The sequence below is a fragment of the Ictalurus furcatus genome, chromosome 1 (assembly GCF_023375685.1).
Source record: "Ictalurus furcatus strain D&B chromosome 1, Billie_1.0, whole genome shotgun sequence".
NCBI lineage: Eukaryota > Metazoa > Chordata > Actinopteri > Siluriformes > Ictaluridae > Ictalurus > Ictalurus furcatus.
This window is the reverse complement of record NC_071255.1, coordinates 22974259-23046347: the sequence shown is the minus strand read 5'-3', so window position 1 is coordinate 23046347 and position 72089 is coordinate 22974259. Positions and strand designations below refer to the sequence as shown.

General features: G+C 38.8%; 2 protein-coding genes across 4 annotated transcripts; one reads left to right on the top strand and one right to left on the bottom strand.

The window, feature by feature from the left end:
- Positions 1-17561: 17561 nt before the first annotated feature.
- utp11 (UTP11 small subunit processome component) lies at positions 17562-25963 on the bottom strand. Of its 2 annotated transcripts, XM_053633016.1 has the most exons (8): positions 25780-25953; positions 23936-23997; positions 22674-22776; positions 21521-21634; positions 20566-20659; positions 20290-20420; positions 19065-19175; positions 17562-17985 (listed from the first exon to the last, which is right to left on the bottom strand). In XM_053633016.1, exons 1-8 carry the CDS (start codon positions 25837-25839, stop codon positions 17902-17904), a joined length of 759 nt encoding a protein of 252 aa, XP_053488991.1. In that variant the 5' UTR covers positions 25840-25953; the 3' UTR covers positions 17562-17901. The 2 variants fall into 2 exon arrangements, with proteins under 2 accessions (XP_053488991.1, XP_053488999.1); XM_053633024.1 differs by lacking the exons at positions 17562-17985; positions 19065-19175; positions 20290-20420; positions 20566-20659 and adding an exon at positions 20784-21300 and having other exon boundaries at positions 25780-25963.
- Positions 25964-38496: 12533 nt separating this feature from the next.
- Positions 38497-71009, top strand: fhl3a (four and a half LIM domains 3a). 2 transcript variants are annotated; one of them, XM_053632994.1, is made up of 6 exons: positions 38497-38847; positions 63150-63328; positions 64125-64299; positions 65901-66070; positions 68513-68699; positions 68816-71009. In XM_053632994.1, exons 2-6 carry the CDS (start codon positions 63173-63175, stop codon positions 68965-68967), a joined length of 840 nt encoding a protein of 279 aa, XP_053488969.1. In that variant the 5' UTR covers positions 38497-38847; positions 63150-63172; the 3' UTR covers positions 68968-71009. The 2 variants fall into 2 exon arrangements, with proteins under 2 accessions (XP_053488969.1, XP_053488978.1); XM_053633003.1 differs by lacking the exon at positions 38497-38847 and adding an exon at positions 51403-51431.
- The last annotated feature ends 1080 nt before the right edge of the window (positions 71010-72089 follow it).

The window sequence follows — 72089 nt, the reverse complement described above, 5'->3', positions numbered from 1 at the left end:
CCACTCCTCCTTTTCCATCCATCAATCATTCCAGGTTCGATAGATGAGCAGCTTTTCAACAGCCTCCTGTGCTCTCTCTCTCTCCACTAGTAGTTGAAAGGCCAAAAAAGCCCAAAAGGGACCAATCAGAGAAAAGTGATGGCATGGTGATGGCATTTTGAAAGAGCAAGTGATATATTGAGTATTAAGTCTAGTGTTCTTTTAAGGCACAATCTCAGATTTACTCCAAAATAATTGCAAAACTAAATGTTTAGGTAATGTAATTATGTAATGAAGTGCTTATGAGTAGAATCTGGCTTGATTGCTTACAATGTTACAGCATTCTGTATGTTATTTGGTAATTGCTGTAAAACTGTAAAACAACTGCCTGGGATTATCGTCAATTTTGAGAATTGCTCCTATTCAGCACTGGATTAAAAACCCATATCCCTATGCCTATTCCAGCAGAATGAAAGTCCATGCTTATTTGCCCCTTCTACTGCCTGCACTCTTAGAAGGAGGGTTTTTAATGGTTTCTGGATGGAAAAGAGTTCTATATTTGTAAAGATGTTCTCCTTGGAACCTGAAAGAGAAACCCTCTGTTGAATAGATTTAAGGGTTAACCCAGAGGGATGTTAGTTACAACTGTTTTTTTCTAAGAGTGTATGAGCACAGTGAGTTACACAGTAAAAATTTGCAAGAAAACTATTTTATATACATTTAAGACTTAAGAATTTATATGCAAGCCAATAAGTCATTATATTGGTTACATAATATCTGGGATCAGCAGATTTACTAAAATGATAGTGCACCTCTGGAACAATGGACACACAAGAGCTCTCCCGGGGGTTCAGAGGCCGAGCAGCCCACCCACGTCACCACACAACAAGGAGAGTCAGAGGAATGCTAGGGGTCAGCACTTAGCTCCAAATCCCCACACAGCTTTGCCCTATCACGCCCCCATCAGCAGGCTGCAAGGCTCCCCGCCCCACTCAACCTTCAACCCAATTAACGCACACTGGGTTTGGGCATACGCACACAATAGGCATATCTACTGTCTTTAGGCTTGTCTTGGCAGCGATATAGCTTCTGGTTGGACATACAATGGTGATATAGTATGTATGTGAGTTTGCATGTGTTTTGGGGAGGGTTTTGAGCGATTGGGTGTCCTATGCCAGTGCCATTTCAATGTGTCTCTTGTAAGTTCAGCGGGGAAATGCGTTGGAGTTCAGGCCTACGCAGGCCTGCCATCTGAATGGTTGGAATTCAAGATGGCAGGACATACGAGCTGAGCATGTGCACTCAAAACAATGCCCCTCTTTCTCTCTCATTCTCTCTCTCTATCCATTACAGTGGCTTTTTTCATTATTCTCTTTCCCATTCTCTTTGCTTTGGGGTGTCCCCTGTGCCATTTTCATTGTGACAGAGAGCGATCCTGAGTTCTTTGCTGCAAAAATTTATCAGGAATTCGCATTTCAACTTACTACTACTGAGAGGCCTTCAGATGTATTGAAAATCATAGTGGGAATTCATATTTTATGATAAAGTTGCTGGGATTGAAGAGATGAATGTCTGAACAGTGTTCCTGCTCTGATTGGCATGTGCATTATTCGAAGTCTGTGTTCCAGCAACCCCACTTATTTCACTATGGCATCAAACATAAAGAAAACTTATGAGTGACAGAACACTGGTCTGTTTAACACACAGAGGAAACCACTTTCAATAGCAGGGGATGATTGATCCATTGATTATGTGCCCATCACTCCTCTGCATATTAACAGAAGACACATGGCATTACTCAGGGGACAAGGACCAGACAGCCAGCACTTCCCAGTGCACATGTTTAATAGAAAAAAGTTTGGAGCAGGCAAGGGAGAGAATAGTATCCAGTATGCAAAAGGATACTCATTCTGAACAGTATACAGTGTTTTCATGTCTCATCTTGTAAATACTTTGAAATTAACACTTGAGACCAGGCTACCAGAGATGTATGCAGGTTAAAACAATACTGAGGTTTATTTAAAAAATTACACAATACAAACAGAAAAAAATACCAGGTAATAGGATCAAAACTGTTAACGGAAGGTCTCCCGTGTGGCGCAACAGAAAAGTGTTTGTCCTATAGGGAGATCCGCAAGTTCATTTCCCATCCACGGCTGTGAGTCCTACAGAGGAAAAGTGGCTGTGCTCTCTGGGTATGAAGGATGGCATACTCTCTCTCCTCCGTCAGTCAGCGTGACACTAGCCAATTGTGGGCGTCTGTGAGCTCATACATACAGGAGGACAGATAATGCTTTCCTCCAAGTGTTTTACGCTGCCCTGTTATGCAGCATGAGTAGCAGTTTAAAAAGATGTGGAGGTTGGCTTCACATATCTCAGAGGAAGCACGTGCTTGTACCACCCTCCCCTATGTGTGGGGAGAGTTAGCTAGTGGCTTGGAATTGGCAAGATTCCCAGTTGGGGGTAAACAAAGCATGAGTCAAATGTTGAAGCAAAAAGTTGTAAAAGAGAGAACAAAAAAAACAGTTAATGAAAGCTGAATCATACACAAAAGCACACACATGACCATGAGTGACTAAAGGCTTAGCAATATAAGAAGAGACAAAGGAGATTCAGGAAAGACCGTGTGAACCTGAGGTATACACATACACAGAGTTAAATGAGACACTGAAGAACCTAATGAAACTAAAACCAGTGAGCTAGTTGATAGAGATAAGGGAAGTGAGTATGGTTTAAGACTGGGAATTTTGGAAATGGAGTTCCCAGTATACATGGAGCTTGTGACAGTTTGATCTAAACAAAACTAGGTTCTAATATAAAAAATGTAATAGACTACTAAAACTGTAATCACTACATCATTTCATCTTAGACAATATATCTGCTCGGTCAGCTGGTATAAATGGGATCACAGGGGTAACAGTATATAAAAAGCATGGTAAATTTTTTGGCATCCATGTTATCTTACAAATGTTACAAAATGGCTTAAAGTGGATTATTTTTTACTTCTGTGGAACCAAAAACAATAGCACCACCAATTGTAAGTAAACTCATTCTGGCCCAGACTGTAGATTCAGGCATCCTACAGTATCAATGACAGTAATGTCAGGTGTTTACACAGAGTGAAACACCTATAGTTTGTGTGCATTTGGTGCTAGTTTAAAAATAACACAATGGTTTGTCTAAAAAAATGTGTATGAAGTGTTTATGTAAGAAATTATGCAGCAGTATCTTAATTATGTGTTATCCGTCTACATTAGTTGTCTTCACATACTGGGAGTGGGGGGGAGGGGGGGGGTGTCTTTTCAGGAGTACATGAAATGACAGCTTGATTTCTGTTTTTGTTTGTTTTTGTTTTGTTTTTTATTTTGTTTTGGTTTGGTTTGGTTTTTTGATATATTATATTAAACACAATATGTTGTAATTTAGCCTTTATAGACATAGTGTTTCTCTTGAGTAATGAAAACACTGTACTTATTCAAACAACCAGTTCTTTATTTACCCTTAACATCAGTGTTTGCGAGCTGTCTATGGTGTGCTCGGCAGTTCATTCAGGATGGAGGAGGGGTGGAGCTATGAGGTTTACTGACAGATTAATGATCCAATAGAGTTATGAGTCACAAGATTTTTTAATACTTCTCATTAGTTAAATATTTAAATAAAAAAAATAAAAAAAACAGAGACAGACATAAAGGGTGACCAATATTTATTTATTTATTTATTTATTTATTTATTTATTTTTAAGTAGCTAGGCTACAGTATGTTGCGAGCTAAAGTTAGCTGGCTGGCTAGTTAGTTAATATAGTATAGTATTATTATAGTATTATATTTAAATTGCTTTAGATTAAAGTTTTTGTCTTCTGTGTAAAAAATAGCTTCTTCCTGGGTATATGTTTTTGTAATAAAAATAAGCTTCTGTTCCATAAACTTGGTAGTGATAACAGCTTAACATTATTTAAATTAGCCTACAATTTTTGGGTCTTTGCTGTTATATTCCAATATCCTTATGCCTCAATTAGCTAGTTATAAATTGCGAGTTGTTGTTTTAGGTGTACATATGGCTTGCTGCTGTGTATAATAATTTATGTGGTTATGTACTCTTATGAATCTTCCCTTAGTTCCCTAGGAGCATTGTTGAGATATTTTGGAAGTGGGGCACAACCAACGCCACCTGCCCCAAGTGCCAGTGCTACAGGTGATGATGATACAGCAGGTGAGTTTTCAACAATCCCAGATCAATATATTTGTTCTGCACTTTTGCACATTGCTATTTTTTTTTCATCCAAAAGCAATTAAAGTGGTTAACTTGTTTACAGTAAATGCGCTGTCTGCTGGTTTATTTTGCTATTTTTCAGTACACAAATTAAGTATGCCACTTAGTACTGTAATATTAAATATTTGAATATTAAATAATATTAAAGTCTAAATTAATACCGGACCACTCTTGTGAGTTTGGTACTGTTACAAGTTACAACTCTAGAAGGTTAAAAACATGCCAGGGAGACACTGGTATGATGTAAGCAACACAGTTACAACTAATAAAATTGATAATGGGTGTGTTAGATTTTAGTGCGAATAATCAAGCATTGACAATAGTCAATCGTATTGGCGACACAGAGGGGCCCCCAAATCAAATTCTGATAGGACACCATAAAGGCTTGGGCCGGCCCTGATCATAAGCTTATTTCAATGCTTATATTGAAGCAACTGTACTTATTTACAACAACTTTTCAGCAGTTTGGTTTTAAAAGCACTCTAAACCTTCTACTTGTTCAAGAGGTTTTTTTTATATATATATTAACAACATGAAGTAAGCATGAAGTAAGAGCGAGAGTGTGAGAAGAACAAAAGAAAATATTGTTAATGATGTACATGTACATAGAATTTACAGTAAAAAAGAGTTTGAGAAAAGAAGAAGAAGAAGAAGAAGAAGAAGAAGAAGAAGCCTCATTGTGCACTTCTTTGTTCTCCAGGATCCCGGCTGTGGGTGGACAGTCCCAGACGAGACAGAAACATTATCTCTTGGAGCAGAACCAGAGCACTGTCCCCAGCAGGGCTGTGCTGGCATGGGCCAAACTTTCCTCTAGGTAATTTATTCTCTGAGTGGCTCTTGTCCCTCAGGAACAAAGTGGCTGCTTGTTGGGGTAGAACACTCCAAGGCCAAAACCTATCTTGCCACTATGCTTTCAGACACAACGCAGAGCTACAACAGTTCAAGCCTAGCCACGCGTTGGTTATTTCGCTCCCACAAAGAACTGCTTCATCTCAAAATTTTGAGTCCCATAAAAACATTATTGTCCAGCATTGGGGATCATTTGTCCACTCCACAAAAGAATCAAAAACCAAAATGTTGACCTCTCCAGTCTTTCAGGGTGCATTTTTCAAATTCTGTCCCCCCTCTCCATCGCTTTTGCGCCCACTCTGACGTCTTTTGCTGCAGTCCCTGCAGTGCTCCTACGCAGTGAAAGTCAGAACAAAGGTATTTCAAAGGTTGCATGGTCAAAGTCTCAACCATAGAGCCATTTTCTGTTTTGGTTCACAAATACAGCTGAACAGAAGATGCTCTGTCTTATGTTTACGTCCATTCACTGCTTTTTTACGTCCTAGCTTCTTACTCCGTTGGCCTCAAATCCATGTTTCTGTAGACATCCCATAGTGGCTCTGTTCTCCCCCACTCCATCATAGCCATGAATCTACCGGCTTCACCATTAACATTCTAAATATGGCCACTCCACATGGCTCCACTATTGCGCACTGCATACCTGCCAAGCAAATGGGCAAGGTCAGATGAGTCTATTAACCATATTAAAATGTTGCAATCATAGTAATTGGCATCGTCTAATGTGAGTTTAGGTAGCTTTGCTCCAGGCAATTAATCATAATGGATTAGATGATGACAGGGGGATGAGAGGTACAGGTTACATGTTTTCAAGGTTCTGTAGGCCAGACCAAGAATGACCATGGCTGTGCTCACTCAAGCCACATCAGCATTCATCTAATCTACTAGAATTAAAATCAGAATGTCGTACATCTTACAGTTTATCTAGTAAGTGGCTTTTAGCTTGATGTTTTCCTTCACTGCTAAGTGGTGGTTAGTGTATATACTACTCATTTTACAATTATGTTGTGAACAATTTACAAAAAAGTTACAATTTTATTCTGTATTTACTGTCTAGGAAAAATGTTAACTTAGGAACCAAATGAAATAGTCTGGCAGCTAAGGGAGTATTGTTTCAGGTCTGAAATAAAATCCTCTGCCAATCCTTGTTCTCCTGTACACCTCCCTCCATTCTCCTTCCCCCTTCTCTCCAAGCAGCCCTGGCTGGGTCGCTCTGGGAGAAGAGCGCATTCTCCTTTCATCCCCTCTTAGAGGACAAACATCAGTCCCATCTCACCAGCCATCCATATTCATGAGCCTCTTATAAATATCTGATAGCGGCCGATCTACAGCTGTTTAGCTCTGAGAGCAATGCTAAGCCTTTACACACACGCACGCACATAGTCTCATTCACACACACGCACACAGATTCTGGTGTAAGCACTTACTGGTTTGAGACCAATCTCAGCCCCTCATCTCGCTGTGTGCCCTGACTGCCCCCGATACCATCGGCACATTACTGGGGTATCGCTCTCAGCTTAATTAAAGCCTAAGTGTGACCGCTAAATGAGAGAAGAATCCTTAAGAGCTTTATTTGCTTCTTCCTGACAGCACACTGCTTATCTCTGAATAAGAGAGAAAAAGAACAAGAGAGAGAGAGGAAAGAGAGAGAGAGAGAGAGAGCTATAAGGGTCCTTCCATAATTGTCACATTTAAACTAGGGTTTAAAGGGCCCATATCAAGGAGAAATGGATTTCCTTTGCTTTTGTTTTGAATAAAAGACCTTGATGTGCTTCAGTGTACCATTCCTTATACAGTCCATATAAACAGTAGTAGTGATATCACTACCACAGGAACATTTAGTGGATCTATTCAGTCTCTGCATACTTGATCACTCCAGTCATGTTTTCTGTTACTGCCATCTGTAGCAAAACTATTAGAGCAGAAGACTAAGAATATATTGAAGAAAATATATCTTAGCATGGCCATTCAGAGTGACTTAAGAGCTATGAGTTAGATAAGGAACATCTTCCTTTTGCTTGACTCAAAATCAGCCTAAAAAAAACGTGGCGAGACATAAATTTCAGACATTAATAACCAGTCTACCTGCAACTTTACACCACTACTTGGTTGCTAGAATAGTTTAAATACTTTAGTAACTTTAGTACTTTATCTGAGGAGATAAAAGTTAGTACCATATGTGATTGGCAACTGTTATTGCACCATAAAATATGAAAGGTGTATCTTGCCATTACACCTATAACTTCCAAAAAAGTTGGGACGCTGTGTAAAATGTAAATAAAAACAGAATGTGATGATTCGCAAATCTCATAAACCCATATGCTATTCACAATAGAATATCGAACACATATCATATGTTTAAACCACAGAAATGTACCATTTTAAAGAAAAAATAAGGTAAAATTGAATTTGATGGCCGCAACACGTTTCAAAGACGGGGCAACAAAAGGCTGGAAAAGTAAGTTTTACTAAAAGGAAACAGCTTCAAGGAACATTTAGCAACTAATTAGGTTAATTGGCAACAGGTCAGTAACATGATTGTGTATCAAATTCAAAATTACCTTGTTTTTTTCTTTAAATGGTTTATGAGATTTGCAAATCAATGGATTCTGTTTTTATTTACATTTATTTACATTTTACACAGTGTACCAACTTTTTTGGAATTGAGGTTGTATGTCATCAGTTTTCAGTAATTAGGTTAAATGATAGATCTCTCCATAGACTTGCACTGGCTTAAGTGTGGGCCTTATTTCAGACATACAGTATTCACAAATCATTTCTATTTAGATAACATTAGCTCACTAGTAGCTACAATATGCTGTATACCTTACATTATACCACAGTTAGTTCTGGTCCGCTCATTTGTTTAGTCGAGTGGCGTTCTACTAATAGAGTGATTAGTATAACTGCACTGGGACATTTCACTGTGTGTATCATTCTGCAGGTTTCTGTTCACCACATAGAATTCTACCTCTTCGTTTGAAACAGTTATTACAGTAGAGTTAGCAACAGTATCAGGCAAACAATAAATTTTTACTGAATATTACGTTTGACTTAAAATATGAAAGCTTGTCAGATAAAGATGAAAAGGAAGAAGGGGCATCAATTTCAGTGGAAGCACCTTTAACAGGAATGTACAAATCAATGTGAGCTAGCTAGCCAGCTAGCTGACAGGTTATACAGTGAGTGTGCCTTCTTCGGGATCTGTTTCCACTAGCGGAGCAAAAAAAAAAAAAAACGTTTAAAACTATTATAAAAGCAATATTTCACTCGCAATCATGCTGTTGTACTGAAGATTGGCATGGGTGTCGTTAGCTACAGCACAAAGCCTGTGGGCTCGTGCCTACACCAAATCACAGCTGTGTCGATATTCAGTATAACTGTCTCATGCGACATTGTTAAATTAAACTTGGACTGACTACATGATTAGGTACTAAAGGTGCATGATTATGGACAGAAGCAAATTGCCATTACAGTATATGACTACACACTGTGCTAGCAATATGCCATGCAATGTCACTGTATGTCAGTGTCTTTGGCTCACACCAATGGCACAAAACTCTGCTGGAGCTGAAGTCATACTATACATTTTAAAGCATCTTCTTGCAAAATGGGAGCAAAAGAGCAGTTCCTTCGCTTCACATTAGAGAATTTATAATAATAATTTTTTTTCATCAATTCCACAAATGCGAAGTTGGTAAATGGTCTGCACTTATATAGCATTTTTTTAACCCTAGTGGTTCCAAAGCGCTTTACACTGGTTCTCATTCACCCATTCACACACACATTCACACACCAATGGTAGCAAAGCTGCCATGCAAGGTGCTAACTTGCCATCAGGAGCAACTTTCTTACCATTGTTCATGGCAAATTTGTCTGAAATAAATGTCATTTTGCCTGAGGAATTTCACTGACAAAACAGTTAGTGTGACTGGATCTAAGATTGTAACATTTTGTTCTATAAGTGATTATTTGTATATTGCTAGCTTGTTAAATTGTGCACTCATATTAGTGACCCTAAATTAGTTGGCAAGTCCTGACTTGCATACAGGGACATAATGTGTCTCATTTCACATGCGCTATTCAGAACAGAGGTCATTTACATATAATCAGTCTTTAAGGCCCAGTAACAAAAATAGCCTGGAATGGAAAATGTAATGTAAATGATGTAAATGATCTTTTACATGTAAATGAATTATTATTTACTTGTAGTACATAAAACCATGAAAACATTTATTTAAATAATTACATACAGAATTAAATATAAGAAAGTGTACAAACCCTCTCATATCAGTATGAATGAATGTATTTTACTGACCAGCAAGCAGCCCATCAACAAGTTTTCAAGATCTATATACAATTCTTTCAGATGAGACGTTAAAAGTCCTGACTGTCTGTGGTCATTAAAAATCCCAGGACACTTATCGTAAAAGAGTAAGGGAAAACCCCGGTGTCCTAGCAAAGTTCCCCCATTGGCCCTTATCTATCATGGCCGCCTAATAATCCCCATCCCTGAACTGGCTACATCAATCTCTCCTCTCCACTAATAGCTGGTGTGTGGTGGGCATTCTGGAGCACTATGGCTGCCGTCGCATCATCCAGGTGAATGCTACACACTAGTGGTGGTTGAGGAAACCCCCCCGCCTCCGCCCCCACCCCATGTTATGTAAAGTGCTTTGATTATCTACAAAAGCTCTATATACATGTAACTGTGTAACTAAGTCAGTTTTAGAATCCTGAGTTAATTATGTTTCCCAATATTTTACTATTTTTTCATTAGAACTTATTAGAAGCATGATTCTGACTGGTAGTTCGATGTATGTAAAATCCACACATCTAAAATATATGAAAGGGATCTCTTAAATTGATGGTAAAATAAATCATTTGAAAAATTATGAAATACTTTTACACATAACATTATATACATAACAAGTAAAGAAAATCAACAGAACATTACAGTTGAGTGCAAAAACAACATAGCTAGCTCAAACATTTCATTAGCATTGTGACCCACAGATTAATTTTGCATGCAGTTTAAATTATGCTAATTATTTCCTTTGGTACTCCCACAGCTGAAGAACTGAAGAAGCAAGCTGTGAACACCAATCCAATGTTGAATTTTCCATTTGTGGAAAATCCATGTAAAAAAAAATGGTCCGAAAATGGTCATTGTATCCAGTGTAAAAAGAAAATGATTAGATATTTGGACCCAAACAACACTATGTAATCTATTATATTTTAATGTAGCATGCATCCTTAAGCATCACCCATTTTATTCCAAAGCAGAGATAAATGTCTGATGTGCACCACCTCACTGATCAGCTGCTGGAGTTTGGGTGACATTGCTATTATACAAGTGTTGGAGAAGGGTTGGGTTTCTACCACAGGGTTATAGAGTACTGCACTTCTAAGGAGTTTAAATTTATTTAATTTTATGGGGGTGTAACGCTCCTAGCACTTCTCCTCCAACTCCTTGGGATAATTAGAAGTGCTGATACAGGCAAGAAAAAGCATTTTGCTTCGCTCTCCAAAAAAGCTTTGTTCTGTTTCCAAAACAAATAGCAGGGAAATTCAGTATTGCTCTTGTTTTGTGTGGGTGCTTGCACATGCATATGATATAAGGAGTTTCTGAGACACACACTAGAGGTGGAGGTATTGTGGTGTCCAGTGATATGGATGATGCTTGATTATTGGCATCAGAAAATACAGGTGAAGTGCAAGAGATTAAATCAAATGGGAATGACTTAATACTCAAAAGGATTGTAGAAAAGCAGGAAGAGGATAGAAATCTTGGATTTGGACAACAGTAGACAGCAAAGATGCTGAAGAGTTCAAATTGAAATTAATCTAGAATAGAGAATAAGATGGGAAAATTAAAGGTAGTTGCATGAGGGTGAGATGGAAATACAGAGGTTTGCTGGGACTAAAAGAGACAGGATGAGGGAAGTTGCAGAAGAGGAGGGGGTATATCTGTAGCACTCATTAGCCATGCAGAGCGCTCTGGATTCTCTCCCACACCTTCTGCCTCATTCTAGTCTCAGAGCCATAGCTGGCAGCACAGCCCCCTCCTTCCCTCCACCTTCCCTCCCCAAACCCCGACAATCATGCCCGCAATCACAGCCTCTAATTAGGTTAATTAATTTGTATCAGCCCTTGTAGGGACTTGGCTGATGAGGCTGCCGTCATAGCGTTGGTGCTTGGACTCCTTATTAAAAAGAAGAAGAAGAAGAAGAAGAAGAAGAAGAAAGTAGAGGGGAGAGAAAATGTTGTCAATCACAAAAGCCTTCTCCTCTGCCAAGAGAGGACCATAAAGCTTGGCGTTGCCCATGCCCATCCTACAAACACCCACTTCTCATTTTTTTCTCGTCCAGTTCTAACAGTAATGTCATTGGCATAGATGTGCCACTGTTCGGTGGTGTGTAGACAAGAAAAGATGAGTATGAAGGGGAGGGGTGCCATTGAGACAGAGGCACCACATTACAATCAGCGAGGGCCGCTCATCAGGACACTGACGAACACACTCTGATTAACTGAGTGATCTGATTACAGTAATCACACAGAATTCTACGACCAGTCAAAGAGGGAACGTTAGCAAGAGAGACAGAAATGTGAATACTGAGAAGCTAAATGCCAAGAAAAGACTAAATTACAGAGTAAACAATCGCTACATCAAACAATCAACAACCTTCTTTCAAGCTAGACTCCATACAACTGTGTACGCAGCTCAGTCAGGACTGTGTGAACTGTGTGTAAGTGTGTTGAGGTAAAATGAGTGTGAGTCACTACAGACACAGAGAGACAGACACAGTCTGTGTTGGGAGACAAGGTTAGACCCCCCCCCCCCCCCCTTAGTTAAAGCATAATGCACATGTCCATCAAGTGAAGATAGGTCCTCGTTAGTAAAGTGGTCAGTATTTGCACCTGTCATGTGGAAGATCAGGGTTTGATTGTAAGACTGGGGAGTCTCTGGTTTACTAAACATATTGCTGCTACCCTACCAATACCGGTGTCATAACATTTCATCCTACCCGTCAGATTGTTACGCTGAACAAGGTGCCCATTATTTTTTAATACTTGCACATGGACGTCTTCATGTAAGTTAGGTTTTTGACTATTTCTTTTCATTTTTACTACTTGCGCATAGATTTCAATCTCATAAGGTATATATATATATATATATATATATATATATATATATATATATATATATATATATATATATATGTGTGTGTGTGTGTGTGTGTGTGTGTGTGTATGTGTGTGCGTGTGTGTGTGTGTGTGTTAATTTCCTATTGTTTATAGAGACTTTTGGGACACCCTGTAGTTTACAGTTTTCTCTTCTGTGCATTTATTGTCTTGCACTCAGCTCACACTGTTGTACTTTATGTAGGGTGCATACTGTTATGTGTTGCACTATGGTCCTGGAGAAACAACATTTCATTCCAATGTATACAAGCTATATAGAGGAATGACAATAAAAACCCACTTGACTTGACTTGAATGGACACCAACAGGAGAGTGCTGGATCAACAGTAATCCCCATGCTGATAGGTGAGTGCTGCCATGTAGCCATCCTATCACATCCTGTCCTCTCACCCACACTGAGCACTTCAGTTGAGGGGGGTGAGAGCACAGTAGGGGCAAATTCCACCAGGGAGGAGACCTTACTGTGATTTAGACTCCCATGCAAATTTAATCAATTCAAGTGCTTCTATCCAACCAGCCTCTTGGCTCATTAGTGGCAATTTAAAGGGGTTTCTGTGATCCTACCTCTCTCTCTCTCTCTCTCTCTCTCTCTCTCTCTCTCTCTCTCTCTCTCTCCCTCGCACTCTGAGTTGTAAAGATTTTCCTTCATACATTTTCCTCCTGGCTCAGAGACCATACCCCCTCCTAGTCTTTCTATAGTCGTCTACTTCAAAAGCCAAATGACATGCCACACTGCAGCTAAAGGGGCCAGATATGAGGTGCTCACCCTCGAGTCACTGTTCCCTCAGCCACTTGTTCATCTCCCATCTCAGTAATTGGTGAATCGATTAGTGAGGGTCTGAACCTCATGGATGAAGGCAGCCTTTTGAGGCACATGAGAAGTTAGAAAGGTAGCCACTCTGCTCAGCTGAGGCCTTTATCCTCAGGAGCTGGCCTGAAAGAGTTTAATATTAGGAGTTAGTATCAGCTGATTAAATAACTGCACTTCATATTCTTGGGTTATATATTGTTTTAAAGCAATATTTAATTCATTATAAATAGAATGATCTGACATAGGGCACACAGTGGCTTAGTGATTAGCACGTTCGCCTCACACCTCCAGGGTTGGGGGTTTGATTCCTGCCGCTGCCCTGTGTGTGCGGAGTTTACATGTTCTCCTCGTGCTGCGGGGGTTTTCTCTGGGTACTACAGTTTCCTCCCCGAGTCCAAAGATATGCATGGTAAACTGATTGGCATGTCCAAAGTGTCTGTACTGTATAAATGGGTGTGTGAATGTGATGGTGCCCTGCGATGACTTGCCACCCTGTCCAGGGTGTACTCTGCCTTGTGTCCCATGCTCCCTGGGATAGGCTCCAGGTTCCCCACGACCCAGTAGGATAAGGTATAGAAAATGGATGGATGGATGATCTGACATAGTTTTAAAAAAAAAAATTAAAAATTGAAAAATATATTCAAAAAAGAAGATACTACAGAAAGCAAACCTATGATGTCAACACAAGCATCAGCCTGAGCACAGGTGAACCTCATTCAGTTAATTAACCACACTCAGGATTTCTTGAGAAGTTCATTACCCCCGGTTTTTATGTCCCTCATCTCGCAGCACAGATACAGATAATATATTTAGAATGAAAACTGCCTCATTGTTTAGAGGTAGCTTACACCTTCACATGCTAAATACATGAAAAAAAGTGAAAAACATGAAAGCTTTAAAAGACATGAACAAATATTGAAAATACTTATAAGCATGTCTTAATGTGCTTTGTATATAGTCTACATATAACTGCTTTATCCTGGTGAATCTGGAGCCTAAAAGTCATGTAAAGAAATGCAGTAAAATAAAGATGCCTTTAAAAATAATGAAAATAAACATTTGCAACATAAAAAAACTACCCTTTGACAACCCTTTGTCTTTAAAAAAAAAGTGCATGAGGTCACAGGTCAATTTTGTGCAGTTTTATAAGGAATTTTGCTGGTATTTTTTTCTCAGCGTTCTCAGAGACTTTGACTGACACACTTGCTTCTGTTTTTTCAGGTAATCCCTGACAGCATCAGCATTCATTTTTTTCTGAAAAGTAGCCTATTACAGAAAAAATATATTACAGTCCGTACCAGATTTTGTGGAGATTTTTGTGATTGTTGTGGCCAAAAATGCTTTATTTTGCTGCATCTTTTGAAAAAAATTGCAATGCAACTTGCAGTTTTTTGTTCTTTTTGAGATTGCACAACTGCACAAAATTGTTTTGCACTGTCTTTTGCAGTGATGTTTGTTGGTAAATGAAACTTTTTAGCCGCACTCATGTTCGACTCATGATTGCTCATTGTGATGATGTCACATGACGCGTCTTGGCCCAAATCCGCCAGTTTCCTTGATCGCGAAATCCTGGAGGACTGATATAACCTTCTTTATTTATATACAATTATTAAAATTTTGCTGGAAGATTCAAGTTTGGAAATCTATTTTTTACTGACCCCTAATATATCTATCCATCCATTTTCCATACTGCATAGCTTACACAGGGTCACGGGGAGCCTGTCCCACAGAATTTGGGCCACAGGGTGACCCGTAATAGAAAATTCGTAAAATAAACATTTAAAACAAAATTTGTATTTTTAAAAAGGAAGGAAGGAAGGAAGGAAGGCAGGGAAAGCAGGCAGGCAGGCAGGCAGATACACAGATAGACAGATAGAACATCGTCACCTGTTGGTCTATTAGTTGTATGTGAATAACTGGTATGGTATCACAGATAGTAGTACTGTCATCTAAACAGCTACACCCAATCATGGGCTCAGGTTACTATCTGTAGTGAGTTTGCCTATTTTTCCAATGTTCCATGGGTTCCTCTGGGTTCTCTGGTTTCCATGCTAGTAGATGAATTGGCAACCAGGGTGCATTCCTGCCTCACACCTAGTTTCCCCAGGTTTGGCTTTGGAATCCCTGTGTCCCTCAACAGCATGAAGCCATTACTGAGTTTAAATGAAAGACGTTCAATATGAGTAACAACTAAATTAAACGTGAATAACTATTAATGAGCAAAATGTTTCAGAAAATAAAATATCGTTTCCCTCCCCACTTCATATCAGCTTATACAAAAACAAAAGTTTAACAGATTTTCTGAAGCTGTGGTTTCATTCAAAGCGCTTAACAAATCTCTGGCTTCAGCCATCAGGAAGATTTTTACACAGCAGCTAATGAGTAGAATATTACAAGACACTGAGTGGTTTCTGACCTATATCTTTAAAATCTGAGGGTCGGTGACTGACCCCCCGTCACGGTTCCCTGTTCCAAGTTGACATGAATGAAAGGCAGATTTCAGTCCAAACAGTGGACCGACTGTGTAACAGCGGGCGGAAGCATTGTGAAACTGCGCACACGGCTGTTTGACCCCCCCCCCCGCACTGAGGGAACCACAGTGACGTACACTCACGGGCAGGCCACAGCCAAAGGGGGCCGTATTGCTATCTCCGGGTAGAAAATCGTGCAAACACACAAGGTCAATATCGATGTGTCACCAAGGGGCTCTGTGTTAAATATCACTGGGGTTGTGTGTGTGCGCATGTCTGTCACTCATTCCATTGAACATGCATTCATTACTCCATTCACATAAATAGGAAGCAATGAGAAAATTATAGCTACTGAGCAATCAATTACTGTATCTAACTTAACTGTTTTAATATGTTAAACACAGCCAATACCGTTTGGACCAAGGGAAAGATGAATGCTTTTACTTTCTGGCACACACATACTTTTTGCAGTGCTCCTGCCCCTTTCATCTCCTCAACACTGTGACATTTCCCTGTCGTTGGCTTTCCCTCTTCCTCCATCCCGGGAGAGGCTGATGGATGGGGCCCGTTTATGAAGCTGCTGCCAGCAGTGTGATCGATCAAGCCTCGCAGAGGAGAGAGAGCAGTCTGAACCTTCGGCCTGTAGCCCACAAAGCCAGCACAAGCGCATCGCAGTAGAATTACACACTCTCAGAGGAATGGCCATGGCCAGTTTAAATTTACTTTTACCATTCCACAGCCACTGATCATTTCAAGCATAGAAATAAATCTCAACATGTTTTATACCAAACCTTGTGGTACAATTATAATCGAAAAAGAAGTAACAGGATTCAAAAGGAGTAATAATATTCAGTTCCTACGACATATTCCACAATTAAGAACCCCCTGGACAATTTTAATATTTAACATGCATGTAAATAGATGCACTTGTGGTCTAAATTAAACAAGTGCTTTATGTTTTAAGAAAGCTGAACTTGCGTAGCACAAGTTCATGACCAATATGAACAGGAGCAAGAGCAGAAACCTTTGCAGAAAACTTACTTTTAAAGCTACTCGATTTTGCTATTGTGTGATGATTACTGCAGAAATGCTTTACATTTTAAAACATTTTGCAATATTGCACTGTAATTTTTTCACTTGCTTGCATGTAAATTGCTCTAAACTCCCAAAAGTAGATTTAATTCTTCGTACAATTATATATTTTTTAATCCTCAGGTCCAAAACATTAAACAAAAACAAACAAAAATAACAGAACAGAATAAGAGCTATGGCTACTCATGAATATTACAGAAAAGCCCATCACGAAGAGAGACCATTTCCACTGTATGATTTCCATTATAAACATTAATATTTTTTCTTAAACAACTTTGTGAAAAATATTAAAATACATCTTTTTGCTATTAAACTAAATACTAACACGCATGCTAAGATTAACACAAGGCTAGCCTGGAAAATTCCACCTACTTGTGATCAATTAATATAGCAAAAGAAAAATAAATTAATAAGAAAATAAAAATTGGGCAGTAGTGGATCAACAGTTAAGACTGTGCTACTGAACAGAAGGGCAGTGATTCGAACCATAGCACTGCCAAGCTGCCACTGTTGGGCTCTTGAGCAAGGCCCTTAACCCTATCTGCTCCAGGGGTGCTGTGTCATGGCTGCCCCCACGCATTGACCCCTGCTTCCTAGCAAAGTGGGATATGCTAAGAAAATAATTTCACTGTGCTGTAATGTATAAGTGACAAAGGCTTCTCTCTGTTTAAAATACAAATATTGGTATCAAGTTGAATTGTAGTTCAGCATTTCTAACTTTAAAAAATTCTGATTTTGACACGAACCAACAAAATGATATTGTACCAAAGTTTTAAAAAGGGCAGAAATGTTGCCCCTTCTCATTTGTCTCCATCAAAACACACTTAATATGCTAGCAAGATATGCTACTGCCACCTATTGATAACTCTTAATAACTACACAATGTTATAACAAGGTTTTATTTCAGTACAATCCACAACAAGCTCTAATAGCATATTTTATACACACACAAACATTACAAAACGGCAGCGTTGTCAAAAATGAAGGTAGCAACCGAAATCCTGCTTACATGTATTGAGAGTGGGCAGTGTAACCAAAAATAAATCTTCAGTTAGCCGCCATGTCACTTCCCAATCGATCTGTAAGCCTACCTACATGCAGTAAATTAAAATCATACATGTAAACTCAGGCTTTGGCTCGTGCTCAAGCTCAGTTGTGTATTGTTTTAAGCATGTGAATGTCTCTCCTGGAAGTAGTATGTTTCCAGTGGTGTGGGGGAAATTGTGTTATCTTTTCCTTTTGGTCTCAAATTTGTAGATGGCAGGAGCAGTGGGCGTCTCATTCCTCACTTTTACTTTCTTGTTCTTGTCCTGTTAGTAATGAAAGGCATCCCAAATGTTAATCAGAATGATCCATTAACACAAAGTCTGAAGAAAGTTATTAAAAGGGTCAGCTCGAGAATTATTAGCACTTTTGGTAAAACATGGGATTAAAAAAAAAGTTATGAAGTCTTTGTGGTTAATTAGCTTAATCTTACAATGAAATTATGAAGGAAATCTAATCTTTAACTGAAGTAAAGAAAATTTCTTTAAAAAAAAAAAAAAGTGCCACCAATTATTGGCACTGCTACAATTCTGCCTGAAAAATTAAATGAAAATTTTAACTGAAGCATGTTTCCATTTACATTTTAGTTTAAGTTCACTTGAGTGTTTAGGAACTCTTTAGCAGTCATGAATGACTTCCTGTTTCACTGGGATATGAATATGAGGCAAAACACTCTTGATAATCAATCAAAAAGTGGAAGATTAGAGAATCAAATGAGGCAAAAGCATGTTAGTATGCCAAGTTCCATACATCAGGCCAAGGCTATAAAATGATTACTAGATGCCTGAAAATGCCCAGATCTACTGTTAGGGTAATCATTTCTAAGTAGACCTGCAATGAAGCAAAAATTTCTCCAAGGATCTCGGTGAAGATTTACAGATGTTAGCACTTTGGGGTCATCTAGCTCCCTCTGGAAAGAAGCTGGGGTCATTGTTGGAACTTGTAGCAGGGGAATGATCCAAATCATTTGTACAAATCCAAATAACAATGGTTCAATGACCACAGAATCAAGCTTTAGACATGGCCATGCTATTCCACTGACCTAAAACCCAGTGAAACATATGGTGCGAGGTGAGTAGAAGAGTCCACAAGAGAAGACCTGGGACGCTGGAGGATTTGGAAAGATTCTGTGTTGACAAATCTCTCAGACTCCTTGCTCTGTATTCTCGAATCTCATCAGGTATTATACTGTAGGAAAAGACTTGCATTTCTTACCCATCTTTCCCCAAGAGTGCTAAGAATTTTAGAGCTAATTTTAGAGCTTTATATTTAATTAATTCCAGTGAGGCAGCACTGCAAGTGTGCATGTGTGCATGTGAACTCCTTTGTGGAATGGTGGGCTCACCTGAAGGTCTTTGAGAGTCTGGATCTTCTGACTGATGATGAACATTTTTCTCTCTCGGTCAATACGTTGGGACAGTTCATCATATCGAGCCTTTCGCTGTCTGGCCAGTTTCTGTAGTGTTCCAAATATGAATTAATGAACACCATAAATATCCAACAACTACAAGTACTGTATAGTGTAAATAGACCCTGTGGGGGGAAAGTGGCAAAAATACAATGCACCACTCAGAGGCAAACACCCAAAAAACAGCAAATAAGAAAAGCTGGGAAAGGATAAACATTCCTAACAATACTATTAATTTCAACAGATATTCATGCTTCTAAATCCTCAACACGAAGAAGACATTTTAAACTTTAATCCAATTGTATAGTCAAAGTATAAGTTACACAGAAGCCACATTTTACAAGCCCCATGTTTTAGTTGCCCAAAAACCTAACGGACTAGGCTAAAAAGCAGTAACCAACAATATGTTGAAAGTATGACAAGCTAATTAGTTAAGTGCATTAATACAAACAAAAATGTGTATATACATTTCTGGATTGAGGATGACACGGCCATAGTCATCATCCTTTTCTAAAGTCGCACATTATATTTATATCCTTTACAAAAAAAAATAATAATAATTCATCAAGTTATTGGCTAAAGCTTAACGCTATGAGCTGTGTTGTTTTCTGTTCACAGTGCTCATATAAAAAATTATTCAAGTCTGACTAACAATTTTCTAAGTTATGCTCTCTGTATGTTATGCTAGGAGGAGAGTTATATGACCACTTTATATTGCTCAGTTTTGTCTGTGTTTCATATGTTATCCATGCAAGCTAATTAACTGGAATAGTTAAAGCTTATGTCTGCAATAGTTAAAGCTTATGTCTGTATTATAAATTCTTTATTCTAATATTTTGAGATACTGGATTTTTGATTTCCATGAGCTCTAAGCCGTAATCAAGATAAAAAAAAGGCTTGAAATATTTCACTTTCTGTGTAATGAATCTAGAATATATGAAAGTTCCACTTTTTGAATGAAATTACAGAAAAAAGTTTCCTCAATATTCACATTTTTTGACGCACCTGTACAACTCTACTGGTGTACTACTTTCCGCCTACTGTGTGGTAGGGTAGTAGGGATGTTTGGACACAGCCTATATGTGTGGTGCAGCAGGTTTTGGGATTTAGGGCAAGTAGCGTTCACTGTACTTACAACATTGTGGTAAGTCACACTACTAACCTTAATATTGTTTGAAGTCACAGCACCCACAATGCTCTTGTTCACCAGTGTGTCCAGTGTAGGTCTGTTATAGGCTCTGTTTAGAAGCTCAGGCACTGTGTTGAGGTGTGTGGCCAGATTAAAATCCTTCACTGTCAGGGAAACAAAGGGATGCTTTTTTTATAAACTTAACCTATACCTGTCCTATACAAGAACAAAACATGATGGCCTAAAAAAGAATAATTATTGTGCAAAGCTTAATCTGCCCACCAAACATTCCCCAGGTTTCAGCCATACCTTCTTTTTTGGAGTCCACAAAAAAGAGGTGTTTGTTTTTCTGTTTTCCCTCGACGTCTAGAAGATGCAGCTCAGACTTTAATCTTTCAATTTTCTGCAGAAAAACCCAAACATTTTTTTTCCAAAACGTTCAGCGTCACCAAAATACAATGACAGCTGTTTGTAAAATACAGTGGTCAACCGTAGACATAAACTCAGCAACAAAAAGAAACATCCTCTCACATTCAACTGCTTTTATTTCCAGAAAATTTCTTAACATGTGTAAATATTTGTATTAACATAAAAACATTTAACAACTGAGACATAAACTAAACAAGTTTCACAGACATTTGATGAACAGAAATGGAACAATGAGTCCCTGAACAAAGAGGGGGTCAATATTAAAAGTAACAATCAGTATCTGGTGGCCTCCAGCTGCTTTAAGTACTAAAGAGCATCTCATCGTCATGGACTGCACCAGATTTGTCAGTTCTTGCTGTGAGATGTTACCCCACTCTTCCACCAAGGCATTTGCAAGTTCTCGATCACGTCTGGATGTAATTTTCCACTGCAAGGACGATCAGCTGTCCTTCCTGTCTCCCTGTAGCACTGTCTTAGGCGTCTTACATTACAGACATTGCAGTTTATTGCTCTGTCCACATCTGCAGTCCTCATGCCTCCCTGCAGCAGGCCTATGGCTTGTTCACGCAGGTGAGAAGGAACCCTAGACATCTTTCTTCTGGTGTTTTTCAGAGTCTGTAGAAATGTCTCTTTAGTGTCCTAAGTTATTGTAACTGTGACCTTAATTACCTACCACCTGTACACTGTTAGTGTCTTAAGGACTGTAAAGCTTATTTGGATTTTACAAAATTATCTTTAAAATACAGTCTCCTGAAAAAGGGACGTTTCTTTTATTGCTGAGTATAGTAACTGACCACTCTTAACTGTGTGAGCTGCAACAAAGTGCCAGCTTTACCTTAGACTCGGCCACCCTCTTCATTTCCACATATCCAATGTCTTGAGTTCTCATGATTTTCTTCTGTTCCTCAGTCAGCTGTTCCTCTTTCTGTTTAATCACATGCTCTCCATCCTAAAAACAGATAAATTGAACATTAGGCATACTCATTTCAGCATTAGTCTGATTAGCATTCAGTCGAAAAGCTTAAAAACATAACACTTTTATACATCTGATCACAATAATACTACAAACTAGGTCAAACTGGCACTTGCAGAGAGAGTTCATAAGAGAACAGAAAATGAGTTACAAAACACCACACATCCCACAGATGTAACGATACATGAAGGAGCTGTTGTTGCAAAAGACAAACATTTTTCATTAGATGCATGACACAGTATGGAACGTGTTGGAATGTGTATCAGCTAATCAGCAGCAGACAGAAGACGCAGGCGATAAACTATTTCAAGTGCGTACATCCAGTGTAATGGGTCTTACATGACAAATGGGAATGCATGTTTCTCAATAAATATCATGTGAAGGATGCTAATTAAAACATAGAAAACTTGAATATCAGTAAATATATGTCTAGTTTTGAGTATGAAAACACTGCATGTGGCTGACTGCACGTGACTTACTTTCTGCTTTCAGTGGATGGTCCAACCCTAACGATTTGTCCTTTCCAAAAACAGTTTATGCCCAAGTCTCACCCTTGGGTCAGTGCATAATCTTACCAGGATCCTGTATACTTGCACCTTCTAAGAGCTGTTACTGTAATCATAAAGACTGCCCTGTGCTCATCCCAGGAATCATTCACAGTACACTCATACTGAACATCCTTTCAACAAACTTTTACTGTTTGTCTTTACTTTTCTACACCTTTATACTTTAATGATTTATAACCTCACTATCCCGTGTCACCCAGAAGAGGAGGAGTTCCCTTTGGAGTCTGGTTTCTTTCACATGTCTTCTCAGGGAGTTTTTCCCTTGCCACCATCTCCTCTGGCTTGCTCATTACAGATCTAAATCTACATATGGGTTTCTGTAAAGCTGCACTGTCACAATATTGACTGTTAAAAGTGCTGGAAAAATAAAATGTCATTTAACTTCTCTGTATGAAACAATTGTGAAACAATAGGAAGGCTGGTATATGACTATTGGAAAAAAAACATACCTTTAATTGAGTGTTTATCATTTTGTAGTAGAATTCATCTGGGTTCTTGTCCAGCGCCTTCTTGCGCAAGGCATTAAGGGTTTTCTGTTTTCGATGGTAGTCACTAGATACAAACAACAAGCACAAAATAGAATTCCTCGGTTGTTCATTTCTGGCTATCTGCAACAGCAGTGACATTGCTGTAATCATGTCATGACAACAAGTCGATGTCAGTAAATGACATACTGACAAATGACAGTAAATGGTCTGCACTTAATGAGCACCTTTTAGCCTTAGCGGTTCTACAAAGTGCTTTACACTGTACCTCAGTCGCCCAGGACAGTCTTGCCCAAGGACTCTGGCATGTGGAGTCATGTGGGCCAGGAATCAAACCACTGACCCTGCGATTAGTGGACAACCTGCTCTACCACCTGAACCACAGCTGCCCCATATGTTACCACCGATATAATAATGAGTCTTTATTGGTCACATATACAGTAGAGCAGAGTGAAATTGTTTTCTTCACATACCCCAGCCTGTCAGGAAGATGGGGTCAGAGCGCAGGGTCAGCCATGATACGGCTGGAACGGGTTAAGGGTTAAGGGCCTTGCTTAAGGGCCCAACAGTGGCAGCTTGGCAGTGCTGGGGCTTGAACCCCCATCCTTCCGATCAGTAACCTAGCGCCTTAACCGCATTATTAGCCTTTTTACATTTTAAATTGTAGTCCAACATTTAATTAGTTTTGCCTATAGTACCAACAAACTTAAATGGTCATAAATATGAATTAACTACAACAATAAGCAAAAATATATACACTACATGGCCAAACATTCACCATAACACCTGACCTTATCACTCAGATGTGCTTTTTTAACATCCCATTCCAGATTTAGTCCTCCCTTTGCTGTTATAATAACCTCCACTCTTCTGGGAAGGCTTTCCACTAGATTTTGGAGCGTGGCTGTGGGGATTTGTGCTCATTCAGCCACATTATTGAGCTTAGGCACTGATGTCAGGTGAGGAAGTCTGGGGTGCAGTTGGTGTTCCAGTTCATCTAAAATGTGTTCAGTGGGGTTGAGGGCAGGGTTCTGTGAAGGCCACTCAAGTTCCTCTACTCCAATCTTAGCAAACCATGTCTGCATTATTCCGTGCACTGTGCACAGGGCAGTGTCATGCTGGAATAGGTTTGGCTTCCAGTGAAGGAAAATGCTAAAGCATACAAATTCATCCTATATAGTGATGGCCATATAGTGTATTTATGGTTACAAACAAAGCTGTCTCACTCTGCACGGAGTTTGTAGTCCTTCTTCTTCTCTAGGAGTCCTAAATGTTTCCTGGATCCAGGCTGTGTAGAAAAGAGACAGAATTAGCAGATTAGCCAAGTCATGGATAATGATTTAAATGCACACTTTAAATGACAGCTTTGCTTTTCTACAGCTTTTGATAGCTATCTAGACAAGCCACTGCCATAATTCTATGCAGCTGTGTAATATAGCAGCACTGAATTCTGGAGCTTCCTGTAACTAATCTTCACTACTTTTACACTGGATTTCTCATTACTACGACATTCATTAATGACGTTGAACATCCTCGTAACATGGGGAGTGAGAAAATAAACAGTAGAGCTGGGTAAAAAATATAGATTCTCCGATTTGAATCGATCCTCAAGTTAACGATTCTTAAGGTTCTTAAGGTGTTCTTAAGGTGCACCTATCAAGGTTTTTCAAATATTACCGTTCCTGTAGTGTGTTAGACTTGTTTGTGAATGAAAAAGTCTGCAAAGTTTCAAAAATCAAAGCGTACAACAAATGGGGTTATTGACTCCCAAAAGAAGGAACCGATTCTGAACAGCTGAAACGAGTTAGTAATTCCTGCCTTACTTCCCGCACACAACCTACATAGGTTTGTAACAAAAAGCCCTGCCTCTGGTGTTCACTGGCTGCTTGCTGACAGCGGTAGAACAATCAAAACAGACTGGGACATCTGACCAATCAGAGCAGATCATGCTCTCTGAAAGGAGGAGTTTAGAATGAATCCTTTAGAACAGATCATTTAACGAGTCGTTTGTGACACTGGAGGGAAGAAAACGTAATGCTGCAATTTAAATTATGAGCACGTTAAAGTGTTTTTTGACCTTGGATGCATGTTAATCTATTGTATGAGACCTTTAAAACAAAATTAGGCACGTTTCAAAACCATAATAGGTGCTTTAATGGAGATGTAAATATCTGTAGTTCGCCTCTCGTCCTGAAGATGTCGCCATCTTTCATGTTTTGAATTTTGCAAACGGTTTTATTTCTTAAACATGTTTCAAGTTGTTAATGAATTTAACTGTTGCACATTCACAACGTTTTTATTTTTTACAATAATGTGCAGTTTGTGCTTATCCTATGTGCATTGTATGCACATATTTATCATTTCTTGTTACAATGTTTGTTACTTTTGATTTTATTTTCTCATTTCTAAGTCACTTTGGATAAAAGCGTCTGCTAAACGAATAAATGTAAATGTTACTCAAAGTAAAAAGTAATTAAACAATTGTCTGGGCCCTACTGTTAATGTGTATTGTGTAGGACGGTTTCAGTTACTAGAATTTATATTAAAACATTGATTTCATGTCTGCAAAACTAACATTTTAAGTGAAATACTGATAACTAATTGATATTGAATGGAATCGAATCCATATGAATAAGAACCGAATCGCCAAATTGGTCGCAGTACCCAGCCCTAGCGAACAGTGACGTCGGCGTGGCACACATCCTCTTAACTTATCGTGGGAATAATGAAAGTACAGCACCTACCAACAAATTAGCACCAGAACTGCTAAAGACACAACAATTGGGATATAAATATAATTAATGTGTATCAGGGTGGAGTTTTCCTTTAAAACAAAGTGCCTACATTGATCCATTTAACAAGCTGGTCGAGCTTCGTAGTGTTTATTTAGCTGATAGCAGCAGCTAGCGAATATTAGACACCTCTAATACCGCTTTTTTAAACGTTAACCCTTAATGTTATGCAACAGCTTGATGTTTGGTCGCAGCTTGGTCGAGACTACGTAGCTAGCAACCTGGCTTCATTAGCATGTTTTCCAACTAAGCGAGCTAATAAAACAACTAGGTATTACCTGAGATCGCTCTTTATGATCCCGCTGTTTGGATTTCAGGGCTTTTCTAAATGAAGACATGTCTGTCAGGGTTAATACACGAGCTTACTGCCGTCTCAAACGCTCAGCTAAATAAAATGTAATGCTACAGTGAACTGTGACAACACACGCGTGTGCGTCTTTCTTCTTCGGCATATAGCACTTGACGTGTAACGAAAAAAGTGTATTGCCGCCATCTAGTGGACTGGGGGTGTGGATAGAGAAGTCACAGACTTACTCTACTGAGTAACTTATTTACACTGACCTGCTGGGGGGGGATAAAAACCATCATCGAAATTCTAATGGTTTCCACTATAAATACCATTACAAACCATCAGATAATCATTAAAACCATTACTATTACCATTATTGGTCCTTGATGGTATCCAATAGACATAACATGATACCAAAGGAAGGCAACAAATTACCAGGTACCATTACAGTTTCCATTAAAACCAATACAATTCCCATTATAGCCATTAAAACCATTACAAATTCTATGAGGGTTCTGTTGTTTTTTATTGATTTATTTTTTTCAGCAGGGTGGTCAGGGTCAGGTTTCTGGATCTGGAGCCTGTGCTGGGAAACACTGGGCCTGAGGTGGGAATACACCAGGGGTGCAACGCTAATCCAGTGTAGGGCACCATGTACACATTCTCCTTCATGCACACATTCATTCTCACACTTATTCACACATAGGGGCATTTATCTTAGCCTATCTGCCTAGAGGAATGTTTGGCAGGTGGGAGGAAAATAGAGAACCTAGAGGAAACACAAAGACACAGGGAGAACCTACACAGAAACACCACACAGGCGGTCACTCCACACAGGACTGAATCCAGGACCCTGAAACTGTGAGGTTCCTGAGGCACTTAGGAAATTTGAAATTGTATTGTTTGTTAGTCAGATACAATTTGCTACACCTATTGGCCATAACATCAACATCACTTGTCTAATATTGTGTAGGTCCCACTTGTGCTGCCAAAACAGCTCTGACCCGTCGAGGCCTGGACTCTACAAGACCTCTGAAGGTGTGCTGTAGTATCTGGCACCAAGACATTAGCAGCAGATCCTTTAAGTCATGTAAGTTGCAAGGTGTGGCCTCCATGGATCTGACTTGTTTATCCAGCACATCCCACAGATGCTTGATTGATTTAAGATCTGGGGAATTTGGAGGCCAAGTCAACACCTTGAATTCTTTGTCATGTTCCTCAAACTATTCCTGAACTATTTTTGCAGTGTGGCAGGGGACATTATCCTACTGAAAGAGGCTACTGCCTTTAGGGAATATGGTTTCCAAGGAGTGTACTTGGTCTGCAACAATGTTTAGGTAGGTGGTATGTGTCAAAGTAACATCCACATCAATGCCAGGACCCAAGGTTTCCCAGCAGAACATTACCCAGAGCATCACACTGTGTCTGCCGGCTTGCCTTCTTCCCATAATGCATCCTGGTGTCATCTCTTCCCCAGGTAAGCAACGTATATGCATCCGGCCGTCCACAGGCCACCTTTTTCCATTGTTCCTTGGTAATGTTCTGATGCTCATATCCAGTCGTCTTATTCATTAATGTATGAATAAGCAATGCACTTCTGTGACCTGAACAGCAGGGGGCATAAACCTCAAAGCTTAAACCTTTATGCATAAGGAACGAGAGAGAGGGAACGCATTCATTTATTTTGATTCACAGCTACCATGTATGGACAGTAAAACTCTATATAAAGCCATAGCTTTCTCACTGTCGCACATTTTGATTTAATCCTGCTGCAGCTGCTCTGATTCATCTCTCTCCAAATGTCTATATCTCAACAGGATACTCGGACACTAAGCATGCACCAGCACATTCACTTTATATGGCCATTTGGTCAGCAGCATTCATCACAGGAATTTACTTTCTCAGCTGTGTTGCATAAACTGGAGCCTGGGGAAGCGCTCCATAACAAACGCTGAGTGTTGAGCCACTCAGTTTATATGTCTTGGCTGCAGTGTTGACACTCCAGAGTCACTTTGGTCACAGTAATGAAGGCCTACATCTGCCACAGAGATTGGTTAACACTAACATATAATAATTTTGTTTTTCTCAAAAGAATTTTTTTTCTGTATCCTGTGGCTCCGACCCCCTAACCCAGCACAGACAGCTTGCACATATCATTGTGAGCAACCTCAGAGACAACACATACCTGTACAGATCTCAGGGTCTTTACACTCATTCATTCCACTTCCACTTCCTGGAATGACTAGAAAAACATGGAAAATTATTGTCTGGTGTCAAAACATGCTGGAAATGTACATTAGCAGGAATACAACAATCTTTCCTTTCTTATCAAAGTAAGACCTACCATGTGAATTTCTTTCATTAATGTGAACAATTGCAGCTAGATGTTTTGCACAGACATCCTGCAGAATGGGCTGCAGGAAAAATGGCAGTTGCAAAAATCCATCACCTGGCGGACTGCAGTCCAGATGTGCACCCAGTGAAGTATTTCAGTGAACCAAAAGTAACTGAAAAAATAGCAGAGCCATTAAACATTTGAAGAAAAAAAAAGCATCAACAACAACAACTGTCCATTGTTGTGCTGTCCATATTATCCATAGCAACTCAATTTGTCTAGACATGAACTTGTGCAGCTTGTGTAACAGACACTCTGTTGTGGCCAATTGCATGCATTTATGTAAAGAATTGAGCTGAAGTTCAATGGACCAGAGACTAGCTACAAAGCTAGAGACACTAGGTCAAAAGGGGGAGAATATTTACATCTATACATTTACATTTATTCATTTAGCAGACGCTTTTATCCAAAGCCACTTACAAATGAAGAAATATAAGCAAAGCGATATATAAAGCGGAGAACAATACAAGTAGTGCTACAATACACAATTTATAATTAAGTTTTAGAAAAGCAAAGTGCGCAGAGTCGAGGTGTAAGAGCCAGAGTAAGGTTTTTTTTGTTTGTTTTTTTTTTGTTTTTCATAAAGGAACATTTGGGACCTTTACAGACCTTTATAGATTTTCTATTTTATTTACCTTCTCTGGTGTGATTAGCAAACTGACAAAAAAGGTTTAACAAAGCTGATGACAAAAACAATGTTTAAATTTGATTGGACAAAGAAGTATGCATTTTTTTCTCCCTGTATCCTATTCAAAGCTAATTTCTTATCTGTTCAGAGTCCATGGCATTAGCCAAGTGGTAACATGAAATGCCACTATGAAAATAACACATAGCCATTTCAAATTGTTTTATTAATAGCCATGAAATAATCATTCATGATTAAGTACTAAAAGGTAACTGTTGTCACCATTCAGTCATGTTAGCTGCATATCTAGACTTTTGTAAGCACTGAATTCTATGTAGCTGGACCTTTACAAATTTCCGTTATACCTCTGATCGACAACAATTCTTCTAACTTGCAACCACATCTATAACCAGACCAGAAAAAAAAAGCAAACAAATAGAAAAATATACACATTTCATCTCTGGGTTTTCCCCTCTCTTTTCCAGACAACACTTTTCATAGATGACAAGAATTAGTTTTATATTTGTAAGGATTGCACAGCATGCAGAATGTTCTGTGGCGAGAGAAACCCTGACTGGGTCACTTTTTCCATCCTATGACAGCCTGTTTTATAAATGATTGACTAGGGGTTTGTAGGGTTTCCACTCCCAAAATGCTTCTTAAGACACATGAAACCAAACATCCTTGTTGACCATCCTTTGGTTAGCCATGCTACAATGGTTTAAGTAAACATTATGTCTAAACAGTTGTGTATGACATGCTGGCCTTTCCAGCAGTTATTTTTTAGCCAGGTGAAAGATGAGTTAAACATAAGTGTTGAACAAATGCCGAATGAAACAATAATGTTGTTTGAGTTTGGGGTCATACGTTTGTGAAGGGTCAGAGTGCCTGGAATGCATTCACTTGATGGATATATTGCAGTTTGATTTCTTTAATGGAAGTCTGAGAAAATAACACAAATGACATAATGCTGTTGGGCAGTAGCTGAGCTCATGGCACTGGAATGTATCTGTTGGCCACAGAAATGTTCCTTCTGCCCCCAACCCAGAGGGGAAGACCATTATCATCACAGGGGCCTCATCTCTCACATTCCGCCTGTCTGCGGTATAGGCTTTTGAATAAGTCACTCTAACTCATATGCTCATGCTTATTTCCATTTTATTTCCATTAAAGTGTCTATGGTATTAATCTGGAGTAACAGGACTTCAGATATAGTTGAGATGAGTAGGATATGTGGGTGATTCCACGATTGGTGCCATTTGTTTCCCACATTTATAAATATGTATCTAAAGTGTCTAAAGTGTCTACAGTGTTTCTGCCTGTCTCAACCCACTCTAACTACTTACTCACTATCTACCTTGGAATGTAATCATTAAAATAGTTCCAAATTTGTATTATTTTTGCATTAATGTGTCAGTCCAATTAAGTTGTGAAAAGTGTTCATTTTAGTTGCATCCCACAACATTCACTCAGCTCTCTTACCCAAACAAACTCAGCACTACGCATCACCAACATTCCATTAGCATGGTTGTGAGTTAATCACACAAAAAAAACCTCAACCCTGTTACTTTCAAACCTGGTAGTCATTTAAGAACAAAATTCAGCCATTGTCATCAAAGAAATCTTGGTTTAAAAAAAAAATAAATAAATTAACAACAACAACTACAGTAATAATAATAGACATTGGGGGGTCTTGATGGCTTAGTGGTTCGTATGTCTGCCTCACACCTCCAGGGTGGGGGGTTCAAATCCCACCTCTGCCCTGTGTGTGCGGAGTTTCCATGTTCTCCCCATGCTTTCAGGGGGGTTTCCTCCTCCAGTCAAAAGACAACAAATGTATTACACAGTATTTTACAATTTCAAAATACATAAATACAATTTACCAAAGGGACATCAGTTGATAAAAGTGATATTAGCAATTCCGTGGACAATGATAATACTAAGGAATCAAGTAATTATATATCTCTTCTATTAATGTACCACACATATTAACCGGTCATTACACTGTATATTTATCTTTGTGTTAGTGAGAGTTCATCATCAGCTACACGATAGTGGCACCTTTGCCTAGCTAGCATCCAAGTTCAATAACTGGCAAAAAGGTTGAGGAATAATAGAGGACTTGACCTATCATGAAATATTTGAAACAACAGTAATGGTTCTTGCAACATCTGGGGCCAAAATGAGTCAGTCAGCACATTGCTACCTCCATTTCCTGCCCGTCAGTCAGGCATTTGTAAATAGCTGTGCCATTCCTGAACTATTTACAAAAGCTGTTGATGTGTTTGTGGGCTGCAGAGAATTTCTAGATGTAGTGAAAATCAAAAATTCTACCAGAATCACAAATGTTAGTTTATATATCACCACAGAAAGGATTTTCTGAAAATACAAAAAAAAAATACACAACAAAACACATTTTGATATAAAGACTTGCCAATTTTTGTCACACAACTATGAAATCTAAATTACAAAATAGTGTTTAAATTTCAGATATATATCAGAAAGACAGCCCATGCCTGTCAGCATTCACAATTAGAAAATGTTCAAATTTTATATGATTTATATTTTATCAGCTACTACTATCTGATTCAGTTTGAATGCTAGATGATCTTTTTGTTTGGCCTGTGAGTCCACATAAGGTCTAAAGGGGGGAAATAATTATTGTGTGTATGGTGTCATATTATTTACTATACTATATCCTATATAGCTACTAGACTATACAGTATATTTATATTTGCTTTTTATTTGTGTAGTGTCACTGTGCACTTTATCTTGTCTTTGTTATGTAATTTACAAACTTTTATAATGATCTGTCTTCTATTGTGTACCATGCTTTTGATGTATTTATTTATTCTTCCTTTAATTTATTGACTTTATCCTTTTACCTTGACTTCATTCTACCTCACTGTCCAGCACTTTGGTCAACCACTTGTTTTCAAATGAACTTGACTTGGACCCACTCACATTTCAACATTTCTCTTCTATGTCCTGGTTTCTTTCAAGATTCCTTCCTTGTGCCATCCCAGGGAGTATTTCCTTGGCACTGTCACCTCTCACTTGTTCATTACAGATCTAGTTGTACATCCAGATTTCTGTAAAACTGCTTTGTGACAATGTCTATTGTTAAAAATGTTGTACAAATAATATTTAATTGAATTTGAATTTAATGGCACTCCTGGTGGAAATAACTTCCCCTGGCTTTCCATACAGCTGAGTCACTAGCTATCCTCAGACAAGGCCTGAAAAGCCAAACCTTCACTACACACTGAAGTGTGCACTGAACCTAAATCCAACGTGTACTCTGTTTTCATAGCTGTACTAACTCCTCTCTAACAAGGATTTTGTGATATTTGTAGGTCTTGGCCTGTTTGTACTCGCATGGGGATATGTTTTTTAAATGGAGTACAAAGCACTTTTATAAGCTGGTCCGAATAAGGGCACCTGCCAAATGCTACAGTATAACTGTAAATATAAATGTAATTGAGTTTGGGTTCATGAGTAACTGCAGCCAGTTCTAGTAATGTAAAATACCAGGCCTTTATCACACTTCCATGTTTGCAAAGCGGAAGCTGCAAATAATAGCAAAAACAAACTTCCGCTCTAGTCTGTATCAAAGGCGGCAAGCACAGCGAGGAATTGTTGTTGTGTCCCTAAATGCTCTAATAGTTCCACTAAACAACCCTATCTTAGTTTTCATTCTTTTCTAACTGATGAAGAAAAGGTGGATTCGTGTTATTCGGCGGGATGAAGGCAAAAGTTTTGCGGTTTTAAAAGGGAGTACATACATGTGCACCCAGCACTACTCGTCAACCTGAGTTTTCTCCATCCATCTTCTATACCGCTTATCCTTCCTTCAGGGTCACGGGGAAACCTAGAGCCTATCCCAGGGAGCATCAGGCACAAGGCAGGGTGGACAGGGTGTCAATCCTTATCAGGGCACCATCACATACAAATTCACATTCATACACTACGGACACTTTGGACATGCCAATCAGCCTGCCATGCATGTCTTTGGACTGGGGGAGGAAACCGGAGTACCCAGAGGAAACCCCTGCAGCACGGCGAGAACATGCAAACACACACAGTGGGAATCGAACCCCCGACCCTGGAGGTGTGAGGCGAACGTGCTAACCACTAAGCCTGTACAGGTAACCTGCAGAGAAATTAGAAATTAAGAAATTAGTTTGATGTCATTCACAGACAGATTAAAAGCAGTAATAAAACATGGAGCTTGTTGTTATGACATGATGCTAAATGTAACTCTACTCTGTACTCTCTCAATCTATATAACTGTGGGAGAGAGACATCAAATTATTGAAATGTCAACTCGAACTGGAGGACACAATATAGTGATACAATAACAAAACAGGTTCATTTGTATTTTCATACACTTGCAATATAATAAAAGTTCTACATATATTTCTATATCTCTAAAACCATTTTTTGAAAGGAAATTATTTGAGGTGCTGATAACATGAAATAAAAAATATTAAATGGCAAGATGTAATAGTGGTATTTTTTGTTACAGTTATGTTGCAATTGGTTTGTGAAGGTTAAAATATTAATTTAATAGCTCATTGTTGAGTTTACAATTGCAGTTTCAAATCTTTTTTCAATTTAATTACTTTCTGGACTTGGCTGGACTCAACCATTAAGGACTCGGACTTAAGTCCAACTTGGCCTCTTTTGGATTCAGACTCGATTGGTTAAGGACTTGGTCTCGACTCGGACTCGACAAAGGTGGACTCGGACACAACACAAATACAGGGTGTCCCAAAAGTCTCCATACATAGGGGAAATTAACACTTTTCAGCAAAATGTCTTCCAAACTTTTTCATACTTAGTTTGAATTATGTATATATATTTTCAGATAGCCTTTAAGAATGCCCTTGAAAATGAAGAACGTATTGAAATGCGTTGAAATGAAGATGCCAGTGATCCTGACCCTATCTGCAATCCGGACCTGCCTGATCCATCCGGATGCCCTACCTCTGGATGGAGCTCTCATCAACTGGAGGCTACAGCCTGGAGATTGCTGAGGATGGTACTGCTTGAAGTACCATGAAATAGTTTTGGACCTCAATTCCACATGGACAAACTTGCTGTGGTTGCTGGGACTATGGTTGCTGCTATGGCCTTGGGACTGCAATTACCACATACAATTTTGCACTCAGGTTTTCTTTGGTGAACAGTGGACTAGTTAAACAAAGATTTCATGTAAAAACCATAATGAACTTTCTTTTACTTTTACACTATCCGTTGTTACCCAGATGAGGACCGCTTCCCTTCTGAGTCTGGTTCCTCTCAAGGTTTCTTCCTCATATCATCTTAGGGAGTTTTTCCTTGCCACTGTCGCCACCAGCTTGCTCAATAGGGATAAATTGACACACTTAAAATATGCATCCTATGTTTATATGTTTCTGTAAAGCTGCTGTGAAACAGTGTACATTGTTAAAAAAGTGCTATATATATAATATATATTATATATATATATATATATATATATATATATATATATATATATATATATATATATATATATATATATATAGTAAGCTATATATATAATAAAATTTAATTGAATTGAACTGAATTGAAATCATTCTCATGGTTAGATCAGGAAGCTGTCATAAGGTTGTGATGGACTTTAACAGGAAACATGACAAGCACATCATATGTGACACTGTTGCCAAACTAATTAACAAATTCAAAAAGACTGGAAGTGTTGGGGACTAACCAAGAAGTGGACGTTCGCAAACATCCAGTGATGAGGACACAATCAATGTGGTGCTGGCAAACACAGTTCCTTATGTATGGAAACTCTTGTGCCCCTGTGATCTTACTAGAAGGTACACTTTCAGATTACGTGCAATCATACAGTATATGCTCCCTAACACATAAGCTATATAGCCAAGAGTATGTGGACACCTGACCATCACACCATGTGCTAATTCCAAAACCATGGACATTAACACAGAGTTGGTTCCCGCTTTGCTTTTATAACATATAGCCTCCACTCTTCTGGGAAGGCTTTCCACTAGATTTTACAAAGTGACTGTGGGAATTTGTGCCCATTCAACCACAAGAACATTAGTGAGGTTGGACGCTGATGTCAAATGAGATGGCCTGGGGCACAGTCAGCGTTCCAGTTCATCCCAAAGGTGTTCACTGGGGTTGAGGTCAAAGCATGGGTCACTTGTTTTCTTCTTCATCAACCTTGGCAAATCATGTCCTTATTCACCTCGTTTTGTGCTCATGGGCATTGTCATGATGAAACAGGTTTGGGTTCCTTAATTCCAGTGAAGGGAAATCATAATGCTACAGCATGCAAAGACATTCTAGACAATTGTGTACTTCCAAAATTGGGGCAAAAGTTTGGGGAAAGCCCACATGTGGTCAGATTATGTACAGGTGTCCACACACCTTTAGCAAAGTAGGTTTGAAAGTTACTATCACACATGCCTGATGACACCTTGCATTTAAACCACACTGTATGTATTTAGTGTTTTCCTGACTCCAAAGAGTTGTGTGTGTCTGTGATGCCTTGCAATGCACTGGTGTCTTGTCCAAGGTGTAGTCCAGACTTGTGCCCAGTTTATACCCTGATGAGGATAATATTTAAAAAAAAAATAATAATAATAATAATTGGGTGTTTCTATTATTCCTACTTATGAAGCAATTTGTCTACTATTTCTTTCACTGTTTTAAAAAGGAAATCACATCAGATTCTCGTTATCACTAGTATACACTGTATAGTTGGCCAATAAAGCAGAATTCTGATTGAAATGTCTTCCTGACAGGTTCTACTTCTTACTAAAAGTATAGTCATGTGGCCTTGATTTCTAAGTTATCTTAAGGGCTGTCTAACAAACGTTCCACTGCTGGGTCCTTGAGCAGGGCCTATAACCTCAACTGCTCAGTTGTATAAATGAGTTCAATGTAAGTTAGTCTGGATAACCGTGTCTGAGAAATGCAAATGTAAATGTAAAAACGGCACCAGAACGTACTTGGTGATGAGGAATCAGCCAAGGAGAAATTGCTTAGGCAAGCTGACATGGATATGCTAAAAACAGAACTGAAACTGGGCCCAGCAGTCATCCTCATATACACTTTTAGATATTTTAAGCAACTTGGTCTTTTTGCTGTAAGTCACATTGATGATTTCAGCAACACTACCCATTTACTCTCTTAAAGGGGTCAATTATCTCCATTGTTTTGCTAACACTGAGTGACAGATGGCTGTGCATCATGCTGTGAGGAGTTCCCCTTCACTCCCAGCAGCTGTTTGGTTATTGGTGGTGATAAGTCTCACACAGTACCGTCATCAACAAACCTGATGATGTAATTTGAGTCAAACTGTGTTCTTCCACTGAAACTCAAAGATGCAGCTGCACACATTCTTAATCATAGTGTCCAGGTGTGGATAGATCAACTAATTTGTCTCATGACCTATGCCATGACAAATTTCACAATGCACAATAGCATAATGAAAGCGTGTGAATGAAAGCAATAATTTATTAATGTAGTGGCACAGATGATTAAACATAGGGCTGAATCAAACTGAAAAATGTTATTGAGATTACACATAGTCAGGAAAGATGATTTTTAGTATACACAATACTTTCCCTACATGTGAAGAAGTGTGCAAATGTATGAGCATGGTGCCCCGCAGTGCATGAACTAACAATTCAGGGTGTATTCCCGTCTCATGCCAAGCACTCCCAGAAGGGCTCTGCATCCATCCTCCTAATTTTATACTCGTTGGTGTCTGGTGATGGCCTCATAAGCCTGCGAACAAATAAGAGGACAACTGCTCCCTTGTTCATTCTGTGAGGGCAAAGAGACAGTAAGATCCCAAAACACATGACCCAGTGACTTCACACTGTTTTCCTGTTCAAATATGCAAATTACAGAGAGTCACGAAGAAAGAGAGACTGTACTGATATCCTGTATATACTTTTGATGTAAAACAACCTTTGCTACTAGAAAGATAATTATAATTAAAACACAGTTAAGGCTGAAATAGAATTCAATTATTTAACATTTAGTTCAAGGAAAAATTCACCTAACTTATAGTTGATCTTGACTTATAAATGTCCTTCAGTGGAGTCCAAGATTATTTTGTACCGAAATTCGGAATCTACTTTTTTAGTGTAGGGTTTAGTACAAAGTTTGTTGTCTCCCATAATTAATCCAAAACTTTTCCTTTCTCATTAATATGCCACTGAGTCTCAGTTTTCTCTCCACTCTTAGGCTACATTTACCTTGTCGACCAATTCCGTTTTTTTTTTTTTTTACGGACTTCTGACACAAATCATATATTAAACAGCCTTTTTCTTATCAGGTACGGGCCACTTTAAAATGAGATTCTAAACCCAAAAAATACTTGACATTCAATCTGACATTTGACTCCCTTTTAAAGTTCACATTTCGAGTTAATTCTGGCGTTATCATCATTGTTATTGGACAAATTTTTCATTTTATTGTCTCTGGGTGCTCAAACAAGTGAATAATGGAGGGTAGTCAGTGAAGTCATGAGGATGTATTAATTCAAAAACTGCAGGGTAGCTATAGAAACTGGGTTGTCTACGTGGACATTTCTCAGGCCACGGCAGGCCAAGGATATGGTCCTGGCTTCAATGCCAATGTAAAATTAAAGGCTAAAGACCATAATAATCACAATGGAAACAACAGAATCACTTGTCCATTCTCACACAACAGGTGTCGCCTCCATTCCACGACTCCAGAACTTCTCGACTGAGGTCAACAGAAGTATTCACATCCTCCTCTTTTGTCTCATCATTATAATTTGAATGGGGTTTTGACAAAAAAAAAAAAAATCATATTCCAAATACCCTGGTAAAATGTTGCTTTTTCAACAAAATGCCTAGTGCATTTTTGGCAGGAGATGTGATGTACTGCAAACAGGAATTGGATAGGGGTCAGATATGCTATCTGTAAACAGACAGGACAAAAAAAATCTGATGTGTCCATCCATTTTCCATACTACTTATCCTACACAGGGTCAAGGAGGAGCCTGGAGCCTATCCCAGGGAGCAAGGTGGGGGACACCCTGGACAGGGTAACAACCCATCATAGGGCATAATCGCACACACACTACAGACCACTTGGACATGCCAGTCAGCCTACAACACATGTCTCTGAACTGGGGAGGAAACCGGAGTACCTGAGGAAGCCTCTGAAGCATGTGGTCACGCACATGGGGCAAAGACGGGATTCGAGCCCCCAACCCCACAGGTGCGAGGCAACTATGTGAACCACTACACCCACCCCCAGCACCACCAGAAATATCAAAATTCTTCATCAAGCCACACACAATGTAAACATTGCCTAATAAGTTGGGTTATGTTTTAACTGTGTAAGTAAAAATAATTGTAACACCAAAAACAGTCGAATAATTGATTTCTTCAATTTGCCCACCATTCAAAGAGATCTCATATGAGTGAGGTGTGACCCATCCATGCTGTTTACTCGAGCAATATAGAAAATGTTTCCATAGGCTTCGTTCATCAGTCCAAATCGGACTCCTATTGCACACAGAGTGCACTTACACTTACATAGGACGTAGAAGTCATTCTTTTAAACCATATGTACGAAGTGCCCTTATGTAGGGAATAGACATTAAGCAGACTTTCCTCCTGTAAAGTGCATAGTTTTTCACCCAGACACGGTGAATATAAATGTATAAAAAGTCGACTGAATGATGTATGAGTGCACTTTATAAAACGCTTAATTGCAGCAGTGTTTGTGAAGGAAGAAAGCCACGAGGCAGTTGAATCAGGGCGGGATCTTGTGACTCACTGACTTCCTCAGTAGGTTTATAGTAACGCGTGGAGCTGAAGCGCTCTGTAACACGCTGCTGTATGGCTGAGAGAAAAGCCTGAAGTTCCACACAGCACAGAGAAAGCGCTAGAAGGAATAGACACCACACACAACATTTGTTTGGTCAGACCTGCGACAGTGAAGCCGTGTAATCGGCCTCCACGTATTCGACTACCTTTTTGTTCTTCTTCTAGGTAAGCACACATCTCTCTCTCTCTCTCTCTCTCTCTCTCTCTCCCCTTACCTCCGCTCACTGTAGAAGATTTTAATTGACATCCTTCTTACTGTGACACTTGTAATAGATTGTCTGGCTTACTCTGCATTTTACTCTCATTCTAAAGATTATTTCCGTTTCACAGATCTACTGTTTGCTTGTTTGTTTGTTTGTTTGTTTGTATGTATGTTTGTTTGTCTGTCTGTAAATAACCAACGCTGGTGATAATGGTGCAGACCAAACCTTCTATTCATGTTGATGCTCATTTGACATTTCCATTCAGCTGAAAACAAAACACACCTGCTGAAATGTTCATGCACATAAAAAGTATTAACACCTTTCTTGTTTGTATGTGTATGTGTGTGTGTATATATATATATATATATATATATATATATATATATATATATATATATATATATATATATATAATTAGTTTGATTAATAGTCTAATAGTAATAGCAGCCATATGATTCATTCCTGCAACCATAGGCCTAAATCTAGAGTACTGTCTTTTACATTACATTAATGTAATGTAATCTAATGTCTGTTCTTGTAGATGTGTTAATTTGATGAATATGTTGAGATTTAAGGAATGGATTTGCTATGGGATGTATGATCGAGTCACTGATTGATTTATTGATTGGTTGGTTCGTTTGCAACCTAGTTCCACTTTAGCGTAATTATTTACACTGCATGCATAAGCGTCCTTGAAGTCAGCAAAAAATTAAATGGAAATGGGACAGTCATGCTTATTAAATTATGTTCCGCTCAGATTGGATCATTTATCAAGACACACCTGGAATTGAATCACTGAGTTTTTACAACTCACCCATGACTCATGAGCACTAGAAGGCTGCACCTCAGTGAATCATATGTGATGAGTAACTTGTTGAAAAGTATCATTCATACCCATAAATTATAACTGAAATCTTTTTGCAGGGATAATGAACAGTTATCCCTGTGAACAGGAGAAAAAGTAATGAGCATATCATAGAGGAAGAGTGTAATAACCGTAAAATTTTATCACTGAGTGTAAACTAGCTGGAGCTGGGGAAGAGAAGAGCAGCTTTGAGCTGCTCAAGCCAAACTCATGAGAGACTGGCCACTGTTCATGGACATCTTTTGCTTGTCACAGGTGACCAGACAACTTACTTTTCCCCTACTGAACACATCCCAATAGAGTGTTTCTTTTTTCTGTTTTGTATAGAAGGTTGTCTTAACTAATTGCATTTGTAGTTTGGCTAAATAAAGTACTTCAGTAGAGAATTCCATTGTAGTCCATTCAATACTATGAACATGTTTTATACTTACTGTTGAAACTAAGATCTAATCTTTTCATTCATGTGATGCAGTATTCCTGAACCAGCTGTCTAAGTCACAAAACATAACTGGCTCCTCATTGGCTGGAAAGTTTAGGCTCCCATTCAAGACCCTATTTGCACAAAATTAGCCTTTTTAATGTTCTCTTCTTTTAAGAACTTCATGGGCAGTAAACAATAGCAGTGCATGAATTGGGAAAAGCTTTTCTTTCCTACTGTGTAATGGGTGACACTGGAACAGGACATGTGGCAACCATGTGACTAGGCCATATGCAACTTAAGTCTAAAATGACTGAATTATTTTTTTCTGGACTAGTCCCATCAGAGTGTGCTTTTAAGAAAAGCAGTGTCTGGCTATTTTTTTTCTGTGCTGGCAGCTATTTGAACACTATTATTTGACTATGAACCTCTTTTTCCTCATCTAACTGTCTCGATGCTTGGGTAATGAGTCAAAAAGTCTATAAAATCTCAATCCTGCTATCCCCCATGTAATTTTAGTGTCTGGTATTTGAATGCTGACAGAGGCTGAGGGAGGTTGAAAATGCATTTGTTTGCATTTTCTCTCCCCCTGAGCCCAGTGTTGAGGCTATGAGACTCCAATGAGCCTTGAAAATGGTCACATTCTTTCAGAGCAGTGTGTTTTTCTAAGGTTAGCCTCTCTTAGGCACTGGAATGCTGCCATCTGTGGTGTGACTAAAAAGAGAGTAGATTGGACATACCAGGCTTTCCCTTTCCTATTTTTTTTATTTTTATTTATATTTTGCTCTTAGTCTAGACTTAGCAGGTGGTGCAGAGTTGAGTTTCACAGTGCTGACGGCGTCTGTGTTTTCTTGTGAGAAGGACAACCAGTGAAACATATTACTAGTTGGGAATGTGTGTGCTTGCAGCCGGCTTGATTGTGCCCTTGTGAATTCCACAGTGCATCAGTGCAAACCTCAACTTGTTATGAGGAACAAGCTGTTTCAGACTTGAAATAAATTCAGAAGCAGTTGAGAACAGTAGCAGTCACTTGACAAGCTCAATCATATTTTTTCAAGTTTAAACAGTCTAATTTAAGCATGCATTCTATTCTATAAATACATACTGATTTTTATTATATCTTGTAATGTGAATGAGCACTTCATGTTGACTTAATCAGAGAATGTGTGTGTAAGGAATATGCTCATTTCACTGGCTAAATCTCCTTAAAAAAAACCCCACAGACTTGTATCTTTTGTAGTCCACCGCTTCATTTCCTTGTCTGTATCCTGACATGTGGTGTCTGGTGGTTCAGGTGCTTGTTGTGTGTACTGAATGTTGGGAAGTGACCTCAGGTTTCCTTCGTGGGGATTCCAGGTGCTGCAGTGGAGCTCTTAGCAGCCGGTGGCTTCCTCCTCAGCAAGAGGGAATGAATGGGTGAAATTAGATCCTCTGAAACAGTGCCTCATGGGAGGCAGTGTGCTGCTTAGTATCGGTCATTGATCTCCTGTTTGTTTATCCCTCCTTGCTCTCTTCCTCTTGCTAGCTGTAATGTCAATATGGATACTGGCTGGATGAGAGTTTGGGTCACTTCCTTTCCGTTTTAAGGTTGTTGGTTTTTTTTTCTTCTTTTTGTTTCTCCCACCCTTGCCTTGACTCTGTTTTAGTTGTCACTGTGTGTCTGTGTGTGTGTCTGTGTGTTTTTAAAGTATCAGTACCTGCTCTCAGTGAAACAAATGTGTTAAACTTCAGTGAAAAATTCTCTCGTCTTTGTGAACATGAAAACAACTTAAAATGTCATTTGTCAACGGGCCATCCATAATTAAGTAATGGACAGGCTTTCATGGATTTTGCAGACACACATTGGGAGTACACATGTAACATTGTAAAAGCCAACTTCTAAGGCTATATTGAAGTCTTTTCTTCAGCCCTGGAGGTATCACATCGCCATTAGAGTGCAGTCCTTACATCCACTTAGATCTCCATCAGCCAGGCATGGCCCAGGCCCTAACTCACCCCAGTTGCCCTGGGAGACATATCCTGCTGATCCTTTGACAGAAAAGACATGAAGTCACCCAGTGAGATTTGTCATCAGAAGAGACTCTGAGCCAAAAGGAAGAGGCTTCGTTATTTTATCATCAGTGAGACACGCTCTAGCCTGCATGAGCGTGAACATGACATTGCATACAACACCAGGATACGAATGCCCTTCTGGACCCAACTTGTAAGACTCACAAATTCTGCCTCCTTGCTATTTTTATGTCCTACTGTCAAATCACAGTAAAAGCTTCCTTGTATCTCAGCAGTGTGCTATAAAAGTGAGGGCCAAGGCAAATAATCGAGGTTGAAATCCCATGGGGACTAATCCAATACAAATTGCTACAGGATTACCAATGCATTGTTCATGTTATGTTCTATTAAAAGTGAATAAGAATATGAAGTAATTGGATATTGTGTTTTGTAGATATGAAGTTACAGTAGATGTACTGTATTATGAAATGTTCAGACAGGTAGGTAATATTTATTTAATTGTAGGCAGGGGTGGCTGTGGCTCAGGTGGTAGAGCGGGTTGTCCACTAATCGGAGGGTTAGGGGTTCGATTCCCGACATGCCTCCACATGCTGAAGTGTCCTTGAACAAGAACCAAGTTGCTCCTTATGGCAGGCTAGCACCGTGTGTGTGAGCGAGAAACTGGGTGTAGCACTTTGTAAAACCGCTAAGGTTAAAAGGCGCTATATAAGTGCAGACCATTAAACATAAGTTAAGCACAGTGGCTTAGTGGGGGTTCACAGTGGCTTAGTGGGGGTTAGATTCCCATCTCTGCCCTGTGTTTGCATGTTCTCCCTGTGCTTCAGGGGTTTCCTCTGGGTACTCTGGTTTCCTCCCCCAGCCCAAAGACATAGGTAGTATGCTGATTGGCATATCTAAACCCTGTCCAGGGTGTCTCCTGCCTTGTGTCCCGAGTCCCCTGGGGTAGGCTTCAGGCTCCCTGTGACCCTGTGTAGGATAAGCGGTACAGACAATGGATGGATGGATGGATGCACTGTTTCTCAAGGGTGGATCTGCTGTTTTTAGTCATCCTTTACACCCAGTGAGTGAAGGTATAGGCATAGTATAATCATATCTAATTACTTGTGATTATTAATCCAAAAAGTAACATTTGACTTTACCACTATGTTGTGTTTTCAATTGCACTAAACATGATGGTGCTTTTCTGCTTTCCTCATCCATAATTCAGTAGCATCTATTTTAGAAAAGCAGCTCTATCACTCCTAATTACCATCGAAGCATTTCCATGATTACCATTACCCATTCTGCATTCGTGCACCATGGTATTTTTATTTTCAGTGTCTAGCTGCATCTGACTAAAAATTGCATTGGCCAAACTGTACAGCTACTTTCACTATGTAAGTGTAACAGAAATGACGTTAGCCAGCTAGGTAGTTATTAGGTAGGTAGCTAGAAGTTAGTTAGCTAAGTAGTAAATGTTAGCTCTAAGAGTACGTTCACTTTAATCAACATGATGGCTAATGTAATATAATATAATATGAAAATAGAAGCTTTGAAAAGTTGATGTGAGATTCTTGCACGATCAATTTATCAAGTGTAAACTTTTTAACAATAAAAGGTTATGATTTAGTACCGAATTTTTAAAACATAATTATAGTGCTTTTTTATTTTATTCAATTGATGCATCATTAAGCTTTTCATAGTGTGTTCTTTTTTTAAATAGATTACTAGTGTGTGAGTGTGTGAGTGTGTGAGTGTGAGTGTGTGTGCACAGCTTTATTCAATCCCACAGAGATTGTGGTTTGTGCCATTGCACTCACATCACTGCTGTGTCTTGAGTAATCTGCCAGCCTCTGCACAGTCTCAGTTGGAATGAGTGCCAAGACAGGATTATTATCCATGATGACTTCCTAACACTTAATTAACCTCCACATCTGTATAGCACAAGAACAAATGACTGTGACATCATGGGAGATGAGGCATAATCGGACAAACTGTGTGCGTACATGTTTCCATTTTGTAATAGAGAGAGTGTGTGTGTGTGTGTGTGTATGTGTGTGTGTGTGTGTGTGTGTGTGTGTGTGTGTGTGTGTGTGTGTGCGTGCGCCTGCTTTGACTTGTTTTGGTTTGGTTCTTTTGGAGATCCAAACAACCTAGACCTTAACGGCAAACAACCTGTTATATGTTATAAATTCTGCTGTTTATAAATGGACTGCTTTAACCCGGCCAACCCACAGAGTGGTGCACAGCTGAGCATGATAACTTGGCATTTTTGCATTATCGTCCTGTTTCCTACTGTTTATTGGCTTGCAGACATGCAAACATCATGCACTGTGCACACTCAAGAAAATAAATGTGCATAAGTCATGTGTCTCAGACAGGCCAGCCATGATTTGAGAAATAAGATATCTCTATGCAGTGCTCACTAGACCATAAACAGTAGTGAATAATCCTAGTCCTCTTCTCACACAGGATCTAGTGTTTACTGGCAGTATCTGGGCATAGGCTGGCGCAGCTGATGAGGGATTTGGAGGATGCCATTACATTGCAGAGGCAGAGGTAGTAGTTGTGTCCTTTTGTTGGGACACCTTGATAGCACCACTTCTCTCTCAAGCTTCTTACAAGAGCCCATAAATGGGAGAAAGTGTACTTGGTGTGTCTATAAAAGGATGATGGCTTGTGAGAGGGATCTGATGTAGAACAGAAGGCCAGTGCTTTAGAGAAGACTTCATAGATCTGTGTACCAGGAAAGGAGAATCATCAAGGAGTTGAGTTGTTGACAAAATTGCTTTGAGCATGCAGACATTGTGTTAAGTAATGTCTATCAACAGGTGGCTAAAGTTGTGCTTCAGCAGGGCCAACCCCAGTGGATTACTCTAACAGTGTTAATATTGTATCTTGTGGTCATTTGGAGACTGGAATCATATTTCCCACATTAAATAATGTATGAAATCAGATATTCATGCTAATTTGTGATGTTATTTCAGCCTCCTCACTTCTAGTACAGTGTAACCTTTCTGTTCCCATAAATATCTGCAGTGAGAGATATGAATCTCCTAAAGCCCAAGAGCAGAGGAGGTTCTGCATTAACTGAGATGCGGATAGGTTTCTCAGTGACCCATGTGCAGAAAATCACTACATCTGTAACTAAACCCTTGAGGATGATCTTAAGAGGAAACCACTGTAGTCCTGTCATCAGCACATAGTGCAGGCTAATGTAGCTGTGCTCAGATAAACCAGTTGTCATCTTCACGTCTGTGCAAACGCAAACCTGATGAATTTTGAACACAAAGCTGTGTTTGTCACAAATGGCCAAGAAGCTCTTCTGCTAGCAACATGCCAACATGACATTTTGGCATACACGACATGCACAACTTTTTTTTTTTTTTCCCTTCTGGTACCCTAAAGGAACCAGAATACATGAAGATACTATGTAGAGCCCTGCAATAGAGCGGTTTCCTTTTTTTGTTTAAAGCAGAATTCCTTTGGAAACCTAGAAACATTATGGATTTCTATGTGCAAATTAACTGTTCACAACCAAATTCTATATATTTCAAATGTAGTTTTTATTCCATACATATTTTTGCTTTGATCCAAAAATCACTAGCCTGAAGATAATTTATAAATCATTTGAAATGAGCGTCTGAGTGGTGCAACAGAAAAGCTTTCACTCTATCTTCGGGACACCACACCTTTGAAACTAGCCAATGCCACAGCCATCCATGGGCAGGAGTCTGGGATGACATTACTCCCATACCAATCAGAGAGATACTAACCAATCGTGTGAGCTCATTATGCTGAAGAGGGCAGTTAGCACTTCCCTCCGAGTATGTGCATCTGCCCTGTGATGTATCATGAGCAGTAGTTTGAATAGATATGGTGGCTGGTGTCTCATTGGAAGCACATGCTCTCATTGGTTTGCTGCTGTCGTGTGATCGGAGAGAGCTAGGTAGTGGCAATCACCAAAACTGGGAGAAAATGAAACAAAAACAAATGTCAGATTTCAGAGAATTCTAATGTTTGGTCAGTGACAGTCCTCATGATGACATCAAGCACTATTAAAATATAGTAGTTTTAGTAATGTTAATGTTAATACAGGTCTTTAATATGTCAATTTAAAAATCCAATCTAATGTCTGTATATCACACATTGTTCATTTGATTCTGTGCCTAGGTCGGCTGAGAGGTCAGGTTAGAGGAGTTCTAATGTAGGTTATGGAAAATGTGACTGCTCAGCTTTGATACTAGACAAAGCTTCAATACCGTTGTGCAAAATGTAACGCATGAGAGACATCTGTAATTTTTGATTGGATGATGAAAGTATTTTTCCACAATCTGATGCTACTTACTACCTTTGACAGGCTTTTTGTATTATTATTATTATTAGTAGTAGTAGTAGTAGTAGTAGTAGTAGAATTTGTTAGCGTTCATTTATTTGTGAGCTGCTCTACTGTGTACTACTACACTATGGAAATTTAAATGAGATTTGTTTTATTAAGGGAGAAGTGGAAAATATTTTTATTAACAGGAAAACTCTGTTGTAATCCATCCTGGACTTAATCTAAGGTACATGCGGAAAATAGGGTTAAGGAATTTTAAGGCGGTAGTGTGGCAATACAGTGACCTTAGAGAGGGGTCGTTTGTGTTTGATTAGCTGTCATTTCTGCTTGGACATGTACATAATTTAGCCTTGTTATCTTTGTTCACTATTCAGACAAAAAGAACTTTATCAGTGGTACCAGTGACAAATGGTGTTTTGCACTGCTGAATGATAAAGAGTGTACCATGTGACACAGAGCGATAACAAGATGATGGATGTAGCGTTGTTCCCTCAAAGACAAAAATGCCTTCCTCAACTTGTGCTCCACCTCAAAAGTCCTAATTAAGTAACTCTAAACAATGTTAATGTTACAGCTTTCACAATGGAGAAGTTTCACACATGATATTTGATGCTCATTGAGGACCATATGTTAGGCAGCTAGACAAAAACACTAATAAATAACATTCCTATACTCTGTCCCAGTCAGGTGACATAATTCTTCAGTCAAATGAATGTCGTGTGTGAAGTAAATTCATGTCTCATCCGAGAGAAACATTGTGATATGTCCGTTCTGTCCCATTCCTTTATGTTCTGTTTAAGTTCAAAATGATTTAATGAGTCAGAATTATTTTTCCATGAAACTTGCTTGACTTGGGTTCTCTTCAGTCACATGAAATCACATATGATGCTACAATTCAGTATTTACATTATGGATATTATATTTATAGTTTATATAATTACAGCAACAAATGAAAAATTCATTATGTAAGCTCACCAGGCAAGTGAAAACTCCAAGGTGCTGCCCAGTCCAAGTTTTGGTTACCAGGAAACCTAAATGAAAGAATTAATAGCCAATGTAAGGTTATAACACATTAGCTGCTAGTTAGAAAGTTAAGTGCATTAATACAGACTAAGGGAACTGTTTAGTATAGATCATTCTGGGGCTGTAGTGGCTTAGAGGTTAAGGCTCTGGGTTACTGATTGGAAGGTCGGGGGTTCAAGCTCCCGCTCTGCCACTGTTGGGTCCTTGAGCAAGGTCCTTAACCCTCTTTGCTCCAGGGGTGCTGTATCATGGCTGACCCTGTGCTCTGGCCCCAACTTCCTAACAATATGCGAAGAAAAGAATTTCACTGTGCTGCAATGTATATGTGGCTAATAAAATCATTATCTTTATTATTATCATCAGCCAGAAGTGCTTCGATCAATATTCAGTAGGCAGGGGGATATGGAAACGCATGCTATAGTTACAGTATCAAGGTGTATCACAGTGACGTATTCTTTCTCTGATCCTTGAACCTATTGGTCTGCCAACAGTTAGTCCAGGCATAAAATCTGCTTAACCAGTTGAACATTTGAACATTCTCAAATAAGTGGACAGGAAAATGTGATTTCAGTCTCCATCACATTCCTACCATCTCTTATTTACACTCACACATGGTGCACACAGACATGTGCCACCAAGGGGATCTCCATTGGAGGGATTTTGTATGTCTGTTTCCATAAACATTTGTGGTATTGCCAATCATTGTGATTTTATTTTGAGTAAATCAGTTGTACTGTTCAGTTGCTATTATACCCAAGATGGTCTGGATCAATCAGAAGCTAGTGAGGATCTCACTGCAGTGAACGGAGGCAGAGAAAGCAGGAGCCAGAGCGCTGTGTCTATGAGGTAATGTCTCTCCCCCTCGCTGGCACACGCGTGGCCCTGTGTCTTAGACTGCGGGACGACAGAGGGAATTAAGGGGGGACGGTGCCATGGCAGCTAGATTTATAGGCACCTTTGAAGTGAGTTCATTCCAGCTGTAAGGCTTGCCGTTCTGTTTCAAACCCTGGGATGTAGCCCCCAGAGTAAAGAAATGAAGGGAAAAAAAGATCCCTGAAGATCAGTGACCCACACCACAACCTGAATTCATACACAATATCAGTTTTTGACAGTTCATCAGGATATATCTGGCCTCTTGATAGAAATTGATGGACATTTCTTCAGTGCTCACGTTTCCACATAAGATATGTACTCTTGTAAACATAAGGAAAAGAGCGAAGGTGGTCCAGTTTTGATGGGTCTGCTGAGACTCCTAAAAGAGGAGAAGGGGAGACATGTTTCTGGTGCAGAGAACATGAGTTGTGCTTTTCTTTGATTAATCTTCAGAAGAAATGTTTGTTTATATATATAGGACACTGTACACTATATAGTGAACTTCACTGTACACTATATAGTGTACAATGATTGCTAAATAAAATATGTGAAAGAGTACAAAGGACATGTTGCATGAAAAAATGAGCCTTGACGTAAGGTCTTTGCATCACTCTAATGAAATGCATTTATGTATTCTTAAAGCTGAGGTGTCAACAGAATTGTGCTATAAACAGAAAAACCCAATTTTGGCCTTTTTTTTTTTTTCCTTTTTTTGTCTGTTTGCCAGATTTCAGCCACACCTATATGAGAGCATTTAACAGTTCTATCTGAAACATAGCCTATGTCTCAGTATGACATTTAGTAGATCATTATATGATCAAAAGTCTGATCTTTTGTAGATATGTGGAGTCAGTCTGGTGTAGTCAGACTAACTCCTTAAAATGTATTCAAATATTTATGCAAGAATTGTGGTCATAATCCATATTAGGGGTCATGCAACAAGCAGGCCATCATAAGCAAATCCATACTCCGAGTAAACACAGGTGGAGTTCGTAACCAGGAAAAACACAAACATAAACTACACCAGGTTTAAAAAAAACAACAACAACAACAACAAAAAAAGCACAATAACAATGATCAGAATTACACTGTGTACACATGCAAGATTCCACAAGAGAGAGTGGACTACAGAGAGAGGAATATAAATATTTAACACAGGTGTGACAAACTAGACCCAGCTGCAAACAATGATCAGGGGCCATGGAGAATCCAGAGCTGGAGCAGGAGCTGGAGAAAACAGGAAGTAATCAGGAGGTGTTCCTGGTGTTATTGTTCTCCGTGGAAGCTCCTCATAGGAAGACACAGCATCCCTAAGACTGCGATTCATAAGGAAAAAAACGTGCTGAATACCAGAGCTTGTTTAGCCATTTGGACAAGTGGGTGGTATTGATTTAATACAACTTTGATTTAAATTTATTATGCATTCCTCTGTCATTCCTCATGATAGTCATCGCTTCAGGAAAGTGTGTGCTGAAACCTGTTTGTGATGATGTTAATAGTTCAAATGAAGATAGCTGACATGGAGTCAGAGTGCTATGCGTATTCCTGCAAGACTCAGCAGAAAGCCTTTGCTAAGAGACATAAACAAACAGTCTAGAGAAGGGGTGCAAGCAGCTGTTGTAATGACAGCTCTTCCTGAACAACTCCTTCATTGTTTTCTAGACCTGCCGCTGCCGCCACTGTTTATTTTGGTGTCTTTCAACCAAATAATGAGCGTGTCTGTCTTTCCTCTCTGAGTATTTTAGTGCTAAATATTAGTGATGGGCTGCTCATCTGTCAGTGTCTGAATTTGTTTGTCTGATGGTATGAGATGTTTCTGGTGTTGGGTCATACAGGAAGTAGCAAAGTGTGTGTTTTCATAAGTCATGTCAGCTGGTGGAGGGTTATGGGGTTTTTAAAATGTTGAGTAGACTTTAAATAGTTAGTAGTCAAACACCTTAAAGCCCTAGATTATTTATTCGGTTGTTCACCTTACAGCATATTATTCATTAACTACTGTAAAGTATTCAGTAAGTATCATGAAATTACTAGGACACTATGTCATACTTATTTAATTGTATGAGCACCGACCCCTGTTTCTGCTTGTCTTAGCTTGTTGTTATATTTCACTGCAGGCCGCTCTACACAAGCATAAGGATACACTTTTCATTTCGATGAAAAGCACTTCTGTAAGTTGCTCTGGATATGAGAATCTGCTCCATTTTGCAAATGTAAATGTAGTTATAGTAAGGAATGTGAGTCTGGATGCATATGGATTCTGAGAGTTTATGGGTTTTTGTAATGGTTCTTACCGACAGTGGCTCCTCAGTGTTTTCACAATGTCATAGTATATAGCTAGGGAATTTAGCAGCTGACTGTAAATCAAGAATATATTTCAAAAATGTAGAGGAAAAATACTTTCTTGCTTTAATGTTACCTCAGTTTTTATTTATATGTTCATTCTTTAATTGTATATTAGTTTTCATTTAAATTTCAGCTGAAAACGTTGTGCATTTTTTTTTTTTAAATGACAAGAGATCAAAAACGTTGTCTTTGTGTGTGGTGTGTGTGCTATGAGACTGCTGGATATGTGCTTCTCTGACCTCTCCAAGCAAGGATGCTGAACGTACACGTCACTGCTTAGCGTTTTATTACCCTTGGGATCTAGGCACTGTTTACAAGTTTCCAAGTCATAAAGCCAAGGGGGGAAAAAAAAGCAACAACAGAAAAAATACTGGAAATGACTTCTACTGGTTATTCATACCGAGTCACTTCCCGTTTGGCAGAATCTTTTCTGTCATATGTTATAATTTTTTATCTGGCAGCTCATTTTACGAAATGGGTAGAAAGAGAAGCTGAGGCCATTCTGCTTTCTGTTCCAGTACTAATAGATAAAACAATACAGGAAAAGAAAAGAGTCAAAGCCATTTAGGGTTAAACTAAAGTTTCAAGAGAAGATGCATTGACCAGTCACTGAGAGAGTTTGAAGGAGGGAGAGAGAAAAGGGAAAAATAAATGATGAACTGGAGGTTTACCGCAGTTCTGGTGCATTAACCAAAGGTCAGTCCCTTCTATATCTACAGCCTCTACCAGCAGCCATGTGTCAGGGGTAATTGCTTCCAGTTGCATGTGACTGTATGTGGGCATCATCAGATGATCAGTTTGCTGACCAAGCAAATGCTGTACCTTTTGGCTCCAATTTGGTCCTTAGTGCGTCCTGAATTATTGCTTATACATTAGTATCAAAACCGAGCCCACAGTGCCTGATGACTGAGTCCAAACCAAACTAACTGCGTGCTCCCTGTGGCCAAGGCTTAGCACTCTGGGTTTAGAATCAGTGTTTTTAGAATCCTGACCATTTAAGACCGATTTTTACCTCTATTTGTTTAATATTTAATATAACTCTTAGTGATTGTCTTGTACTGCGGTCATCAACTGGTGGACTGCAGTCTGGATGTAGACCCAGCAAAGTATTTCAGCAGATCACTTGAAAGAAGAAATAGTGTAGCAAAGCAATCAACCTATGAAAAAAAAAAAAAAAAAGTCAGGTCTGTAATTCAGTGATTCCAACCAAAGCTAATCTAACCAGAGACTAGCTATAGGGCTACAGATTGTAGGTCCAGAAAGGGAGGTTTTCACAAACTTTTCCTTTTACCCTTTCTAGTTTGATTATAGTGATGTTACATGGCTTGTTAAAAAAAACTAGAATGTTCAAAGATGAATGGACAGAGATGTATGTGTTTATTCTTCCTGCTTCACGTTCAAAACAAAAGTCTCATCTGTTCAATGTCCATGGCGCTAGTCAGAAGTGGTTATGTGATGTGCAACTGCAAAATAAAATACAACCACATCGAGTAGTCTTATTTGTAGCCATGAACTAATCATTAATGTTAAGCATTTATAATAACTGTTGTCGCGATTTTGCCATATTAGATGCTTATCCAGACCTTTGTAAGCACAAGGCTTTATAGTATCACCAAACAATTTTCTTTGCTTAAAGAGTGAGGAAGTGGTTCTTTAATGCTAATAATTATGCTAATAAAGCATTTGACTTTGAATGGCGGAAGGATTTGCTCTGCTTCAGGCAAAGAGAAAAAGGCATCGAGAAAGAGCAAAAATTGTTTTCCTTGAAGCACTTCCCAGGATTTTTCAACATGGGTGGATCTATTTTGACCCTGCAATTATGCTGTTTTTCTATCCATCTAAACTTGTTGTGCAGAGCTTAAGGTCATTGTCACCCCTAAAAGCTGGGCTTAAGTTCAGCTATTGACTCAGCCCATTACACTAATCATTCATCTTCACTGTTCCAATTTATTTTTCTTGCCTCTTGAAATACTTTGTATACATTAGTTCAGTCCTCATTCCACTACCGACTTGCACAGGCACACCATCGTGACAAGTGCTCTGGGGTTAAAAAGCTCTTTGATACATTATGTAGTAAACCACCACTCAAATTTAGAAGCCCACCCTTGGCTCCAGGAAATGGTGTACAAATACCCCTCATGCTTGCCAGACCACTACACTGTGTACTTATTTTGTGCCCAGTGTTTGAGAGGAATAGATCCACACATCAGACATGTAGTATTGCCAAACCCCTGCAGTGCCACACTTAATTTTTCAGGCTCTACTGGAAACTTTCAGACAGGAAACGCAGCTGGCCACTTCAATAGCTCTTATAGCAGATCCAATGGTCATTTAGGTCACTCTTAGTCCAATTCAGCTTCATTTAATATTGTGTTTCTGTGGGAAAGGTAGTGACTGAGGTATTTTTCAACTGAAATAGGCTTCAAGATTTCTTTCTTTCTCCCTCTTGCTGACATTCTCCAACGTGTCAAACTTGTCAGTACATCAAGCATTGATGTTCACTTGAGTTATTAGTTATTTTAATGTAGCCCATGGTGATTCAGCTCCACCCATCGTAGGTTACATTATTACAGCTTGCATATTACATCAAATCATGCTGGATTCCATTCCTACAGGACTAAAATCGAAGACCCCGGGGAACATGAGAACAGGCCAGTGCTCCAGCCATATGCCAGACTATCTGACGTTATTAAGTAGAGCCCATTTTACCAATCTGTGATGAGGTTCCAAGCAGCACACCTGAATTTAACCCACTCCTCAGCTAAGACTTTCTTGAGCTGAGAAAACAGGGCTAGAGTTTGAGGGCCCTGTAGACAACCTCACTAAGCCTCAGGACCTTTAGTTCTTAGAAATAGAAATCCAAGCCTATTACTTTAGAGTAGGTTAATGACAAATGGAGGACCGTGACGACAATGGCCATTTTTGGTCATAAATCTGCTCTGTATGGTTAGTGGGAAAAGGAGGAGAGTGTGGTCTCATAGGATCAGGATCATGTTTGTTTATTCTGAGTAGAATAATATACTTGTGACCTCTAGTACAGTCATACAGTTGCCCCTGAACACCCCTCTTCCCCCCGGCACCATGGAGACCTCCTGCAACAGCTCTTTTCGTCCACCCTGCTCTTTCATTTCAATGGTACTCTCATTTCAGTTGATTCTCTACATGTCATCAGTAGTTCAGCTCATTGTATACTTTTCTTGCTCTGTGCTCCCCTCATTCTGTCCATCCCTCCCTTATTTCTGCATTCCTTTCGCACACTAAGCTCTTACCGGCAAATACCGCAGCAGTGTGTAGAAAAGACTGCTTTTCCTGTGTTCACTAGGCGGTGACTCTCCAAAACCTACTTTGGCACACTGAAGTCGACTGCATACTTTTGTCAATGGAAACCAGATGTGAAATTATAATGTATGGCAGCTTTTTTTCTTTCATCTTTGAGGGGAAAAAAATGCAGGCAAGACCATTTTTGATAATTTATGCTGTTATAGATAGAATATAAAACTGCATCTATTTTCACTTTCATGGTGACAACAGGGTAATATGGGATATCTTGTGTTTCTATATGATATCTTCTGTTTTTATATAAGCACGTATTCATTTTGGATGTAGGGCAACCATTGAGTCAACACAGTGCAAGGTTGTATATTAATCATGAAATCCAAAGGGTGCTCAGTTTACAAATTCCTAAATATTTACCCACTCAGCACACATGTAGACTACGCATGTATTTAATGGAACACATTCAATACCCAGACAATGATATACACCTTTTATCAGCTAAACAAACCAAACAAACTCATCATCCATGGCGCATCCATCCATGGATAATCTTAATATATTTTTTTATATCTTTCTTTTTTCTGTCATTTTTGTCTGTCATTCTAAAATCCCTGTAAATCCTGAAGCTCACCTCCCAATAAGAGAGAGTAATATCTCCTCCAGGACACACAAGTAGCTTAAGGCAATACCTATTGGAGGCTTTTAATACATTTTGTTCACTCTGGTCTGATTGTACAGTGTACTCAACCTTGTCAGAACAAAGTCTATATCATTTTCGTAGAGTTTTGAAGGTGTACAGACCCATACGCAGCAAGCTGCGATACACTCTGTCTTCTAGCACCTTTGTATGATAGCCAGCATGAACTTTTCCAGCAATTTGTGCTACAGTAGCTCTTCTGTGGGATCAGACCATACAGGCGAGCCTTCACTTCCCACACGCATCGATGAAAGTTGGGTGCCCATGACAAGCCGTTTTGAAGGTGTTCTTACCTGGTCGTCTAGCCATCACAATTTGCACAAGTCAGATCTTTACGCTTGCCATTTTTCCTGCTTCCAACACATCAACTTCGAGAACTGACTCTTCACTTGCTACCTTATATATCCCACCCCGTGGTTTTAATGCCATGGCTGATACACACACATATACATTTTTATTTATATATATATATATATATATATATATATATATATATATAATATACCCATACATACATACACACACACACAGTGGGGGAAATAAGTATTGGACATTTCTCAACATTTCCGATGAGGCTATTCACATGATATTTTCACCAGACATCGGTATTAACTCAAGGAATCTGGAAATATAAAGAATTCACAACATTAAAGTCTATAAATAAGGTTATGTGTAATAAAGTGGAATGATACAGGAAAAAAGTATTGATCACGCCAACTGAAATGTATTTAATACTTAGTATTAAATACATTTAGCCTTACTTAGCCTTTGTCCGTCCAGACGTGATTGAGGACTTGCACCACCAGATACTAACTGTTACTTTTAATATTGAACCCCCCCCCCATTTGTTCAGGGACTCATTATTCCATTTCTGTGAAACTTGTTCAGTTTATGTCTCAGTTGGTGAATGTTTTTATGTTAATACAAAGATTTACACATGTTAAGAAATTTGCTGGAAATAAAAGCAGGTGAATGTGAGAGGACGTTGTGTGTGTGTGTGTGTGTGTGTGTGTGTGTGTGTGTGTGTGTGTGTGTGTGTGTGTGTGTGTGTGTGTGTGTGTGTGTGTGTGTGTGTGTGTGTGTGTGTGTGTGTGTGTGTGTGTGTGTGATATGAATAGAAGCCAGCATAGACAAATACAAAGAATTATTGGACAGTTCTGTTTGGAGGACCTTCCACTGAGAGCTTGGAGCAACTGTTTGATGTGCATGGACAATACAGGTTCAGAGATAGTCAGAGGGAAGGAGAGATTCATTGCAGGCCATATTTCTTAAAGAAGAAGTACCAGTGCCTCCATGAAATTAGATCTTACAGATTCCCATAGCCTGGAGAGCTATGGTTTGCTGCGACACTGTTTAAACCTGTGGTTTGCTAGAACTCTAGAAGACACTATACATTTACACCTTTGTGCTGGTTAAAAGCCAGGAAAATGACAAATTACATGGCTGTCAATGACTGCCTACTTGGCAAGTATTCATTATGGTTCCTTGATGTTTACGACATTTACTTCCAGTAGAGTGCCCAGTGCCACCCCCAGTAGCAGTAAGCTCTTTTAGAGCTCAGGGGAATGACAGGTTAGACCTTGTGTATGTCTGTTACTCTGCCCAGCCCTGACCCCACAAACACAAAATAGCAGAGTCAACTCTGATATCAGGTTGTTAAGCCAGAAAATGGCTGCTGCTGGGTTTTTTGTTTTGTTTTGTTTTTTTCAGTAAAGCTAATGAAGACCCTGTTGTTATTATTCTCTTAACTACATAAAGACAGTTATTAATGCAGTGAAGCCTCATGGTGTTTTGCAGGTATATATTAAATTATTTTATATCATAAAATTGTTGAAACTTGAATTCTGGATTCAGATTTGTGCGAAGGTATATACTTGCTAAGCATACAGCACAGTAGTTCTGACTGCAAGGCAAATCACAGCTTTATATTAATGCACTGGTTCTAATGTTTATAATTTATATAATGGTTATAATTTTCATAGTAATAATGTACACAGCGACTTGTGTGGTGGACATGCCATATAAACAAACTAAAAAGGTGTGTGTAGTTGTTCATATGATAAAGTTTTCTGTGAGGAGACATTTCTTCAGCATGTTTGGAAGGAGTGTCAATTCTTTGTTTCAGTCTGAGGCTGTTCCTTTAAGTTTTCTGACACAAAACTCTTCAAGGTTTAGCAGTTTCTTGGTTAAATGACCAGCTGCATTTTTTTTCCCATCTTATTAACATCAGGAGAGAAAAAATGGCTAGTGACCGTTTATAGCTGTTATAATGTAAGTGATAACAGGAACTAATTTGTTTTGTGAACATTCCACAACATAAATGTAATTATAAATAGATTAGCAAGTAAGAGCTGTCATCCTTTAATAAATACACATTTGTTGGCAAGTTGCTGCAGTATAATTTATGTGGTATAACAAAACACACTCTGTTACACCACTCTGTCACTGATTATTTTCCTATTACAGCACATCTTGTCAAGTTTTATTTCTTGCATATACTCACCAGCCACTTTAATGGGAACACTGCTGTTATCAGCCAGTCATGTGCCAACAGCACAGTGCATAAAGTCATGCAGATACAGGTCAAGAGCTTCAATTATGGTTCACCTCAAACATCAGGATGGGGAAAAATGTGATCTCAATGACTCAGAAACTGATGATCCCCTGGGATGCACAACATTCTCTAGAGCTTATACAGAATGGTAAGAGAAACAAAAACACATTAATTGTGGGTGGAAGTGCCTTGTTGATCAGAGAGGCCAGAGGAGAATGACCAGACTAGTTCAAACTGATAGGAAGGCTAGAAATGTCCCAAATAACCACTCTTTACAACCGTGGTGAGCAGAAACACATCTCAGAATGCACATGAAGTTGAACCTTGAAGTGGATGGGCTACAACAGCAGAAGGCCACATCAGGTTCCACTCCTGTCAGACAAGAACAGGAATCTGATGCTACAGTGGGCACAGGCGTACCAAAACTGGACAGTTGAAGACTGGAAATGGACCAGGTGCTGTTTTTCCGAATCTTCAACCACTGAAGTTAAAGAAGGTCAGCTGAAGGTAGTCATAACAGTTTTACAGACCAGATGCTGTCAAGTGCCTCTTATGTTAGATTAGTAGTAATAGTGTTAGTAAATCATAGTAATTGAGGGAAGATGTAGTGACATAAATTCATCAGTTATACTAGAGTACACATTTTCAAGTAATGTCCATATTCCTTTCTTTCAGTGCCTTTTGTATTGTTCCCCCGTTTTCAGCGATATTTTACATTCTGTAAACATACCATTTTCTCCTTTATACTTTAAACTACTTACACTTTAGATAGAAGGGGAAATTTAGTTCAATTCGGTACAGCTCTGTGAAGACTGGTTTAGCAAACAGGTTGTTGACGTCCTTGTGCGAAAGAAAAATGTGGAAGACATCAGCTATAGGTCAAAGTGGAAGAAATTGTTTATTAACACTGTTCAAACCCCAACTCTATGTGGATTTTGAAGAGTAAACAACAAGGACCAGACGGCTTTGTTTCCATGCATGGCCATGATGTGGCCTTGCAAGCATGATCCAAGGACAGCACAAATTCCATGGCCTGGAGTATACTCTCTGACTACTTTATTAAAACAAAAGAGCTTTCTCTGTTTCCTCACAGTGGTTTGGTAGAAGTGGTGTTTAAATAAACTAGTGTGAATGTTTAAATTTTAGGTTATCTGCCTTTTCTGCACAGTTGCCTCCTCACTTCCTCTGATAAGACTCATTCTCTCCCTCACTTTCCTCTCTGTTTCTCTTGTTTTGCCATATCTGATTGAGTGATTGCCAAAGCCAGAGGCACATGCACAGTCTCTTGAATGCACTTTTCTCCCTGTATTTCCGTGATAAAGTCTCTGCACTTCAGAAAAACGGCAAGAGAGACATACACTATCCTGATCTTGTCTGCATATGTCATCTCTTTTACTGTAGCATTTAGTTACTTTTCAGTTTGTATGATCTAGAAAAGGAATCATTTAACACATAATAATGTGAATCATCTTTATATCAACACTACTGCTTGTTGATATAATTGGTTGATTTAGATCATTTATTAATTTCAGTCACATTTCCATTTTTAATTTTTATAATTTGTTATTTTCAGGATGACTTTAATTGATATAAACAGTTATTTTGTGCTGTGTTCTCTCCTCTTTATAAATCAGACTTGGAGCTTCGGATTGTCTGGCTGTTGTCCATTGGGCAGATTGATCATGCTGTGCTGCTGTTTGTCTCTCTTCAGTGTTTGATTAAAAGCACTGATTCTCCAAGCTTGCTTTCTGCCTCTGCCTTTCTGTTTGGGCTTCTGTGATCATTGTTGTTTGCTCATCACTGTAAGATAACTGAGGACTATATTTAAAAAAAAAAAAAAAAAGATACAGATATTTAAAATGTGAAATATATCCATAACAATTCTGTATTGTGTGTGTGTGTGTGTGTGTGTGTGTGTGTGTGTAATATGCACATAAAAGAACAGCACACTTTCCATAGTTTCAATGAAGCTAAAAGGGAAAGTAATGACTCGCACTGAGAATATTCCTACCATCTTTCTTCCTGGAATAGTTCTTTTCCATTATTACAGCCTCAGGGTTAGACCTTCTTTTCTATATGCATATATTGTGCTTAATTTAGTCTGTCCTGTAGACCACATTCAGTACTGCTCAAGTGTTTTTACTTTCTGGGGCAAAATTACCGTAAAGATAGTTGCTTTTTGTGAGGCAATATCATAATTTGATTTTATTAGGTGATTTTTAGAATCTTTGGTAAAGTACTGACAAGACAAGTACTGCATATCAATCTTACCATACCTGTACCACACTGTCCTTAAAGTTTGGAGGTTGAGCAGATATTCTCAGTGATGTGGTAGACAATGGTTGCCTGTTACCAAATGAAAGACTTGTCCAACTCAGTCCTTGTTGCCTTTGGAAACAGGAAGAGTCTGGGTCTGTTTCCCAGGAGAAGCATAACCAGCCTGTTTAAAGTGAATCAGAGCATGATCTGAGTTTGGTCAGGAGATTAGTGCTGTTTTCTGTAGAACTAACATGCTCCCTTTTGGAGTGACTTGCAAAACGCTATAATAGCCTTCCTTCATCACATATCTCACATGCTTATCCATCATATTTAGATTGGACTAGAGTTTGGCAGAATAGTCTATACATTTTTGAAATGGAGTCACTAGTATCAGTATGATTTCTTTCTTGATAGTGGTTCAGGGGAACAGTATTATATGTTCTTTTGGGTAGTTTTTTGTCCTAAAGAACTTCCAGTCTACAGTTGTTGATGACAGTTTTTACACAGTAAGTTAAACATCAACATTTTGGAACTGTTTTGTGGAGAGTTTTGGTATTCAAGCACAAGCTGATCCATCATAGTCACAAGTTCATCTCTTTGGAGCAAGTGCAGTTCCTGAAATCTTAAACAAAATTCCTAAAGGGTGCATGATGGGGATATGGAGTAACTTTAGCCACAATTGCTTTTTTTTTTTTTTTTTTTGTAACTTAAGAATATACCTCAGAATCCATTCTGGAAGCTTTGGCATGAAATATATGGTGTTTGTAAATTGCCATGCTAACATGAAAAATGAAAGAAGTGCCTTTATTTCTCTTCCTTTCTACTACAGTCTACCATTGTGCTTTCATAAAAAGGAATTAATCAGCTTGCTGTGATGAAAATGCAATGTGACACAGAGGTTTAAGGTTTTGGGTAAGGGTTTAGCAAACCACCGTGAAAAATTTCTACATGACCTCAACAACAGTTCTCCCACAAGAGAAGGTAAAAAAGCATTTTTACATCATATTTTTTAAGAGCGATTATAATATGAACATGGCCCAGCCAGTAAGTATTGCTTTGCTGCTTTGGTAAGAAGTGTTCTCAGTCTCACTCCCTCTGCTTAGCTTTTAACCAAAGCCAGGCTGGGCTTTTAAGAGCAGGCAGAGTGGTTACTTCACATTCCCAGCTTCTGGGTTCAATCATGTTTTGACCCAGGGTCAATGATGACATCATCCTCTTCTTTCTGAGAACCAAGTCATGAGCTGCCCTGGTTCATTTCTCATGTCCAAACTGTGCACTCATTTGTGTGCTTTAGCTACATTGTACAATATTTTAAATGCTTGCCAATTGCCTCAGTACAGTAATAACAATCCCTAACCTTTTGACAAAACAGTGTATGTATATCAGGTTTGGAATCAGCAGCCCCAAAGCGCAAGTGTATACTTGTGGAAGAAAAGTTATTATATCTAAAGCCTACTTGTCCCCTAAGGCCATAAATATACTTGCAGCTGGAATGTAGAGTTTGTGCTTTTGTAGAGGCATGAATTCATCCTGATCACCAGTAATTAAGAACACAATATAAACTTACTTAGACTATCTATAAAATTGCATACATCTATGAGCTTCATTTTGAGGACAACTATATTCCTCATATACATTTAGTCATTTATTTAAAACATAAATTCCAACTCCCTGTTCTTATAGACTGACATTTCCTGTTTCTCGTCCATGCAAGTTTCACCAGTACATGAGACTGGCTCGCAAGATCAGACGGTATCAAAACTCAAGGTAACCATTTACTATAAGGAATTGAGACACAGACACAATAGCAGTAAAACACTGAGTCATGATCAGAGGTCCAGATGGCTGTTTGTTCGAATCCCAGGTGCAGCCCAGCTGCTGAAAAACTATCTCTGATCTGATCAGTGATTCCTCATACCAGCAGTTATTATAATGGACAAGACACTGAGAAACTGATGGCAGTCAGTGCAACATTTGAACATGCATAAAAAGAAAATAGGCACAGTAGACCGAGACATCCACTTGACCTAATCAAAAAGATAACATTTAAAAAATATGGTTTGAGTCTTGGTTTAAAACTGTAACCATGGTAGCAGACATAATGTCCAGTCTTGGATCAGTGCCTGCAAATGGCACAGTTTCCCTTGAGTTTTAGCTGGGACTTGGGAATAGGCAACAGACCTGAAGATTTCAGAGACCAGAATACAGTCGAATATATTAATGATGTAGATGGAGCAAAGGGGTTTACTGAAGAGCTTTAAACATGAATAAGAGTCATAGACTGGCTCTGATTGAAAGGGAGACGGCGGACTATATAAGTAACCATTACTTATTTGCTTCATGCAGCAGAGCTTAAAAAATTTGTTTAAGATGGTACAAATATGTGGGTTTAAGACACGTGTATATAAAATGTAAAGAATTCTAATAATTTACTTTTCTGTGTAAAAATCATATTTGTGTCCGTCATATTTAGTGAATCGCTGAATCATTTTTCAAAGCTATAGCTTTCTCTAGGCCATGAAAAGAAATAAATGATTTGAGTTTAGCGAAGTGTGTAAACAGAATCCGAAAGGCCCCACAGATTCTTCATTAGTAGATTTTTCAATGATGTAAGGCAAAGGCAGCCTCAGGCAATGGTGCAAAACACTAATGTGCCCTAATTTATGGGTCACCGTAGTGTGAAGGACCTCTTAAAGCACCTCTTTCAAAAGAGTAAGTGAAAAATACTAGTAGTGAAAAAGCATGTCAGCTGATTATTTATTAAGCTTAAGGATGCCCTTGTTATTCGAATTACTCACACCCACACTCATTTTGTCATCTGAGAGGAGACGAGAGGAAACGGAGAAGTTGTGTTGGCTTCCTTTTATCCTCTAGTTAGTCATTACATGATCCCTGAGGTCTTGTGTAAGACAGGCAGTGCAAACAGACTGTAAGGACTGCTCCTTTATTTCATTTGTGGCTGTGATTATCATCATTACTGGGTGGTAGAAAATAGATAACCATGCCTAAGGAGCATAATATTTCTCACACAGCTCTCCATCAGCTTTTTTTGTCATGTTTTGGCAACCTGATCCTTTTAATACAAGGTTGTATCAATATTAGTTTGCGCTAAGGTCATGTTAGTTTACGGTTTGTGGTGTGTAAAATGGGTGTAAATGTGTGATGTGACTGTTTTATGTAAAAACTCTGCTTCTGTATACTTTCCACTCATCTTCTCATCTTCTATATACAGTAGGTGGTTCATACATCCCTGCCTAAATGCCATTCTCTAAATATTTACATGTGAGGCAAGGAAATGTTTGTACCTTCAGCAGCTGGATACTAATTTTCTTCTCATTCTATTGTGGAGATATTTAGATGTCGTGTTTTTACAACCATTTTATTCAAAACTTCATGCAAATGTGAGTAAGGAAAGGAGATTTTATTGCATTACTCAGTGTCAGTTCCTCCTGACAGCAGCTCTCTCAATGTGCCTGGCCTGTTATCACAACTATAAAAGTTAATGGCCATTATGTGTAAAGTCTCATGGGAGAGAGCTCTTTCTCTCCTTCCCTCTCCTGCTCCACTACAAATATATTGTTAACAGCTCACCCTTCTTTATCAGTGGGTGTGTGTCTGTGTTTTACAGAGACTGACGTTGGCCAGGGAAACATGAGCGAGCGCTTCGATTGTGACAACTGCAAAGAATCCTTGTACGGAAGGAAGTACATCCAGGCGGAGGAGAATCCATACTGCATCCCTTGCTATGACAGCCTGTTTGCCAACACCTGCGATGAGTGCAAAGAGCTGATAGGCCATGACGCAAGGGTGGGTTTTCAACAACTAATTGAAAATTACTGTTTTTGTACTTCCAAACGAGGTCCCTATAATTAAACAGAGACTCTGCAACATCAGACGGTTTCTTTGAGCTAGAATGGATCACAGCTATTTATTATAATTAGGTTTTTTTTTCTTCAATAAACTCAGCCAAAATAGTAATGATTAAAACATTACGCAGCATTTCAGCGACCAAAAATGAACTGTTTAATCCCCTTGAACCAATTTGCCTACAGGTTTAATCCCCTTTAAATGAAAAGAGCATCTGCCAAAGCAGCTCAGTTAATGCATAGTAAACATTAGTCAGGAAATGATTGTGGAGTCATGGAGGAAATTGAGATCTGGAGAGTTGGACTTGCATTGAACAGTCTGATATGTTATTGACACTGAGAAATATAAAACTGCAGGAGGCCATAAACTGTATTTGTCTGTCTTTGCTGTATAGTACACAAACAAGAAGTCACACTCCTGTCTGTTTGCATATTTGATACGCATGCATATAAGTGCAATAAATGCCATCCATGTGCTGCTGATTTGCACATTATCTGTGGAAATGTTTTTAAGTCATTGGAAATGTGTTTGGTTAGATAATAATTTGTTAATGTTAGCCTCTTAGGAAAAAAAAAACACATTTGTGCAACTTTCCGTACATTGTAACCTTAGTATTATAAAGTTTATGCCCGTAGTTTTCATCCTCAGAACATTATTACACTAATGTCATTTGAATATTATGATCACCCATTCATGGTGTGCAAATGTATGGCAATTTGTGTGTGTCTGTGTGTAGGAGCTGTTCTATGAAGATAGGCACTACCATGAGCACTGCTTCCGTTGTTTCCGCTGCGACCGCTCACTGGCTGATGAGCCCTTCACCAGCCAGGATGACTCTCTGCTCTGCAATGACTGTTACTGCAACGAATTCTCTTCCAAATGTGTCGCCTGTGACAAGACTGTCATGCCTGGTAAGCACTCACGGAGCACTTTGTCTATACAGGAGTCAGACCTTTTGTTTGTGTCAGCCATAACTACTCAGGCAGTGCAGTCTTTTCCTGAAGAAGCAGCCCAGTGGTGCAGTGGTTAGCATTGCCACCTTACAACTCCAGGGTCCAGGTGTATTCCTGAGCTCTGTATCTGTGTATGCTTGTGTGCGTTCTCTCCGGGTTTCTTCCCACACCAAAACAGCATACTAGTATGTGAATTGACTACCTTAAATTGCCGCTTGTTGTGAATGTGTGTGAGCATGGTGCCCTTTGATAGACTGCTTTCCCTGGGTGTAACGGAACTGAAGATGAATAATAATAATAGTAATCTCATCATCATCGGCATCAACATCATTTACCTGTATAGCACTTTTCAATAACCCAGGGACAAGGAGTAAAAACCTTACATGTAACACATTTGTATTGAGTGTAAGACTGTAAATGCTTATCCTGTGCTTAGGGGAGGCAGCCATTCATGAGCAGAGTGATGCAGGTAAAATCACAGACAAGAGCTGTTGGCTAAGGAAAAATTGGGAGTAGGAGGAAGAGATGGAAAAGATCCAGTTCTAGAGAGAGAGACAAAAATTTAAGCAGTCAGCAAGATATGACCGTAATTGCCAGTGTGCCGATCTTGCAGTCTCTGAGCCAAATCTTTGTGCATGGCAGTCTGCCAAACATCTGATGAGAGGAGGAGATAAGCCTGTAAGCTATTTCATCAAGAGCTGTATCATCCAAAAGAGAGTAATAAAATAAGAAAATATTCCATGTGTATATATGGGTTTTGCTTTCTCATAAATAAAGAAAAAGAATTCTGGTGTTTTCTATGTTATGACCCTTTTTCTAACATACAAACACACAAAACAGGTCATTCCATTTTGTGCAATTCTGTAGTAATAATCTAGAATGTAAACATATAAAGACATGCCTTTGTTCCAACAGAGCAAAACTTGTTTCATGCATCTTACACCAAGGCTTTCATTTTGCAGAAAGACACATAGTTAGTGGTCAGGAACTCTGTCTGTGATGTGGGAACAGCAAGTCAGAAACAATACTCTCTATGTTACAGAAATTCACTTAAACACACACTGCATACCAAAGCGTATTCACTTTTCTCAGATTAATTTCACCCCATGGGTTCTAGACTGAAAACGACTCCTTCTGTACTCTTCCCACCGAGTCAAAAGCCATGTTCCAGCTGAATATTTCTTCAAAAAAGCCTGGAGGATTATGTCCTCGATCTTCCCTTTGCAGAGGAAAGCTATACTGAGCTCTTTAATATGGCCTTACTGAAGGAACCCTCAGCTGCCCGTTTCATCTGTAGAACCTGTGAACACCATGCAGACTTTGAAGGTCACTTATTGAGCATAATAATATCAGGTCATTATGCTGTTGCTAGAAATCCTTGTTTTATCTTCTTTTTTTTTTATCTGATCATAGTGAAACTGCCTTTTGAAGAACGTTTGCTGCACTTGATGCCGTGAAGCCATTTTGTTTAGATCAAATGTATATTGGTATATTGTAAGAGCTGCTTCTTTGTGTGCTGGTAATTAAAATAAACTTGCTGAACTCTTTCTTTCCCTCAGGTACTAGGAAGCTGGAGTATGCCGGCAACACGTGGCACGAGGGCTGTTTCATTTGCAGCAGCTGTAAGCAGCCTATTGGCTCCAAGTCCTTCATCCCAGATAAGGATGATCACTACTGTGTTCCATGCTATGAAAACAAGTTTGCCCCTCGCTGCACTCGATGCAAACAGGTTAGTATCAGTAAGTAGTCAGTAAATCAACACCCAGCCTTCAAGAATTTTTCCCATGCATTACTCAAACCTAATCAACCCAAATTAAATTCCTCCTCAGAATTTCTCCGTCACACACTGAGTCTGGGGATTTTGGAACGCTTAACAGGTCTAGCATTCTAAAAATCCTCTAACTCCTTTTCTGAAAAGCAAACCTGCTGTTATGTACATATGCTTAGGAGACTAAATGAAACTCAAATTGGACAAATACCTTCACTGATAGAAAATGTAGTGTTGCAACTTCACAGCTCTAGGGTCCCTGGTTCAATACTGAGCTCGGGTTATGTCCCATATCCGCATGGTTTTTTTTTTTTTTTCCAGGTTCTCTGGTTTCATCACACTTATCAAAAACTTGATGGTAGGTGGAGTGACAACTTTAAATTGGCCCTTGGTGTGAATGAGTCTGTGTGCATGGTGCTCTACAATGGACTGGGGTTCTCACCTCATGCCCAGTGTCCACAAAATGTGCTCTGAGTTCACCATAACCCTGACCCAGTCCAATACTCCAACACATTTTCATGTCACTTCATTTTACAGACTATATTAAATAGGGTAAAGTATTAGCCACTGTCCTATCAACAAGACCTATTAAACTTTACAAGTACATATAGCTGATACTGTCTTGCGCTGGAGTGTTCGTGTGTGTGTGCACAACATCATTAGTAGGGACGCAGAGCAAAAAACTTTAATGTATACAAACAAAAACGCAATCGTTTTGGGGGGGGGGGGGGGTAGCAACGAAGGAATTATTAGTGAAAAGTCATATCAACAGCAAATTGGTGCACTAGCTTAAAGTGCATTTATATTTTGTATCTTTTCTTTTCACCACTATTATTTGTCTGAGAGTTTTTATATTTCTTATTTTAATAGCATTTTTAATTGTGTATTTCATCATGCTCCAATACAATACAATGCATGCATAATTTTAAATATTGCACTTATTATTTTCTGTTTTCTTAGATTTTGTTTATTTGTCTAATGCAGCATCTGTGAGAACAAGCAAACTACCAATCTCATTGTACATTGGGCATATTATAATAAACTTGAATCTTGAATTTATTGGCAACAGTTTTAAACAAGATTTTGTGTAAAACATGTCAAGCAGCAGTGACATTAAAAAAAAGAAATTGTACGCGTGATATAGAGATGCACAGATGTATCGTATCAGCTGATAAAGGTTATTTTACACACTACGGGCCATCGGCCAATAGTTTAAAAACATCCAATAATCAGGTACACCCAATCAGGGCCGATTATATCCTGTCAATCAAAAGAGGGCGGGAAAAACGCATTGATTTCGTGCTGTGTGTAAAGATGTCTCTTGTGTGGAATGACGACAAAACTGCAGTTTGTAAGCTCTATAATCTCTGCCCCGCTAAAATTTTACACCGGACGCTGCAGCAGTGAAGCGGGAGTTTCGGCATCAAGCCTAATTTTTTTTTTTTTTTTTTTTTTTTTGCCGAGCTGAATTAAAGCGCCTGTACACTGTTGAAAGATTTAAATGAAGATGAGTTGACAAAAAAGTATATATTGCACAGAAAAATATATTTGTTAATGTTAATATATATAAAAAAAAAAGTTGATATTATATATTACCAGTTTGATGTTCATTGATGAAGTAGAAATGCTTTTGTTTATGGTGAGTGAATGTGAAGCCTAACAGGAGGTTTTTTTTTTAGAATTCAGTCAATGTTAATATGAATTAATAACATTCAATAAGTAAAGAAATCTTACTTTAATCTTCAGAATTTAGTTCATGTGTTAATGTTAGAGTAATGTGTTTTCTGTTTATGAGACCAGTTACTGTGAAACAATGTGTTGAAATGGAGAGGAAAAAGTTTTTATTTGCATTTCCTTCAGAATTGTGGAATTAATTATTATTAATTTAAAAGAAGGTATAAAAGGCAGAACTATCAGTATCGGCCGATATCACTCTGAATAATCGGTTATCGTATTGGCTGAGAAATTTAGTATCGGTGCATCTCTAGTGTAATAGCAGTTTGTAAGAGCAGTTTTAATGGGGAATACACTTTATTCTTACTTAAGTAGGTCTGTAAAAACAAAGATTTGTTTTTTTTTGTTTGTTTTTTTTTACAATGAAACTTTCAGCTGTGTTTCAGCCACATTTATTTAATTGACCGAATATCAAATTATCTGCGCTTCATGTAGTGCACTACATAAGGTGTGCAAGACCGTTATGTTAAACCTAAGGTAGTGCACAAGAAACGCAGATCTAATATTGTTTTTAAAATTAAAACTGTAAATCAACATAATGTAACAATTTCACACTGTTTGTTAGGGAAAGAGGTCCAAACAGTATTTGCTCTGCAGAAATTTGCTCCCATGTCAAATCTAATGAGTCCTATTATACAATGTTTTATTTAATCTGTCTATCTGTTTTAGGTCTTGGCCAAAGGGGGTGTGACCTACCGCGATGAGCCATGGCATAAGGAGTGCTTTTTGTGTGCAGGCTGTAAAGTACAGCTAGCTGGCCAGCACTTCACCTCCCGAGACGACCGCCCTTACTGTCTTAAGTGCTTTGGAAACCTCTATGCTAAGAAGTGTGAGGCCTGTAGCAAACCAATCACAGGTACATCAGAATAATTATACATCTGTATGATGAAATGATTGTATATGTTTTTGTTATGACTGCTTGGCTCATGCGTGTGTTCGTGTGTGTGTGTTCGTGTGTGTGTGTGTTCTCAGGTTTTGGTGGAGGGAAGTACATTTCATTTGAGGAGCGGCAATGGCACCAGTCTTGCTTCACCTGCACCCGGTGTTCTGTGTCACTTGTAGGAGCTGGTTTCTTTCCTGAGAGGGATGAGATCCTGTGCCGTGAATGCAACAGCAATCTATAGAGCCTTCATTTACACTCTTCTCTCCATTCTGCCAACTACACACACACACACACACACACACACACACACACACACGCGCACATGATTACAGACTCAGAGTTTTCACAAATACTGATTGGCTCACAAAAGCTGTGTTGATTACAATATCCCCGTTTGATATTAAGTCAGGGTTGTTTTCTTAAACACACGTGCGCGCACACACACACACACATTTTGTTAGATGGCGCAACATGTTTTTTCTTATAAGTTTTTTGTCTAAGAAGTTCCTTGTTTGCAAAAGAGCGACTATGCAAGATCATGCTTGTTAGAACTCAATCTATTCAGAATTGTGCCTTATTAGTTAGCATTGCTCACCCTGTGTGCTTTCACTTTATATACACTTTATGCCATCATTGTAGGTCTTTTTTTAACCTCAAAGCAGAGAATGCAGGCTCAGCGTAGAGTGCTGTGTTTCACTCTGTATTCATCAAACTGCAGATGTCTTAGCTGCACTGCTTACTTTTTTGGGATGGAAAGCAGTCCATCATTTTTTCCATTCAGCAACAGTAGTGCTTAAGCAATGCTTTAGATAAACCACCAGAGCTCTCTCATCCTAGGACTACAAACAGGCGATGTAGCAATTATTATAAAGACCTAATCCATCCATTCTTTATTTGTCCTACTCCCTGACTGTTAATGGAGAGTTAATTATGAGTAGTTAGGGTATATGATTACAACCTATAAAACACCTCAGACAGACAGATTCCTCCATAAACATCAAAGTGCTCTGGGGCCTGCTAGATATGTTCATTTCCCAAAAAAAGACTTGATTTTGTTGTATTGGACTAAATTATTGGCCATGAGAACACATATTTGGCAAGAAATTGTATCTGAAATGTATGATCCAAGTCTGTTGAAGTTGATAAAAATGTTTGAGGTTTGTAGTATTTAAGCACTTTTGATGTGTTTCTTCATTTGTTTTTGTTTCTAAGCATATTGTATGTCAAAATGCATTAATGGGTTATTCCAAAAAATGTGTCCATGTATATATCACACCAAAAAGTGACTTTTACAAAATAGGTGGGAAATGAAGTGTGATGTGTTTTACAGAAATCATTCATGCATTTGCACTATGGCTTGAATTAAGCATATCTTGTGGACAGACAGTAGTAGTAGTAGTAGTAGTAATAATAATAATAATAATAATAATAAATGAAAAGACGCCACATGCATACACTGCATATAAATGGAATACAGACCACTGCCTGATTGCTGTTTCTCAATTCTTTGTATAATCTTAGGTCTACTATACACATGCGCAATACTTCTTTTTTCTTTAGTCTTTTACATGCTATGGGATTTTATTTTTTTCCTTCAAGATTTAGTTTAGGTTCACATTCATTGAGTGACTGGGCAAGTCCCATGAAAGTGTATGTTGCAATATGAATATGTCAGCAGAATGGTATGCATGCTGTTCTCATTCTTTTTTTTTTTTTCCTTTCCAGTCTTTACCGTTCATTGCTTTGTTACTGAAGATAATATTACTAATTTCACCATAAAATATTTCTAAATGTATGTATTCACTTTGAGCTTTGATGCTGGCTAGTCAGAGTTAGCTAATGCTTTTTTTTATTGTTTATAGAAATATGTAATACATTTAGAATTAGGAAACATGGTTTAAAACAAGATTCTGTCTGATCTAGATGTTGGTTGTTTGTTAATAAATATTTTATAAATTAATCCAGTTTTGGTATCATATTTTCTCTGCGAAAGATTTATCAGGAAGAGTCCTTATCAAATTCTGATCAAATTTGTAACACAACAGGCTTATTTAATTTAAGAGATAATTTAATGATATCGTAAGTGAAGTCTGTAGCTTTAATGGTGATGTTCCTGGCTCTCTGCATGCATACACTGTACAGTGATGTGAAAAAGTATTTGCCCCATACTAAACCTGAGTAAACACACAAAATAAATAAATAAATAAATAAATAAATAAATAAATAAATATATACATACACATACACACACTCACACACTGGAAAAAAGTTAAACCCCCATCACCACTGTGAAAAAAATTATTGCCTCTTAAACTTAAAATCTAGTTGTGCCACCTTTAGCAGCAATAACTGCAACCAAACGCTTCCAATAACTGGAGATCAGTCTTATTAGGACTAGGATTTACTCCTACGATTTGGATCATTGTCTTGCTGCATAATCCAGTTGCAAAATTATGGACTGGAGATCAGTCTTTCACTTAGGACTAGGACTTACTTCCATGCTTTGGATCGTTGTCTTTCTGCGTAATCCAGTTGTGCTTGAGTTTCAACTTACGGACTGAAGACCGGATATTCTCCTTCAGGATTTTCTGGTATAGAGCAGAATTCGTGTTTCCCTCAATTATTGCAAGTTGCCCAAGCCCTGAAGCAGCAAAGCATCCCCACACCACCACACTCCACCACCATGCTCAACCATAGGTATGATGTTCTTTTTGTGGAATTCTGTGTTTGGTTTACACCAGATGTAACGGGACCCCTGTCTTCCAAACAGTTCCACTTTCAATTCATCAATCCACAGAACATTCTCCCAAAGGGTTTGAGCATCATCAAGGTGTGTTTTGGCAAAATTCAGACAAGCCTTAATGTTCTTCTGGGTTAGCAGTGGTTTTCACATCTCCACTCTTCCATGGACACCATTTTTACCCAGTGTCTTTCTGATAGGGGAGTCATGAACCTTTATTGATGCAAGAGAGGCCTGTAGGTCATTTGATGATGTCCTTGGCTCTCTTGTGACTTGCTGGATGAGTTGTTGCTGTGCTCTTGGAGAAATTTTGAAAGGTTGGCCACTTCTCGGAAGGTTCACTACCGTGCTGAATTTTTTTGGAGATTTGGAGATAATTTGGAGATAATGGTTTTCAATGTAGTTCTTTGGAGTCCCAGCACCTTTGAAATAGCCTTGTAACCCTTCCCAGACTGATGTATTTCAATCACCTCTTTCTTCATCATTTCTTGAATTTCTTTCGGTTTTTGTATAGAGTATTACTGGGTAAGACCTTTTAACCAACTTCATGCTGTTGAAAAAGTTCTATTTAAGTGATGATTTGATTGAACAGGTCTGGCAGTAATCAGGCCTGGTTGTGTCTA

Coding starts and splice junctions, on each gene's coding strand:
- utp11 (XM_053633016.1), bottom strand. CDS start 25,839: ATGTCTTCATTTAGAAAAGCCCTGAAATCCAAACAGCGGGATCATAAA. Junction 20,660..21,520: donor AGAGGGTGGCCGAGTCTAAG/GTAAAGCTGGCA, acceptor GTTTTTCTGCAG/AAAATTGAAAGATTAAAGTC. Junction 19,176..20,289: donor TGACTTCAAACAATATTAAG/GTTAGTAGTGTG, acceptor GGAACACTACAG/AAACTGGCCAGACAGCGAAA.
- fhl3a (XM_053632994.1), top strand. CDS start 63,173: ATGAGCGAGCGCTTCGATTGTGACAACTGCAAAGAATCCTTGTACGGA. Junction 64,300..65,900: donor TGACAAGACTGTCATGCCTG/GTAAGCACTCAC, acceptor TCTTTCCCTCAG/GTACTAGGAAGCTGGAGTAT. Junction 66,071..68,512: donor GCTGCACTCGATGCAAACAG/GTTAGTATCAGT, acceptor TATCTGTTTTAG/GTCTTGGCCAAAGGGGGTGT.